A 72,089-nucleotide genomic window follows, 5' to 3' on the forward strand; every position below is an offset into this window, starting at 1 on the left:
TTATTTTTGTGCATGGTGTTAGGGAGTGTTCTAATTTCATTCTTTTACATGTAGCTGTCCAGTTTTAAGTGTGTGATGATTTATTAGGTAAATTTAAATGTGTGAGAGAAAAACTCCTAGGGAAGGAGCTGGGGGATCCTGGGAGGAAAGTGTTAGACACTGATGCTGGTCTGACCCTAAATGAAGGAGGGAAAATGAAGGAAGGAAAGTTGGGTGGAAGTGTCTTAGATGATAGGGCAGTCCCAAGGGAAGTTTGGCAAAGTTGTTGGGAGTCCTGAGCCAATGGTACTCATCTATCATCTCCTCACAACCAGCCTATTTTAGTATTCCTGGTGTGCGCCGTCATGGGCTGGGAGCAGCAGGTGGGAGCATGGCTCAGGTGTTAATGCAGTGATGGATTGCAGAGCCCAGAGGTGAGGGCTCTTAGGCTTCATGCAGTCAGTGATCTGAGAAGCCCATTTTCATGGCCGCCATAGTGACAGACAATCAGAATGCTCTACATCAGTAGCTGTACTCAAAGTGTTTTAGAATCAAGCCTCATCCACACTTCCAAAGAGTGAAAAGTAAAGAGCCCACTAGATTCCTGTGTACTATTCATACAAAAGTGATCACTGCTTCCATAATATTTTAGCCAACTGCATATCTTTAAAATCATTAATTTTATCAATAAAAACCTATTTCTAACATCTGTTATGTTAATTAACAAAACTTTTGGCGTTAAATGGAGTGAAATATAACTGAAATGTTGTCTCTAAAGTGTGACCTCTTAATTAAACACCTCTGACTAAATGCTGACTAAATACCCCCAGAGTGTGTCTTCCTCCTTAGGGCAACAAGACATCCCAGGGTATAGAATAAAATAAACTAACATAGACTTACAGCACTCACTGAATATACACTGAATCATGTTAAAGCAGATTGGAGATGATAATGATACTCATATCTGGCAGAAATAAGTAAGACGGAGGAAAAATGGCTAAAATCTTGGAAATATTAAACTAGTTCACATATAACCCTTAGAACCCCAGCATAAATGGTAGACATTATTATTTTTATTACTCACCATATTACAACTTTATAGAGCTTTATAGTTTTACGAAGCCTTAGATGCTGTGGAACAACCAGGATTTCCTCATTTCTCTTTGCCAGCACATGAACAGAAGCGAGCAGAGAATGAAGATGGTAGTTTCCATGTTAGGAAAAGAGGGCTGAACCTTTTCACGTGCTTAACTTATCCAGGATGTGTATGGACAGGTAGCTGGATTAGGTGAGCACTGGAAGGGAAGGCTGCAGCCCTGACTCTGTGCATAGGCGTGTCATAGGAGGAGAGCTGGGGAAACACCGATCCTTTCAGGTGGAACTTCTGATTGATCAGCGTCTGTGTGTCGATATAACAATGAATATTTACACAGGGCTTTGCAATTTATAAAGTTTTTCCCCACAATACATTGTCTCATTTAATCCTCATAACCCTATAAGGCAAGTAGTACTTTTATCCCCATTTCCTAGGTAAAGAAATATGACTCAGATGAAGTGAGCTGGCTAGGGTGTACAGAGTCATCTACTGCAAAGCCTGAATTGGCACCCCATTCTCCAGGCTCCCAGAGCCACGTTCATCTCACACATGCCAGCACTAGTTAATGCTGAGGATACAGCTATGATTAGGACACACTCTGTCCTCCCAAAGAGTCTTTTCTACAAGAATTCCTTGAGAATATTTGACGCTGCTAGGAACTCTGAGAAGACAGAGAAAAATATACATTATGACCTTTCCCCTAGAAGAGTTTACACTCTAAACGGTTTTGTGTTTTTGTTTTTGAACAATTTTAAATTTACAGAAAAGTTACAAAGATGGTACAGATTCCCATGTACCCTTCACCCAGCTTCCCCTGATGTTACATCTTACATAACCAAGGTACGTTTGTCAACCCTAAGAAATTAACACTGGTCCATTAGTATTAACTAGACTATAGATGTGATTCAGATTTCTCTAGTTTTTCCTCCTATGTCCTTATTTCTGTTCCAGGATCCAATCTACCATTCCAGGCTCCTTAGTCTCCTCCAACCTGTGACAGTTTCTCTGTCTTTCATAACCTTGATCTTGATACTGATCAAGAAAGATAAGATTTTGCGGAATGATTTTCAGTTTGTTTGGTGTTTCTCTCGGGATTAGACTGAGGTTATGGATCTGAAGGAAGAATACACATAAATGATTTGCCACCTCATCACGTCCTGTCAGTGGGTACCCCATATCAACATGACTTATCCCTGGTAATGCTAACCTAGAACACTTATATAAGGTGGTGTCTGCCAGGTTTCTCTACTGCAAAGCTGCTCTTTTTTTCCTCCTATACTCTAGTCACTAGAATTGAGTGAGTCACTAAGTCTAACCCACACTCAAGGGCAGGGAATTAAGTTCCACCTCTGGAGAGAGGAGTATCACGGAATTTAGGACATATGTTAAAATCACCACAGTATGAATACATATTTAGGGGAAAATAGTTTGAGGCTGTGCAAAATATCTTGTTTCTCCTTAAGGTTTCATCCATTCATTTTAGCCTTCATCAGTGGATCTTACCTGAGGCAATTATTACTGTGCTGTTCTCATGGTGATTTTCTATTTCCCTCATTTCTTTTACACTCATTACGGGAAATGGTCTGTAAAGAAGATTGATCCTTTCCCCCCAACTTAGTTATTCAATTAACCATTTATCTATATCAATATGGATTCATGGGTATTTATTTTATTATTTGTGTTCAATACAATACAGTTTATTCTTTGGGTACGATTTAATACAATTTTTATTTTGTTCTTCAAATTGTTCTAGCCTTGGCCACTGGGAGCTCTTTTCAGGTTGGTTCATGGGTCTTTTGACATTCCCCATCCTTTTTTGGCTTAGTTTTGCACACATTTTTTTTTTTTTTTTTTTTTTGCTAGTATATGACACTCTAGGCTCATCTTGTGTTTCTCCAAGGAATCCTGATTTCTTTTATTGGAGAATGGTATTTAGAAACCAAGCCCTGGTCATTTAAGTTGAGCTTGTTGCTCTTGGAGTATCATTGCTTCTGGGCCCCTTTAGTAGACAGAGCTAGGAAAATATGTATGTCTACTAACCTACATGTACATGCATCTCTTTCCATGTGTATTAAATTAAATGAGCGTTTATGCTGATGTCTCCAACTCCAACCCAACACCATGGGGTTCACTCTAGCACTCCACTTTTGCTTTTTTTTTTTCTTTCTCCAACACTGTGAAAGCTCAAAGGAATTTTGAAAGCTGGAAAGATATCCTACAATCTTGTGGTTGATGAACTGTCTCTGAGTGGAAGAAATAGAAGTAGAACAAGAGACCAGAGGACCCATATGGGGGGCTATAGGCAACCCTATTGTGTAGGACAGATTTACCCAAACTGCAGACTCTTTGGGGATGTTAAAGAGCATTCAGGGGAAAAAAAATCCACATTTAATCAAAGCATTTATGTTGAGGTTATCCTCTGGGTCTTGCTCCTCCATTTCATCACCAGAGCAGCCCCAAGTAAATAGCAACGTCTTTTTTCTAGGCCCTGGCTTAGAATCCTAGCTGTACAACCCCCTTCTTTTATAGGTGAGAGCGCCTGAAGCTCAGAGAGGAGAGGCTCTCACCCAAAGTCACACAGCAATTCAGCAGCAGAGCCAGCAGGAGAGCTCAGGTCTCCCAACTCCGAGGCCAGTGCTCTTCTAAACAGCAGAACATGGCAGTGGGAGATGTCCACTGTAGATGTGGAGTACAGACCTCGTTTAATTCTGACAAGGGTCTTCAGCTACCATATAAAAATGGACACTTTTTATTGAGTGCTTCTTCTGTGGTAGGCACTAAGTTAAGCATCAATATCTCCTTAAATATACCAACCTTACAACGCAGATATTACTATTTCCATCCTGCAGATTAGCAAACTGAAAATGGAAAAATGTTCAGAAATTAGCCCAAGGTCATAGGCAGAGCTGGGATCCAAGCCTGGACCCATGAAGGAACCACCAACTCCTGACTCCCACACCAGCTTGTTGCTGAGCTGCGGAAGCTGCCTCCACCATCCTGTAAGGAAGGGGTGTGTGTCTCCATCATTGCTGGGGATAAGCAAACACTGGCCTGGAAAAAGCTAATTGACAGTAGCCAGAGAGGCCTTGCAAAGCTGCCACACAGAGGCAGGAAACGCGCTGGGAAGCTGTGCAAGCGCTTCTGCCTGCTGCCCTCTCCTCTTTCTCCTCCCCATCAGCCTCGGCATCCCCCCCCCCCACTTTTCTCTCTCTCTCACACACACACAGACATCATACACATGTACCCTCCCTTGCCACTGTGACTCTCCCCCTCTCACTTGCCCAGAGCCAACCATCTTCAGCTCTGCCTCCTTAGCAGGTCATTGGCGAAAACCAGTCTTGGTGGTGCAGGGTTATGAACGGATTAAGGGCTTAGGAGTCCGGAAGATCTGGGTTCCAAGTCCACATCTGTCCTTTATGAACTGCCCCTCCAAGGGAGTTGTGTGTGACCTGGGCAAATTACACAACCTTTATAAGTGAGGTAATAATACCTGACTTGTAATATTGGAGTCAATGGAAAACAGACCTTGAATTTCTCTGCTGCTTCATCTCCTGCTCTCCTGCCCTCAATCCAAGCCATTGACATTTTTGCTGGGATTATTGCAGGAGCCTCCTAACGGGCCTTCTCATCCCCTCTCTTGTTCCCTTTCAGAATTGCCATGTGGTACCCAGGAATAATCTTTTAAAAACATAAATCTGATCATTAGAGCTTCTCCCCAAGGTTATCAACAAATAAATGCCAAGTGTTTCTCACCGCACTTAGAATTAAACACCCATCCTTATCACGTAAGGGCCTTTGTGATCTGGCCCTTGCCTACCTCTCCACTCACCAGTCCTTTCCAGACTCCTCTGCAGGCCCACTCTCCCTTCTGTCATTGCCTCCTAAGCAGAGGCTCTCTCCCGCCTCAGGGATCTCTCACCTGCTGTTCCAGCCTCCTGGGATTCCCTTTCCCCTCTTTTCACCTGGTTAACACCTACTCATCCTTTAAGTCTCAATTTGTCCTCCTAAGAGAGGCCTTCCCTGAATGCTCTGTTTAAATCCAACCCCCTCTTTCATGGTCTCGTGCTTCTCTTCCTTCATAGTCCTTATCACAATTTATAATCATGCATTTGATTATGTGATTCCTCATTCAATATCTCTTCCCATAGGTGGAGAGCAGGGTGTCTCTGTTCCTTTTTGTCTATCCCTGGGGTCAGTCGTGGTGCCTGGGACAAAGTAGATACTCAAGAAATATGTGGCGTGTAAAGCACAGGTGGGCACACAGCGCACAGCTTTTTTTTTTTTTTTTTTTTGGTACGCGGGCCTCTCACTGTTGTGGCCTCTCCCATCGCGGAGCACAGGCTCCGGACGTGCAGGCTCAGCGGCCATGGCTCACGGGCCCAGCAGCTCCGCAGCATGTGGGATCTTCCCGGACCGGGGCACGAACCCGTGTCCCCTGCATCGGCAGGCGGACTCTCAACCACTGCGCCACCAGGGAAGCCCTCACAGCACAGCTTTAATAGATCTTTGTAGCTGTGGTCCCCCTCTTCCCTGGCCTGGTGGACACACCAGAGCACAGCTCTTAGCAGTGGGCCCAGTCCCTCCCTCATCTCAGTTCCCCAGCCCTGTGGGGCTGGCTGGGTGCAAAGGCCCCCCTGAGAGCAGGAGCTGCCTGTTGGGAGTGGGGCGGGGCCGCTGGGGAACAGGCCCCCATCAGGCTCAAACCCTCCCTGTTCTTTCTTCCCCACTGCAGAGAGCAGTCCCGCCCCTGCCAGTGCCAACTGAGCTGGGGCTTGTTTGGTTGTACATGCTGCTAGGCAACTGGGCTGTTTTTGCTTATTTACCTCCCCTGGGCCGTTTCACAACACTCTGTAATAGGCTCTGCTCGCTCTGGTGCACATCTGGATTGCGTTAGCCTGTCAGAGCCCCCTCTGCACAGAGAGCTAGTACTTGCCCCAAGTCACCGAGAGGGACCGCATGCTCCAGCTGCCCAGCCTCCATGGTGTGGGACCAGCCAGCCTCGCCCTTCACTCGCCCAGCCTTGCCTCCCCTCTCCGCCCTGAACCTCCTACTCCTTGTTTTCAGCAGTGTACACCTTTCAAAGCCTGAAGGTGGCGGCCCTTTGAAAAGGAAAGGAATGATGGGGCTTCAGGGAATACTAGAGTAGGAAATAAGTTTAGAGAGAGTGAAGTCTGAGCCCCCATATGGCTACGACTCTCCTCTCACCCATAGAGAGGGGAACTGACTTACCCAAGGGGACACAGACAGACAGGGGCAGATCCAAGACCAAGTTCCTTGGCATCTCCTCTTTCATCCTGGAGCCCTCCCACCAAGAAGACCACCTTGGGGATAGAGGGGGTTAACTTGGATGCTATTAGGTTTGAAGGAAATAGTAGGTTTACCCCTCTCCCCATCAAACTCAAAAATTTCTGGAGGGGTTTCTGTAAAGGGACTAAAAGAGAGTTGGACGTTTGGTAGATGTCTCTTTAGAGAGAGAAAGTTTCTGATTTCTTTATCTACCTGCAGAGGACGTATTAGCCAAAGCAGGGCAGGGGCAGGGACAGGTGAATGAAGTAGGGTTGTTTGGGAACAAACATGGGGCACCTCTCCCTGTGCCTTCCTTCCCATTGTTCTAGCAAACACATCACACTCAGAGTAAAACCCAAGATTCTGACATGGCTTATAGGGCTCTACACGACCTGGCCCTGTTACCTCTCCGACTTCATCCTCCCCTCCCCTGCCCTTGTACATTCAACCCCAGTGATTTGTGCCAAGAAAGAGCAAGAAGGCTTCCTCAGGGTGGAAGCAGCCAGCCGCTGGGCAGAGCTAGATGAGCAGAGCAAGGACTGCGTTTCTCTCCTGCTTACTCTGTAAGCCAGGCCCCTCTGGGCAGAGAACAAAATGCCCAGACAAAACACACACACTGTTTTATTTTTCTCCACAGTACTTACCTGCTCCTGACATATGGTTACATTTCTCATTTACTGTCAGTCTTTTCCTACTAGAATGTGAGCTCCTTGCAGGCAGGATCTTTGTTCTGTTCATTGTTATGTCTTTGTACCTAGAACAGTTTTACATGAAGACTGGGCTCAATAAGGATTTGTTTGAATAAATGAATGAATGAATGAATGGATGAATCAGTCTGTTGTTCCTCCTCGCTTGTTCACATGGTGATATTTCCTTACACCTACTTCTCCCCTACAAAATGAAATGCTGTCTGAGGGCCCCTGCTTTCTCTCCCCAGCTCACTGGGTTGCTCCCATCTCTGAGCTTTTGGACCACATGCTTTCCCTCTGCCTGGAATGCCCCTCCTGGTCCAATGGATGGAATGTCCATCCCCAGGTGGGGTTTGACCTGGTAACTTTTAATGCTGGGATGAACCTCTTGGCCGTTTCTGGCTACCTCTCTGTGGTTTGCTATCATGGTGATTATTACTTCTTAGGCTGTTCCACAGCCTAATAAGGGGACCAGATAACCAGCTGTGTAGCAACTGAGCAGCTGTCCATGGCCTCTGCCCTCTAAGGTTTTCTACTGATTCTTTTTCAGGTTTACTCGGCAGTTGTTGACCTTCGAAATTAAATCATTTTGCTTCTGTCTTTAAACCTGTCCAAATAGCTTCCTGTTACACTTAGGATAAGAAGCCAGTGCTTTACTTTGGCCCCCAAAGCCACAATCTAGCCCCTGCTGACCTCTCCAATTTCAGTTCATATCAACCCCTAATCCCCCTTTTCTCACTGTGCTTCAGGCACATTATTCCTCTTTCTGTTCTTTGAATAAGTAAAGTCATTCGAATTTCAGGGCTTTTGAACCAACTGTCGCCTCTCTTTGGAATACTCTTCCCTCAGATCTTCACATGGCCGATTCCTCCAGCCATTCAGATCCTGATTTAAAGAGCACATCTTCAGAGAAGACTTCTCCGACCATTCGATTTAGAATAACATGACTCCTCCCCCTATACTTTCTCATATTATCATGTTTTAGGTTCTTCCTAACATGTACCGTGAGATTTTCTATTTATTTGTTTATTGTCTGTCTTCCCCCAATTAGAATGAAACTATAAGGGCAGAAACCACTGGGACCCCAACACCTAGAACAGGGCCTGACATATAATAGACACTCAAAATGTTTCTTGAATGAGTGAATGAATGAGTCAATGCTAGCCTGAACATGGACTGAGAGTCAGGAGTCCTGTGTTCAACTCTAACCCGGCTGCCTTCAAGCTATGTGACTTTGAACATGTCATGTATCTGCCCTGGGCCTCCATCTCCACATCTGTAAAATGAGTTCTGATTTCATGATCCTTAAAGTTCTTTTCAGATACTCTGATCTTTTTCCAGATACTCTGATCCTATCAATCTTTTCATAATGTTGAACACGAGAAAGCTATCAAAGATGGTGATGAGAGCAATGACCCAACTAAAGTTGATGAATTGTTTCTTTAATCTCATGCAATGTCCCAGATTACATTAGTTATTTATGATTTGTACTTAAGCTACATATCCAAAAAGGATTTGCGTGGCTTAGGTTTCAGACCCACTTTTCCAAACATACCCTTACCTGTTTCATTTTTACAGGGAGAAGAATAAATGCTCCCATCTAGATTGCTATATTTTACAATGGGTCCTTCTGATCGCACATGATAGAAGCTGAACTGAATTCAACTAGAACATGAGATCCAAGGAAAGCTGAATAACTAAGGTGCTGGGAGGAGAGCAAGAGAGCATGGCCTCAGAGGCTGCTGGAACCAAGGACTGAAATCCCACTACTGTTTCCTCCGATGTTTTCTCTGCAGCTATCAGTGTATTGGTTGCAGCCTCCTCTGTCGATGTAGCCTAGCTCTTTCCGCATACTCCCAGCACAGCATTGACCACACTTGGCCATAACTGATTTGTTTTCTCACTTAGTTTCAGTCTCTTCAAGTACAATAAAGTTAATTGAGGGAAAGGATCTTATCCATTTGTTAATCCCTTGCCCCCAACACAGTGCCTGGAGCATAGAAGGTGTTCAAGGTATGCTAATTAGTTAAATGAATGGTAGAAAACAGAGCCACCAACTATTCCAGAGTTTAATACTGAACAATTTCAGTTACTGGAGAAAGGCTAGCAAAAGTCTCTAGGACTCTTCTCAGACAAGAAAAAAAAAAATCTCAGAGAAGAAACTGTTCGGTCCAACTAGGCCATATGCTTAGCCTTGGCAAACAGCAGCGGCCATTGAACATGATGGTGTCTCAGCGTCCGTGTGAACTGGGAGAGGAGAAGCTTTTAGAAAAGGACCGTGGGAGGACATCCCACAGGTGCCAACACACTCACGAAATTCTTGTAGAGATCAAATGAGACATTGCAGGAGAAGGTGCTTTCAAAAGCTATTATGGGGCTTCCCTGGTGGCGCAGTGGTTGAGAGTCCGCCTGCTGATGCGGGGGACACGGGTTCGTGCCCCGGTCCGGGAAGATCCCACATGCCACGGAGCGGCTGGGCCCATGAGCCATGGCCGCTGAGCCTGCGCGTCCGGAGCCTGTGCTCCGCGACGGGAGAGGCCACAACAGTGAGAGGCCCGTGTATCGCAAAACAAAAAACAAAAAAAAGACCAAAAAAACAAAAGCTATTATGAAGTTGCCATTTTATAGGTCAAAATTGGTCAAATATTGGCAACTGTGTATGTTTCAACTTACTATAAAATTGTTAAAAGAATTACATGGATGTAAGATATAATGAAGTTGATTGTATGTCAGCACAATAAGAAGGGATGTTACATTTTCAAGATGAAAGGTTAAATTCCTTTTTGAAATGATGGTAGCTTAATAATCTACTCTGTGTTAGCTTTACAAGGAACAGTGCTAAGTGCCTTACATGGATATCTCATTATTTCTTCCAACACTTCTATGAGGTAGATCCTATAATTATCCCCATTCTGCAGACAAGGAAATTGAGATTCAGTGAGGTTATGCTCCAGATAACGCAGCTCAAAAAGTGGCAGAACCGGATTTGAACCTATGTTTCTGAGATCCAGTGCTATTTATTACACTACATTAGGGAAAGGGTTGGAGGTCCAGCTCATCCACAAAAGCTAATCCATTGCTACTAGGATGAATGACTCTTTCTGTTACCTGTGAATTCACAGACTTGGGTATATCCCACTTCTACGTCATCTGCGTTGTATTATAACTAGTAGTTGAGTGTATCTGCCACCCAAGACCAGACTGATCTCCTTCAGGTGCCATCTTTTTCACCTTTGCACTCAAAATAAGCCTTACATTCTACCTAGCATGTGAAAGGCACTCTCCAAAGGTTTACTGAAGTGAATGGGGTTAGCAGACAAAGATGGTTTGGTATCTGCAAAGTAGTGTATTTGTTGGCGTGTTTGCGGTGGTGAAGGGGCTGGAACGGTAAGAGCAGGGTCAATTATAAAAACAGCTCCTTGTGTTAAGAGCCTATTATGTTTCAGAAAGTTATGTCCATTATCTCTAGTTTTCATATTACCTTGCAAGGTAAATGGTGGTATCTCCAGGTCTTACCTCTTGAGAGCAGCAGAATGTATTATTTCCAAAGACTGTAAACATTTCTGTGATATTAAAGCTGGGCCACGAAAATATATTTACTCCAACTAGGGTCACACAGAGCTTTTAACCGAAAGACTACCCTCAGCCGGAATTTCACAGAATTCCATTCCGGGCGGGCCCCCAATTTCTCCTAAATGCAAACCCCACCCACACTCCAGAGCCCTACAACTCTGTCAGGCAAATGTTTGATTTGATTTTGTATGGGAACTTGATTCTGAGCCATGGAATTTCAGAGCTGTGCCTGCAAGTCTGGAATTTCAGTATTAGCCTTTCCGACCTGGATAGCTTTGATCTCCCAAGTTTACCCTCACAAGCATTGATAACATGGCTCAAATCACAAGCAGATCTGCAGCCCATGGCTCTAAGTGTGTGCATGTATACACAGATCTCTGTTGAGATCAAAATGGATTTAGATTACACAGGGCTTATCTGATGGGGGGGAAACCCTGCGTATGGGGCAGAGAGACAGAGCTCACTTTCATGCAGCCAATCACGCCGGCTTCATCCTACAGGACAGAAATCAAGAGTGAACCGCAGCTGAACTCTGGCAAGACCAGGCTCTTGCAATATGGCCCGACCCTCCTTAATTTCTTAGAGTCTGCTTTCTCACTGGGGAATGGCCGCTGTAGTTAGCCACCATTTGCAAAGCATCTATCTTGTATCAGGCACCTTAAGTGTTTATATAATATTAATAATAATATGTTAAACTTATACATGCTAGTCACTTCCTTGCTTAAATGCCTTCATGGTTCCTCAGTGCTGCAGAATAGAGTCCCCTGCTTTATCTCCCCATGACCCAGTCCTTTCCTCTCTCTCTAATCTTATTTCCTACCACTCCATCTCTCATTCCCAATGCCTTTGATATACCAAAGTATTCCAAGCCTTCCGGACAATGTGACTGCACATCCTTTCCCTCGACAGGATGTCCTTTCCAGCTCTCCTTTCCAGTAAACACCTGCACCTCCTTCCCATCTGTGCAGAATATCTTTTGTTTTCCCTTTTAGACCCATACTCCAGCTTTCCCCGTTTGTTCTGTGCCCAGGAGATCGATCTGTGCGGACGGCATCAGTGGGTTCTTGGCCAACTGGGAGTTTCAGAAGGAGACCAGAAGGAGAGAGGGAATGATTCCCTCCTTGCAAGGGCACTGGAGCTGGCCGTGTCCCTCGCTGCTTCTCCTAAGTTGGTCCACTCTCCAGGACTCTCCCTCTCCTGTGGGAAAAGTTCAGCAGCCACTAAGCTGCTATACTCTCCCTTGCGATTCTTCTACATCTACATCCTTGCAGATAAGCCCTCCTCTAAATATAAATAAATTGATGGGCCACTGATACCCTGACTGGTATACACTGACCCAGCACAAACTCCAGGGAGTCCTTTGTAGGGACCTACCTGTTACATCACTGTGCCATTTGCTTCCCTGTCTGCCTACCAGATTGCTTCATTTCACCTTGTTTTATAGATATTCAAGCTGCCCACCCACACTTTGTGATCAGCTACGACACCCTGGGCTGTGGCCTAGGCACTGCAGATTCAGAGGTTAATAGATGACCATTCCTGACCTTGAAGATCCCCCACTCTAGTGCAGGAGATAAGATGTAGGCCCTGTTTGTGGCTCTGAGCACAGGACCAGTCACCTGTCTGCTCGTGTTCAAATCCCAGCTCCACCACTGACTAGCCATGTGATCTGGGCACATTTCTCTCTCTGAGCCTCAGTTTCCTCATCTGTAAGTGGAAATAACAGCAGCTGTCTCAGAGAGTGGTTGTAAGGATTAAAGTAGCACTCCGTAAGTGTCCATTATTATTTTTATTATAGCAAGTGCTTACTTAGTGTACATGAAATGATGACTGAATTTATTCTCTCATTGGATCTCTATAAGAACCCTTCCTCCACCCTTCCCCACTATATGCATTCCAAGTAGAGAACAAAGGAATTCCTTTTCCCATTTTAAAGATGGAGAAATTCAGAGTGAATGAATGAATAAATAAATGAATACATGAATATCTAACCCACTCAACCTGTTCTATGTCCCCCACCTCCTCCCGGTGTCCATAGCTGGGCTGTTTGTCTGGAAAGCTGGGAGCTCCGAGTCCTGGAGAAGTGATCCTGGCTTTCTCTCCAACGTTCCAGCTCTGGGGATGGTGCCAAGAGCTCCACGCGACCTGCTCTGTGTCTAACACAGTCTGGGGGCAGGTGCTTCTGGGCTTTGTAAACACTGGGCCTCTGGGCTCTGCCCCAGAAGCCCCCAGCTTCCCAGAACCGGCACCCCAGTTCCTGTTCAGCTGCTGCTCTTTCTGTAAGGCCTTCACAAGCCTCACTGCCCCTTCTGGTAAGTGCAGGGGCCAGGAGGGAGGTTCCACTTTCACATTCGCTACCACACCCACAGGAGGGACATTTCTCAACGTGGAGGGGAAATTTCCTTTCTCTTTAGGCCTAACCTCAAGCTTGCTCCTTAACTCATTTTTTTTTTTCAGGATGTACTTAATTTTCCGCCGAGGCTCAGGTCTCCCCACAATATAAACTTGACTCTACTCCAGAAATAAGGGAGAACCATTACACTGCCGAGCCCCTACGGCAGGCCTGGCCTGCCCTGTGCTCAGGTGGGCTCTTCGTGCATCCTGATGTGCCCCTTCCCACGCCCCTATCGTACAGATTTGGGGACTGAGGTTCAGGGCAATGGAATGACTAGGGCTGGAATGTTCAAATGGGAAAACCTACCCCTTAGAGCTTTAGAAACACTTAGACATGGCCACAGAAAAGGAGTCCCCAAATGGCATTAATCTTGGCTGCTTCTGTACCACGTACTTAACTCTGTTCCTCTGCTTCCTGTAATCTAAATGTTTATTTGTGTCCATATCTGTCTCTCCTACTGGACTGCCCCTTCTCAACGGCAGAGAAGGTGACTCACTCGTGTTCTTCTCCCTGTGGCCCCAGCATATAGAGTGAGACAGGAAGGGACTGCTGGTCTGAGAAGTTAAAGCAAGCCAGTGGGCCTGGTGGTAGAGAATTAATGGAGGGGGAATGCAGGGTGGGCTGGAGTAAAAAAGCAAGGCCAGATCATGGAGGACCCTGTAGGCCATGGTGAGGTATCTGACTTTAATTCTAAGGGCAAAAGGAAGCCACTTAAGGCTTTTGAGCAGGGCCCTTACATGTTACAACAAAGTAATCTGGCTGTAGTGTGGAGAATGGATTGGAAAGTAACAGATGACGAAGCTCAGTGAGGAGCTTGTCCCAGTAGACCAGGCAAGAGATAGGAGAGTCTCTCCAGGTCAGTGTTTCTCAGACTTGAGTGGGCATCAGAATCCCCTGGAAGACCTGTTAAAACACAACTTGCTAGCCCCACTCCCAGAGTTTCTGATTCAGTAGGTCTGGCGTGGGGCCTGAGAACTTGTATTTCTAGCAAGGTCCCAGGTGATGCAGTTGCTGCTGGTCCCAGAGGACCACTGGCTTTAGGGAAAGAGAGGAGGGAAAGGGTGAGCGAGACACAGTCTTATCCTCAAAGACCTTTCATTTTATGGGAGCACAGTGTGAATAGTGCAATTCTAGAGAAGTTGATGCATCTGCATTGTGACAGTCCAGGGAGGGACGTCTCCTCCAGCGTGGGGTGATGGAGAGGGTCAGAGGAAGCTTTCTGGAAGAGGAAACTCTTGAATTGAGTTATAATAGTTAAGTAGAAGTCAACCAGGTGAGGGGGATCAGCAGGAGAGATAGGAAGGAGAAGATGTTCAAGTCAGAGGGCAGACCTTGAGCAAAAGCAAGGAGGTGAGGAATAGTATGATGTGTTTGGGCAATTGATCAAGAGACTTCAAAATGAAGTTGGTATATCATGAAGGGCTTTGCATGCCCTACACATTAAAGAGTTTTGACTTTATACTGTGGAGCAGAAGTTTGAAAACGTTTTCAGGGGGGGAGGGGTGCATAATGCAACGTGAGAGATGTCACAGAGCCCTCTGAGAATCTGATCAAAGTTAATGTGCACACAAGCAGAATATGGTGTGCATTTCAGGGTGTTCAAAAATTTGCTGAAGCCTATCCATGAACTTAAAAAAAGAAATCTCTGCAGTGGATGATGGGTTTTAAGCAAATATTTGTCTTCATTACATTTTAGTTTAGAAGGACCTCTCAGCGGCCATTAAAGAATGGATTTGATCAGAGGTAACTGGGTAAAAAGTAATAAACAGCAGTGTGGGCGGGGACCAGTTTAACACCTATACACAAGTGTTAGGTTGGTAAGTGTCAAGATCAGACTTGCTTTTTAGCAAAGTCACTGCTCAATTCAAGAAGTGTTGCTTGAGAGCTGAGCTCAGAGGCTGTCTTTGCATGGCTTAAATCTAGGCTGATGGGTAATGTAAACCAGCAAGAAGGAGCCGTCTCCACCCTTACCCCACCTACTGGAATCTGCCGGTCATCAGTCAGCTGAGGCCCAGATACCCCAGGCCTTTGAGGGCCAGAAGCCAAGGACGTGAAGGAAGGCAGCACTCTGATGAGCTGGGGAGAGGCCAAAAGGGCAAAGTGGGCTAGTGAGTGTTTGGGAGGTGGCCAGAGTGTCATTCCTTCCAAAGGTTTTGCAATAGCTCTAGGAAGCACACAGAGCTAAGATGATTATCTCTGTTGGACAGATGGGACACCGAAGGCCAGAGAAGGTGAGAACTTTACAAAAGACACGTAGCAAACATCAGGGCAAAACTGGAAGAGGAATCATCAACACCAGACTCGAGTCAGTGGCTCGCCTTGGGCTGACCCTCGTGTAAATTTTGCCATGGCTTTTCGTGGTGGCTCTATGACCCTGTAATTCTATGATTCTAGCAAAAAGGCTCTCCACCATTAGCTCAATTCCTTTGCTTTCTTTTGATCTATATCTGCCTTTTCAGCCAAGACCTTACCATCGACCACCTGTGAAGCTTGGAGCCAGCCGTTTGTCCCCTCTGCCTTGAGTTTTCTCCTCACCTGTAAAACAAGATGATGGCACTAAATGTCCACAAAGCCTTTGTCTTCTCTGAACTACAGTGGTTCTACAAAGGCTTCTGTGATCCAAAATTCTGCCCCAGCTTTGATGTGGCAACAGGACGTTCACCGGCCCAACTCCTTTTATATACAGTTACCGAGGAATAAGAAGAAGAAGAATGATAATGATTAACATTTATTTCTTCCCATGGGCCAAGAACTGATCTAAGTACTTTTAAGCTTCAAAACAACTTTTTTTTTTTTTTTTTTTGCCGTACGCAGGCCTCTCACTGTTGTGGCCTCTCCCGTTGCGGAGCACAGGCTCTGGATGCGCAGGCTCAGTGGCCATGGCTCACGGGCCCAGCCGCTCCACGGCATGTGAGATCTTCGCAGACCGGGGCACGAACCCGTGTCCCCTGCATCGGCAGGCGGACTCTCAACCACTGTGCCACCAGGGAAGCCCCCAAAACAACTTTTTAAGGGAACTGCTATTATTGTTTCCATTTCATAAATGAGAAACCTAGAAACACACAGAGAGGTTACATTACTTAATATAAGGTCATACAGTTAACAATTTGTGGAACCAGCGTTCAAACCCAAGCAGTTGGCTCAGGGTCCATGCTCTTTTCCCCAGGAGCTGAAGAGTGAGGGGTTAAGGGTACAAGGAAGGTATGGGAACTACCAAGTGAAGCCTCAGTGACAGGAGGCTCACTACCCCTCAGTGGCATATTTTATCATCATCCCCATCTCCATAGCAAGTTGTGCTATGTCCTGCTACCTCCCACCCCCTGCAAGAGGACACTTGTAAGAAGTTATCTAGTGACTTGTGGAAGGAGTTGCCAGATTAAGCAAATAAAAATACAGGATACCTGGTTAAATTCGAATTTCTAATAACAAGTAAATTTTTTTTTAAGTATAAGTCTATCCCATGCAACATTTGGGACATACTTATACCAAACACTTTTTCATTATTTATCTGAATTTCAAATTTAACTGGGCATCCTATATTTTATCTGGCAAACCTACTTCCAGTACAATAAAAATGAGGGTAAGTGATGACACTTTCCCTCTAGAAGACTGAATGTGTATTATTATTCTTTGGCTCACTGGTCCAGAAGGTTGATGTGATGGGCTTGGCGGAATCATTTTCAAGGGAATAGGGATGACCTCTCCTTCCTTATCTCAGTTGGGAAGTCCTGTGGGGCTTCTAAAATCACCCCTGAGGGAACCTGGAACAGCCTTCTGAACTGAAGCGGAACTCGCCAGAATGATCTGGCTGCCCACGTTCCTGTCTCAGTTCCCAGTGCCCTGCTCACAACTTAGAAGGTGACATAAACGGAGATCTCCCTCCTTCTCTGCTCCCCAATAGATTCCCAGGGCCCTTTAGGACATTCGGGTCTTCAAACACTAATTACTGCTCCTCTCTGAACCTTAGTAATCTCTTCTGTGATAATTAGAGAAAAATGAAGAAAAGCACATATTAGATTCTCAAGTTAGAGTGGGTCATTTCTTGGGTTTTCCTCATACTGAATATTATAGAGTTCTGGGAGAAGAATACCAAGGCCCAAAGATTTTCTGACCTTAACAACATGTTGTGAATTCCCAAAAATCCCCCCTAGGAAATGAGTTTTGAAATATGAATATGTGGGGTTACTCCATAGCTGAGACAGCTGTGGTGAAGCTTGCTTTCTCATGGCTGGCATCCCAGACAGACCCCGGGCTTGACCGGACTCCTACCTCCTCATCACAACCTGACCCCGGGCTTCCCTCTCTCCCTCTCCCTCACCACCTCCCACCCGTGCCCTGTGTGGAGTGGTTTCTATCAACAGAGCCTGTTTCAGCTCATTGGGAAACTGGCTGCTCACATGCTTTCAATCTGCTTTGCCTTCCCTGATTACCGAGATGTCCCAGACCAAATCACACTTAGATGAAATGCATTTGGGTGGGTGGACCCTGCCTGTCTCAGCAGAAATATTAGGGCAGCCGCCTAGAGCACAGCCGAGACTTACACAAAATGCAGATCAGCATCCCCAAAGCAAAGGGAATTGTGAAAAGTGTTTTGTATTAACGTTCTCGAATATATACATTTATAGGCATTCTGATTAGACCCCAGGCAAATGTCATACTACTTCCTTAAAAGAATTAATTTAAAAAGGATTTAGAACAGAACAAAAACAAAACTTTCTTGGGTTTTATAGCACTATGGGCTGGAGAGCAATTTATCTTCCTCCTTGCCCTACCTAAGGTGCAGCACTTCTCACTGTGGGGCTGTGAAGAATGGGGTCCCAGCTTTTTTTCTGAATATTTTCTGATTAGAAGCCTCTAAGCTGACGTTATTAGCCAGACGTGTCTTTGGCTTTGTCAGCTGGAGCCAGAATAGCCTCATCATCATTACCTTCATTATCCCGAGGCTGAGAGTCATTGATCGCTTATTTTGTGCCAGGAATTTTGCTAAATATTCTACATGATTTATGTCACTGAATTCCCTAATGACCTCCTATGAGAGGTACATTTTTTTCATTAAGATTTTATTTTCTTAGAGTGATTTAAGGTTCACGGCAGAACTAAGGGACGGTACTGAGATGTCTTACGTAACCCCCTGCCCCTACACATGTACAGACTCCTCCATTATGAACGTCCACCACCAGAGCAGTATGTTTGTTTTAGTCGATGAACCTACATTGACACATCATAATTACCCCCAAATCCATAGTTTACCCTTGGTACTGTACATTCTATGGGTTTGGACAAATGTGTAATGACATATATCCATCATTGTAACATTATACATAGTACTTTCTCTGCCTTAAAAATCCTCTGTGCTCTACCTATTCATCCTCCCCACCCCTCCCAACTTCTGGCAACCACTGATCTTTTTACTGTCTCCATAGTGTTGCCTTTTCCAGAATGTCGTATATTTGGAATCATACAGTATAAGCCTTTTCAGATTGGCTTCTTTCACTTAGTATCATGCATTTAAGTTTCCTTTCATGGCTTGATGGTTCATTTATTTTTAGCACTGAATAATATTTCATTGTCTAGATGTACCACAGTTTATTTATCCATTCACCTTGGTTGCTTCCAAGTTTTGGCAATTATAAATAAAGCTGCTATAAACATCTTTGCGCAGGTTTTTGTTTGGACATAAGTTTTCAACGACTGTTATTGCTAAATGTATTTAGTTTTGTAAGAAACTGCTAAACTGTCTTCCAAAGTGGCTGCACTATTTTTCAGGTTCACCAGCAGTGAATGAGAGTTCCTGTTGCTCCACATCCTCATCAGCACTTGGTGTTGTCAGTGTTGAGGATTTGGGCCATTCTAATAGGTATGTAGTGGTATATCATTGCTTTAATTTGCATTTCCTTGTTGACATATTATGTGGAGCATCTTTTCATATGCTTATTTGCCATCTATATGTCTTCCTTGGTGAGGCATCTGTTAAGTTCTTAGCTAATTTTTTAATCAGGTTTGTTTTCTTGTCATTGAATTTTAAGATTTCTTTATATATTTTGGATAACAGTCCTTTATCAGATGTGTCCTCTACAAATATTTTCTCCTAGTCATGGCTTATCTTCTCCTTTTCTTGACATTGTCTTTCACAGAGCAGAAGTTTTTAATTTTAATGAAGTGCAGCTTAATGATTATTTCTTTCATGGTTCATATCTTTGGTGTTATATCTAAAAAGGCATTATCATACCCACATCTAGGTTTTTTTCCTATGTCATCTTCTATGTTTTATACTTTTAAGTTTTACATATAGGTCTGTGATCCATTTTGAGTTAATTTTTGTGAAGGGTATAAGGTCTGCCTCTAGGTTCATTTTTTTTTTTTCATGTGTTCATCTAATTGGTCCAGCACCATTTGTATAAAAGACTAAATTTTCTCATTATATCACCTTTGTTCTTTTGTCAAAGATCAGTTGACTATATTTATGTGGGTCTATATCTGGGCTCTCTACTCTGTCCACTGATCTGTCTATTCTTTCACCAGTACCACACTGTCTTGATTACTGTAGCTTTATATAATAAGTCTTGAAGTTGGGTAGTTTTAGTCCTCCAGCTCTTCTCCTTCCATATTGTGTTGGCTATTTGGGGCCTTTTGTCTCTGCATATAAACTTCAGAAATAGTTTGACAATATCCACAAAATAACTTGCTGGGATTTTGATTGGGATTAGATTGAATCTACAGATCAAGTTGTGAAGAACTTGACACTTATCAGTATTTTGATAATACTGATTCTTCCTATGCATATATTTGGTTTTTCTTTAATATCTTTTATCAGAGACCTGTAGTTTTAATCACATAAATTTCGTCCATATTTTGTTAGATTCATACCTAAGTATTTCATTTTTGGGGGTGCTAATGTAAATGGTATTATAATTTTACTTTCAAATTCCATTTGTTCATTGCTGGTTGTGGGAAAGCAATTGACCTTTATATATTGACCTGTATACTTCAACCTGGTAATAATCACTTATTAGTTCCAGGAGATTTTTGCTAATTCAGATTTTCTTAGATGATCATGTCATCTGAAGACAAACACAGTTTTATTTCTTCCTTCCCAGTCTGCATACCTGTTATTTTCTTTTCCTTTCTGGTCTTAGTGCATTAGCTAGAACTTCCAGTGTGATGTTGAAAAGGAGTTGTGAGAGGGGCGTCCTTGTCTTGTACCTGACCTTAGTGTGAAAGCTTTGAGTTTCTCATCGTGTGTGATATTAGTGGGGTTTTCATAGATATTCTTTATCAAGTCGAGGAAGTTCTCCTTTATTCATAGTTCACTAAGAGTTTTTATCATGAATGTTGTTGGATTTTGTCATATGCCTTTTCTACATCTATTGATATGATCATATGATCAAGTGATTTTTCGTTTTTAGCTTGTTGATGTAACAGATTACATGAATTGATTTTCTAATGTTCAACCAGCCTTACTTACCTGGGATAAATCCCACTTGGTTGTGTGCATAATTCTTTTTATATATTGTTGGATTTAATTTGCTAATATTTTGAAGATTTTTACATCTATGTTCATGAGAGATATTGGTCTGTAGGTTTCTTTTCTCATAATGTCTTTGTCTGTTTTTGATATTGGGGTAATGCTAGCCTCATAGAGTAAGTTAGGAAGTATGCCTTCGGCTTCTATCCTCTGAAAGAGATTGCAGAGATTTAGTAAAATTTCTTTAAAATGTTTGGTAGAATTTACCACTGAACCCATCTGGGCCTGGTGCTTTCTGTTTTGAAAGGTTATTAATTATTGAATCAATTTTTTAATAGACATTGGCCTGTTTGGGTTATCTATTTCTTCTTGTGTGAGTTTTGGCAAGTTGTGTCTTTCATGGAATTGGTTTATTTCATCTAGGTTGTCGAATTTGTAGGTATAGAGTTGTTCATAGTACTCCTTTATTTCCCTATAATAGCCATAGGATCTGTAGTGATGTCGAAGGATGTACAATTTTTAATACCCATTTTATGGATGAGGAAACTGAGAGTTAACAAGATTGATAGCCCAGGATCACAGAGCTAATCAAGGGGAAAGCTGGTGTTCTAACCCCAGACTGTACAACCCAAGGCTGCAACATTCAATCTTGGTGACCCTTGCTTCCCAGGGTTTGGTAGCAAGGCAGTTCTGGGAACATTCTAGGTACTTGGTAACTATTTGGGCAAGGAGATTAAAGAGTCTCACTCATTTTTCAGGGTCCCCCTCAAAACTCTCCTGGATGTATATAGTAGATCCATCCCTCCTCTTTGTACTTCCCTGGTCTATGAAGGCATTTATGAGAGTCTGAGCTCCTTTGAGGTGACAAGAGGACATAATGCAAAAAAGGAAAATACTCTGATGCCAGACAGAGCTGGGTTTAAATGATGGCTCAAATTTTAACCAACTCTATAGAGATGGGACAGAAAACTTCTCTAAATTTTTGTTTCCTCACCTATAAAATGGGTAAAATTTCACTTGCTTCACAGGATTGTTATAAGTGTTAACTAGAAAAATTTAGCCTGCATTCAGGCATCCAGTATTTTTTGAGCACCTGTTATGTGCAGAGGCCATTAGGAACTTATTAATGTCCATTACTATCCTTTAAGGACAGAGATTTTATATTCCATTCTTTTCATCCCCATGACCCAGTAGAGAACCTAGAACAGAATGTGTGCTCATGAAATGGGGAGCATATGATGTTTACATAAATTAATAAATAAATACAATAAAAGTCAAAACTCATGACATGACATATTTACATAACCCACCCAGTTTATCTCTGTGGCCTCATCTACCACCCCTCCCCTCCAGCTACACATGACTAACTGGCATTCAGCAAACAAGCCATGTCCTTCCATGTCTCAGCATCAACCCAGTCCTCAAATAATTCTCTGTCTTGAATGCCTGCCACACCCCTTTTGTCCACCTGGCGAGCTACTCAGTAGTATTAGTTTTACCTTATGGAAAATTCAGAATAAATCTTCTACTCTGCATGACAGCCTTTCAAATAATTGAAGTCAGTCTTCATGACTCCCTTCCTTGTGCTATCCTTCCAGGTCATATTTTCTTCCTCCTTCCCAAAAATTCTTGTAGGTGACGGTCTCTGAATCCCATACCATCTCGGGTCCTCCCTATTTTACCAGTTGCCTCTTAGTCATTCTTTCACTGGCTATTTACTGAGTGCCTACTAGATGTAATATAGTGGTCCCCAACCTTTTTGGCACCAGGGACCAGTTTCACGGAAGACAATTTTTCCACGGACTGGGGCAGGGAGGGGGATGGTTTCAGGATGATTTAAGTGCATTACGTTTATTGTGCACTTTATTTCTATTATTATTACATTGTAATATATAATGAAATAATTATACAGCTCACCATAATGCAGAATCAGTGGGAGCCCTGAGCTTGTTTTCACTTGCCACTCACTGATAGGGTTCTGATATGAGTCTGCAAGCAGTTGATTTATTATGGTCCCTGTGCAGTCAAACCTCTCTGCTGATGATAATCTGTATTTGCAGCCGCTCCTCAGCGCTGGCATCACCGCCTCAGCTCCACCTCAGATCATCAGGCATTAGATTCTCATAAGGAGCATGCAACCTAGATCCCTCGCGTGCGCAATTCACAGTAGGGCTTGAGCTCCTATGAGACTCTAATGCCGCTGCTGATCTGACAAGAAGTGGAGCTCAGGCAGCCATGTGAGCGATGGGAAGCAGCTGTAAATACAGGTGAAGCTTTGCTCGCTTGCTTGCCGCTCGCCTCCTGCTGTGCGGCCCGGTTCCTAACAGGCCACAGACCAGTACCAGTCCATGGCCCGGGGGTTGGAGACCCCTGATGTAAGATAAAATAGATTTTGTCACAAGAATAAAAGTTTATGAGGCTTATATTCTCCTGAGAGGAGCTGGACAACAAACAAATAAAAATTGAATATATATGTTGGCTGTAGATGTGTCAGGAAGAAAAAGAAAATGAGCATGTGAGGAGAGGAGAAGGCAGAGTGTAAAGATTATGCATAGGGTGGTCAGGGAATACAGTCCTATTTAAGCGGGATGCTGAAGGAAATGAGGGAGAAACCATGTGGCTATCTGGGGGAGGTGTATCCAGATGGAGAGAAAAACAAGTACAAGTGCCCTCTGGCAAGAGTGTCTTGTGTTTGTGGCAGTTCCGGGAGGCCTACGTGATGGAGCACAGGGAGAGGGAGAAATCACAGTTAGAGGTGAGTTCCAAGAGGAACTGGAGGCAGATTACATAGGTCCTCTAGGACAGTGAGAAGAACATCATTTTAAGTGAGATGGAAATTTAGCAGGGAGTTTATCTGAATCACTTGAAGACTTCTCTCTGGAGACTTTACAAAGTTCAGTTTTAGAGGAACAAACATGGAAGCAGAGAGACCTAGTTAGGGGCTATTGCAATAACCACAGCAGGAGATGATGGTTGCTGGAAACAAGATAGTTATGTTTCAAATGTGTATGATGCACTAGAATTCTGGATGCACTTTGAAAGCAGAGCCCACTGCATTTGTTAAAGGATCAAGCATGGGGCAGAAGACAGTGTACCTCAGCCTCCTTCTCTATAAAATAGGGATAATATTTGTACCTCCCAGTTGTTAAGGTTCACAGTGGATGCTCAAGAAATGTGAATTTCCTCTCTCAGCAGCACAGTGCTCCGATTGGCAGTGATCACAGGACCATTAATCATGGTAGATTATTCAGAGTCTGGGTGGGGAGGAGAGATGATGAATTTCAAGTACCTGTGGGACCCCCAAAGGGAGAGGTACGATTGGAAAGATGTAGTGCAGGATTTAGGATATAGTTCAGGGTAAAAGTTTGGGAGGTGTCATTGTATGTAGCAGCTGAAACCACTGGGATAAGTCAAGAATAGTGTCCTTTCCATTACCATAGTAATACTGTGCAATATTCATGGAACTAATATATACCTTAAAGAAGAAATCACAGCATCATTAAAAGCAGAATGAAAAATCTGGTATCATATGAAATGAGGGACTAATTGTTCCAGAATTTTGGAATAAGGGAAGCCAGGGAAACTGAGCTGACACATTGTATGAACTTCTTGGAAATGTAGTATAAAGGGAACCAAGCATCTCCATGGTTGTTAGTAATCAAGGAAAGGAAGAAAGTTTAGGCAACATGGATATAAATCAAGGAGGTGTGAGTCTTCATCCAGGCCTTCCCTTTACACTGTGTTATCGGCTTTTTAACATTAGCCATGGAATTGTTACCTGTTTGATTGGCTGATAGCACATCTGGTTGCTCAGATCTGGATTCTGTATCTATGGGCATGCTGGCTTTGTGCAGATGTGTGGTCCACGGGAGCCCCCAGGGATGGTACCCACATGATAAATTCCATGCAACTATTTGCGTGTTGCAAAGGCTAGTCCCCTCCCTCGCTGGTTTACTGGTATCTCTCCATCTGCCCCAGATACTTAGGAATCAACAGAACTGGGCTCTTTCCTGGCTCTGTCATCACCCAGTGGCATCTGTGTGTTGAGATGATTGATCTGCTCTGCACTCTTGCACAACCATGTGTGGTCTGACCCCACACTGTGTGAAGGTCACCAATACATTATGATCCCAGAAGAGGGGGGTCAGGATGAGCCAGAGGGGATAGGTGCCTGGAAATATTGTATAAGGATAGACTGAAAGAACTAGGGATTTTTTTTTTTTTTTTTTGCATGGGGAATAGGAGATTCAAGTAGGATGTGTCTTCAAATGCTTTAAGGGCAAATATTTGGGTGAGAAATTGACTTGTTCCTCTTCCGTACTGACTAATATATGGATGTGTCAAAGAGATATACTTTGGCCCATCATTATAAAAGATATTTCTAATAACATTTGCCATCCATCAGTGAAATGAACTGTCTTTGGAGGAGGATGACTGATGGAACCCTCTTAGTTTGGGTTCAAGCATTGGATCTGAGATTGGACTAGATGAATAACGCCTTCTTGCCTCCTCTCCCCACCTTCCCATTATCTCCCCTTCCTGTCTCTGTGGTCCTCTGGCTTATCCTCAGAGGAACAAACCTACATGGACTTTTACTAAGTGGGAGTCAAACCTTAGGCCCCTTTGTGTGCAAGATGCAAACTGTCAATTTGACCCAAGATGTTCACAAACTTTTTTGAGTGATTAATAGGAAAGGCAAATACCTTTCATTCCTCAGGGCTACCAATGACCATGTGGTAAATGACTTCATCTGAGCACTGAATAGCACCCCACCCCCTGAGGATTACTTCTCCCTGGTTGACCCCAGGTCAAGGCTGATCCATTTTGCTTTGAGGGGAAGAATGTGAAGCATGTCCTCTGTGAAAGCCCAGAACAGATGTTATGTTTTCTTTCATGACTGCCTTTGCGAAGTGGCTGGTGAGCTGGGCCCTTGGACATCAAGCCAGGCTTGGCCAGGACAGCTAATCAAGAGATGATCAGGTCCCTCAGACAAAGGGGGAAAGTCCAGTGGGTATGATGGAGGAAGGTGAGCTGTCCCCAAAGCCGGGGGAGTATAAAGGAGTGCTAAAACCAAAAAGAACCTAACAGGCCAAATAGTTTGACCTCTTGATTTTACAGATGAAGAAACTGAAGGTCAGAGAGACAGGGAATTCCTGAAGTCATGCAGAAAATCAGACCCACCAGGACTAGGATTAGAGCGAGGTGAGTGAGGCACCTACATGACCCTGTGACCCCTCCTGAAATTTTGCACCCTAGGTAACTCATTTGCTTTACCCTAGTCTCAGTCCTGAACCCTGTACCACCCAAGCTAGAGAACTCACCTGCCACACTCAAAGTCCCTTCGGAGAGGTTCTATCCATGGAAGGTGCCATGTTTTCTTGCATATGATCCTGCCCCAATTGGACCAAAGAAGGACCCCTGACCATAGGCAGCCAACATGCAGCCTGGCCAGCATCTTGGGCTAGTCTGGTGTGGGCAGCTGTCCCATGGGGCGTAAAGGGATTTAACTGGACAATCAGATTTTCTCTGGGGAATTTGAATCAGCAATAAGACGACACAGTCTTTAGTGTTTGAGAGATAAAGTCAAGGGCATTCTTGCACCTCAGTTCTGTTACTTTCATTGTTCTGTATTCATTCCTGTGATGTTCATCCTGGGAAGGGAGAGAGGGATGACCAGTCCTGTGCCTCTCCCAATTTCTGCCTGTTGCTAATGGGTACACTAATGTGTACCCATTAGTGTACATTAGTGTACACTAATGTGCCACTGTTCAGACTTCTCACCACTGTGGAGACCACCTGCCTCCCATCATCCATTTATCAAACAATGAGTGAACAGCTCCTTTTCATTAGGCACAAAGGTGAATAACACTTGGTCCCTAATCTTAGGAGTTTACACCTTAGCAGGAGAAGCAGATGCAAAAGAGATAATTATAGTACCATGTGATGAGTATAACGATGGAAAAAAGCCACATATCGTTGGGCAATAAGACTGTGTCGTCTTATTGCTGATTCAAATTCCCCAGGAAAAGGTGCATAACCCATCTGGCAGAACCAGGAGTGAATGAAAAGAAGACTTCCTGGAGGAGGTGTTGCTTGCACTGAGTTCTAAGCAATGAGCAGGATTTTGCCACATGAAGAGTAGGGGAAAAGCATTCTAGGCTTGATCAAAGTATAGAGCTAAGGACCAGCACATGTGGAGGAACTGCGAACATTTGGACAGTTGTATGAATTTCAAGTCAGGGCAGAGCAAGGAGGAGGACGCTGATCCTTGTAAGCCAGGCTAAGGAGCTTGCACTTCGTACACCAGGTGAGCTCTCACACACTGGTAATCCAAGGCTACACTCAGTGCCAGGACAACTGTACTTGGCCCATGGAGGATTTCACAGAATTCTGAGTTTGAATGCCTTTAGACAGCTATGCTTCAGTTCACCATAATCCCCACTGCTCCCCATTGTCTACCCATGGTCCTGGTACTTTTATTTCCTACCTCCATCTGTAGGCGCTGAGGACATGGTCTCTGCTCTGGATGGTGGAGAGACTCTGAAGAGTTTTTGGAGGCATGATCAGGCCTCTGCTTTACAAAAGTTCCCTTGGATGAGGCAGAAGAGGGATTTTATGGGCACTCCGGAGGCAGAGCAGTCGTTTGCAGACCATTACGATAATCCAGGCCAGACATCCCTGGTGGTGCAGTGGTTAGGAACCCGCCTGCCAATTCAGGGGACATGGGTTCGAGCCCTGGTCTGGGAAGATCCCACAGGCCGTGGAGCAACTGAGCCTGTGCGCCCAGCTACTGAGCCTGTGCTCCAGAGTCTACAAGCCACAACTACTGATCCCGTGTGCCACAACTACTGAAGCCTGCACACCTAGAGCCTGTGCTCCACAACAAGAGAAGCCACTGTGATGAGAAGTCCGCGCACCACAACGAAGAGTTGTCCCTGCTCACTGCAACTAGAGAAAGCCCGCGTGCAGCAACGAAGACCCAACGCAGCCATAAATAAATAAATAAATAAAATAAAAATTGTAAAAAATGAAAAAAATTCTGTAAAACATTAATTAATTAAAAAAATAATAATCCAGGCAAAAGATGTCAAGGGCCTGGAAATATGCCAGAGGAGGGCTAGTAAGCACTGAGCGATGGCCCCTCCAGCCGCTCTTGTGCATTTTGGAAGCCACGTGGGAGAGGGTGATGGACCTGGAGCCAGCAATTCTGTGTCCAGCACCCCTTTACATGACAGAATGCTGTGAGTCCCTAACCTGCTGGGCGCCTCCTATGCCCCCAGGCTTAACATCCATAATCTCTGGCCAAGATCCCAACAATCCTGTGGAGCTCTTCCCCCTCCCCAACCATTCTACAAAGGCTTAGAGAGGTTGGGCAGCTCCCATGAAGTGTCCTTGCTACGTGGTTGGTCAGGAATTCAGAACCAGGGTGAGGTGTCTGCAAAGCCGGGACTTGCTCTGCTCTATTCCCCTCACACGCTGCCCAGTAGGTTTGTCTGGACATTGTCCAGAGCCCAGAGGCTATGACAGCAACATCTTTGGGAGCTGACCCAGCAGAGAATTAATATGGACTTTGGGAGAGAGAAAAAGAACTGAGGGTAAACTATCCAAGAGGCCAGGCTGAAATGTGTGTTCGAGTATGTGTATTTGGTTTGGTAAAACCCTGCTACCTTTCTCTCAGAAAAGAAGAAAAATTCTAGGTGCATTTATATGTTAGAACACAAATGCCAAAGCAAGGGTAAGTATTGTTGTTTGGGATCCACTAGCTACAAGAAGTCTGAAGGGGAAACCAGGCTGGAGAGGATCCTTCTGGAAGGGCCCCAGATGTCCCGGCCTGGGAGCTCCTGTACCCAGCTCTGCTCTTTCTTTTCTCCTTCATCAGCTTTGAGGAAGTTTTAGAAAACACTCCCATGGCCCTAAAAGTCCTACCCAGAGACTCAAGCACCCCTTCGAAGTCAGTTATTCTCGAAGTATGGTCCTCAGACCAGCAGCAGCTCCATCACCTGGGAACTCATTAGACATGCAAATTCTCAGACCCCACACAAGCATACTGAATCAGAAACCAGGGTGGGTACAGGGCCAGCACTGTTTAACCAAGTCCACTAGGGGGATTCTGATGTGAGCCCAAGTTTGAGAACCCCTGCAATAAGTGATAATGTGACAGTGTAAATGTTTTATTGATGCTTTAATGAATCTCATGTATTTTTCCTGCGATGTCCTGGGCTTCTTCCAACTGAATAAAGACTTTCTGCAACATCACTTTGGGTCCAGCAGAATCCCAATGTGGCCAAAGAGTGGGCATGGGCAGGTAGACCAATGGTCGGTTCAAATTCAAATTCAAATTCAAATTCCATGCTGGCTTGTTTTGTTTTGCTTTGATGTTGCTTAATCTGAACTCAGCTTCAGGGGCACCTCCTCAAGGAAGCCTTCCCAGATTTCCCAGGCTAGGTTAGAGTCTCTTGTCATATTTTCCCAGAAGTCCCCAAGTTCCGGCTCATCTTCCTGGTGCTCATCCATCAGTCTGTGTCACAATCATCTGTTTAATAAATAGTCCTTTTCTTCCACTTCAAGTGCAGTGAGGGCAGAGCCTGTGGGTTTCCTGTTCATCCTCCCATTCCTGTGGTAGAGCAGAGGGATACACAGTAAATATGTGTTTAATTAATGGAACACCGAACTCACATATATGCCTTAGTGGTTCCTTTAGGCTGGATTGTTTCTCCCCAGCGTCACCTGTGGCTTTCTCTATCTTCTCATTCCAACCTTACCTACCCAGTCACCATCATCAGACCACCCAACCCAACCCAATCCAGCTAGTCTATACCATCCCTCTGCTTTGTCTTCAACAGAGCACTTAATCACTATTTGACAGTCTATTTAATTATTTTATGTTCTGACCCCCGAGTACCCACCCCCTGAGAATACAAGTTCCAAAGTCAGGGGTTGGTTTATCTAGCTCAACTGTGTACCCCCTGCACATCAGATTCCGTCAGTAAGTGATTTTCAAATGATGCATGACTTTTTACTGACTCATTTACTCACTCAGACATCTTCTATGTATGATCATTTATATATGGAGAAAGCTAAACCCAAGAGGAGAGCCAGTTGCCCAGGTCACACAGCTGGTGGGGAGCAGAACTGAGCTAGAATCTATGACTTCTGGCTTTCAAGCCCATCCTCTTTCTACCACATCACTTACCTCTTTGCTTGACTAAGAAGTTTGGTATTTTTCCTGGAAGTTGCGTGGAGCCATTGAATTCTTGAACTTCAAGGAAGTAGCAGAATGGGTGCTATTTTACTATATAAGGTAGGTCTCTCTATCCTCCTCTTGCCAAATTGACTAGTCTTATTTCAAAGGCATCTGCTTTTCCATCTATGGGTCATGAAGTCACTGCCACACACCATAAATCCATCACTGACATTTTCTTGCAGCTGTGTTAATTGACAGCTCTGAATCACCAGTGCTGTGAAGATGCCAGAAGGGCTGGTACCATCAAATCATATCAGTTGGAGACGGCCTGCGATTGCCGATGGCTGCATTAATGTACCTGTGCTGCGGCAGAGGTCCCTCCACCCTGCCTGACGGCTGCAGAGACAAATCCAGAGGAGATGAAGGGGTGTCACTCCAGGAGGCAGCTGATTTATGTCAGAGGATTGAACCTGTCCCTGTATCAAGTCCAAGCTTTGCTCAATCAAGCCAGAACCCCATTAGCTTTAAAGAAAGCCTCTGTGCTGGAACTTTGGACCAAGAGGGAGGAGAAGTGGGGATACATGTAAATGTATAGCTGATTCACTTTGTTATACAGCAGAAACTAACACACCATTGTAAGGCAATTATACTCCAATGAAGGTGTTAAAAGAGTACCCACGTTCATTGAAGTATCTTTGATAATGGCAAAAACAAGTAGGGAATTGTAGTATCAACTCTGGTACTTTCCACAGAAATATTATGCACCTACTAGAATCTGAGTTAAAAATAGGTAGACATAACTGGATTCTTATAATACATTGGATAGAAAATTAGGTTACAAAATGTAAAGTGCCGGATGAGTGTATTCTTGTTTTAGTAAAGACTAGATGGATTGACGGATGAATAAATAGAAGGACCATAGGTAGATATGGAGGAAAGTAGGTATATAGTTAGATGGACAGACGGATAAGAGAGACATAAAAGAAAGACTGGAAAGACCTACACCAGTATATTAACAGTGGTTATATATGGATGGGGGGATTAAGAGTAATTTTTAAAATCGCTAACCTTTGGTTCCTGATTATTAAAGAATAAATTTACATTGCTTTTGTCAACACATAGTTATCAATACCAACAATTCTAGTATTCAGAGTCAAGAGTTTATCTTTGACTTACGTTTCCTCTTTATTCTGAGTGGATGTTCGTATCTTCCATCCATCCATCCATTGAGGAGGCAGAATCTATGTGGACTTCAGGATAGCACTTAAACAATATCCCATATTATCTTCAGATCCATTTCATGTCTTTTCATGACTCTGGGTTGTGTTTGGTTTTTATTCCTTCTGTAGACCTGGGAGCCCCTGTCTACACTCTGCCTTGCCACCCCTTGTTTTCCTGGTCAGTTCCTTCTCATGCTCCATGGCCTTCTTCAGATCTCACCACTGCCCCTTCCCTTCGTTGGTGCTTCCATCCCTTCCATCTACCACCTGGGTTCTCCCATTACACCTTACTCCCATTGTATCTTACTCTGTTTGGAACTTTCCAATCTGTATGGTTATTATCCATGTGCTTGCTGTCAGACTCTGTGCTCATTGATGCTCCATCTCACGTCCACCTTCAGGACCTCATTGCCTAGTAAAAGCTCTTCTACTTCTCCTGCAAGTATGTTCCCATCAGCCTAAAAGGAAACTTGGCTAACAACCTTGATGCCATTCACTTAACCAACAGGCATTTACTAAACATCTACTATATGTCAATTACAGAGATTAACAAAGTACTCTCCCTCCAGAGGCTCACAGCCAGGTAGGGAAGGCAGACATGGGCACATGAAAAAGACCAAAAGCTTCTGCCAGAGGATGTCAATGTCCTATTACAGCCTAGACAGTTCAAGAGACTCCTGCCGGCTGTGTGGACAGGGAAAGACTCCCCGGGGGAGTTAGGGTTAGAGTAGCGACTTCAGAGAAGAGAAAGATTCAGACAAACAAAGAGGATGGGGAGGGCATTTCGGGTGGAGGAAATAGTACGGCAAAGGTGCAGAGGCGGTGGGCTCCCGGTTTGTTCATGGGGCGTACAGACTATGGGAATGGGAAGGCATCAGACTTAATGGGGGCCGCATCTAGCTGATATCACACAGAAGCTGTGTGGTTTTTCTGAGCCTCAATTCCCTCGCCTGTAAACTGAATTTGATTTTACCTGCTTTATCTGCCTCCCAGGGAAGTTGGGAGAATTGAATAAAACCATTATATGGTGTGTGGAAGCCCTTGGTAAATTGTCAAGCAGTGCGCTCATGGAAGTCAACAGTACAGCTAGAAAAAGGGAAATGCTGAAGTATGTTGGAAATATTTAAGGCAGGATTTGGGGATAGGCCTTCAAGATTCTGAATTTGTTTTTGTTTTTGGATCTCATGATCCTCCAGTATCACTTCTGTGAATCCTTCCTCACTGATCTAGCCCCTCTGCCCCAGTCTGGGTTAGGTGCCGACCCCCGTGTTCCTAATCCCACTTCCTGGTAAAACAGCCTGTTCATTTCTGTTACTGCATCTGTCTCCCCAGTAAGGCTGGGAGGTCACTGACGGCAGACACCATTCCTTATTGTAGGGCACCTAGTGGGCAACCAGCAGACGTGTGCTAGTGATGACTCTCCTAATGGCTACGATGCATGGAGCCCTTATCAGGTGGCAATCATTTTGCTAAGCACGTATCAAGGATTTTCTCATCCCCACAACAACCCTGTGAAGCAGGTCTTATTCCCATTTTACAGATAGAAACAGTGAGTATGGGGAAGCAAAATAACTCAGTTTCATTTGCCCAATCCGTAAGCATTGGAGTCAGCATTTAAGCTGAGGCAGATAAGCTTCAGAGTGCTACACCTTTCCTGGGAATTCATTCACTCACTCATTTCACCAATAATGACCATGTGTCTACCATGTGCCAGGAAACAGTCCAGGTAGGAATATGTCTGGAAGAAGTAATAAACAGGATCTCAGATCATCACAGAGTAGGTGAAAAATGTGAAACAGATGTGAGACCAAAGTACAGAGCATCCCAGAGGCGTGGACAACCTGGCTGTGGGGAGGGATGGAGGAGGCCTCCCCTAGAGGAGAAAGGGAGACAAGGGCATTCTGTCCAGGCAGAGGAAAGGTCGAATGCAAGGACACGAAGGCGGGAAGCAGCAGGTCTGGTATGGCTGTTGCGGTATTTCTTCTTGACTAGACAGTGTGCTTCTTGGGGGTAGAAGTCATGTCTTGAACACCTCCATTTTCATAACCATGCACAGTGCCTGGAACGAGGCACCCCAAAGCAGCGAAAGTTTGGTGAATGAATGATATTGGTTTGTACAGTTTTAAAAGAAGAGCAAACTTCAAATTTCGGGAGGACATGGGAAGGCTGAAGGGGAAAATGACCCCAACTTGCAAGGGGCAGCCAAGGATGACCAGAAATTAGAGAATTCATATGTTTACCAAGATACCTCTTTGCTTGGCTCAAAATATCCCCAGGCCCCCACCTCAAACCTACTCTCCTGCTAACAAAAAGCACAAACAAGCCCTGGCTAGGGTACTGTGGCTTTCGCAAGTTGCTAGGATATCCATATATTTACCCACAGCCACAGACCTACGGCGCAAGAACAGCCCACTGGTCCTCACATGAGGCAAGATCATGAGGATTCAATCTACACGAGACTCTGAGGGGACTTTGAAATCAGCCAGGGAGTTGATAATTGCTTGGAGATACCACAGCTGAAGTTTTTCTCCACGTTTTTCTGTAATAAGCTTTCTTGTTGTTAAGTTGATTTTCTCTGGCTTCCTCTGGGGTTTCAAATTCAGTTGTGATTTGCACCTGCTTTTTTTGAAACTTCCAAAACTTATGAGGAGGAGAAAGGGGTCATATTGTTCCACTCCACAGGCCCTGGGCTTCCAACATGTAGCAGCTTAGGTCTAGAGGCTCTCGGGGGAAACAAGACATTTGGGTTTGGGGCCCTTTAGGTAAATGTGCAGGAAATGTGTCCTAGAGCAGGTTGAAATCCTGGTCTGAGTGCCAAACACTAGAAGACCACTGCTTCTGCAATGATTTCACGGCGGGGGTGGGAAGGACAGTCTTTGTCAAACTGAGGGACACAGGGCTACTCAAGACCTATACCAGGACCAAGCGCTTAGCTTTCACCTGCCTCAAAGGCAAACCAATTTGATCGCAGCCAGGGAAAGCAAAATGAACTCACTCCCTGATTTTAAAAACTCTTCCAAATTATTACATTCTCTAAACAAAACAAAACAAAACAAAACAAGATTCTGCTATTTCAACTCTGTCCTTTTCTAAAAGAGCTGCAACCTTCTCTTGGCATCACTGTCACCCAGTATTTTTTGAGATCCTTTTCATGTAGACCCCTGAGCTACAAAGGCCAACGCTGGATCCTGCCTATCATAGCTGGATGCTAATTCACAAACATGCCCCACGCCACATTCCCATAGAGACTGGGGGAAAGGATCTTCTCTTTGGCTGAAGTTATTACTTCAATGGGCAAGTGATCTTTTATCTAATTATTAGCAGCAAGGACAGCTTAATAACTACACTTCTAAAACTCTTTTTTGGGCTGATGACTACAAAAATGTAATTGTCTCATAGCCCATAGCCCTTACAATGGCTCAGTTTTTTATGGTAATTTTAGTGAAATAATTTGCAACTAATTCAACCTAAAAAAATCTCAATGACAAGTTATATTGCTCAAAACTGCATGTTCTGTAGTATATTATTAAAATCTTTTCTGCAGTTCCACAGTTCTAGTGAACAACTGGCAATCCCTGCTTTAAAACGTCTTCAGTTTAAATCATACTGACTATATTCAAGGGCATATATTAGCTTTTCCCAGAGCTTCCTTTGCCAAAACACAGTTCCATGAGAAGAACATTTGTGTGGGGAGTTCTGCAGTCTAAATCTGTGACTGGTTCTGACCACGAAGCTGCACAGAATCAAATGGATAGTAGAAATCACGGGGGTCCTTATGGTCTGCAGATATGTATTCCTGGGCCACCCCAATTTTGACATTTATAATAATTTTATTTTTTGAACCTTCCTGATTTTTGTTTCATACTCAGATTTTAACATTAAGAATACTTCTTATAAAGAAATACACAAATGTATGACATTTTTAAAAATCACCACTGGCTCTTCCATCCTCTTTCCCCCATCAGAGCCTGAAATGAGCCATTTTATGTTTCACTGATTGTTGAATTTAAGACATAATAACTGACTTCAAAATGGTCATGGAGAAAGGGCAGGAGGAAGTCATTTTCTGTGTTTCTGCTTTTGCATGGGGAAATTGGAGAAATAGAATATGCTCATAGAAACTCGGGCCTGCTGTAGACACGCTTTGTCCATTCATGTGCTACACAAATGTCTATTAATTGTACAAGTATAAATAATGTGACAGGTCCACAGGGTAAATCAAAAATTCTTCACCATCGGTCTTCTACCTACTTCCCAGCTATTACTTCCTTACAGGAATGCTCTGTGCCAGCCCAGCTGGTGTCTTCCAGTGGTGGACATGTCTTCTGCATCACCACCTCTGCCTTTTGTAGGAAGCCTTCTCCTCAGCCATCCACCCAGGACTCTCTGCCTCCTTTATATGTATTCACATATTCAATCACTTATTCATTCATTCTATTATATATATATGTAATATACAAATCCACCTCCACACCCACCATCCACAAGCATATCGAATATCTACATCCACATTCACATCCGCATCTATATCCACATCCACACCCACATCCATATCTGTATCTATTCTATCTTTATATCGTCACCCAGGTACTATCACTGGTTTTTGGGTCTCATCATTTGCCTCATTTTGATTTGTTTATTTTTAAAGTGGATATCTTTCCTCTCCTATTAGACCATGAGCTCCTTAGAGATAGCAATATTGTTTACTGAATTTTGCATCTTACACTGATGCACAGTAGGTCCTCAAGGTGTAGATGTTGTTGAGGGAAAGACAGCACTCATCAAACACACCCCCAGTGTCATTGTTCTGGACAGTTCAGTCACACCATCTCATTTAATCCTCATTACCTTCTGACCTTGTCTCCTTCACTGTGCTCCAGCCACACTGGTCTATTTTTAATGACTTAAATATACAAGCTTGTTCAACCTCTGACTTTTGCACTGGTTGTCCATTTGCCTGGAATACTTACCCCCTACCCAGATCCTTTCATGGTTGGTTTTTTCTCTCCATTCTTATTTAAGCTCCAAAGTCACCTACTCTGAGAGTCTCACCCTGACCACCTTAGTCAAGGAACCCAACCCGATCCCCCTACAGGGTTATTCTATATTCCAGTATCCTCTTTCATTCTCCCCATAACACTTATCAACACCTGAAATTAGCTTATGGATTCATTTACTTATTATCTGTCTCCCCCCACCAACTAGTTGCCCCTTCCCCAACTAAAATGTAAGCCCCATGAGGGCAAGGGTTATCCTGTCCTGTTTGTGGCTATATGTACAGCCTAGAGTAGTGTCTGACACATAGTAGGTGCTCAATTATCATCCAGTGAGAAAATAACCTTGAATGGATACCAGTTTGGGAGATGTGGAAACTGAGGCGATGGATGTGGAGTGACATGCCTCCTGTCAGCAACTTGTAACTGACAAATCTGAGATCCAAAGCCCTTCTCAAAACCCAGGCCTCTCATGCTACAGGAAACTGCTGCTCCCTGGACACAGGTGGATACATTAATGGAAACGTGATGCTTCATCTGCTTTGATCAGATCTTCTGATGTTTCTCTTGTGTCCTTGTCTATTTTGAAATTATAGACAAGTAGGCAAGTGGGTTTCTAATTTCAGAAAGTTTTATTCAGCAGTAATAACAATAATAGTTTAATAGTAATAGTAATAACAATAATAGTTTCTGTGTTTGCTAATATGCTAAGGTCTTTGAATATGCTAATCTCATCTAATTACCATAACAACCCTATAAGGAGGGTAATTTTTTCTCCATTTTTATGCATGAGGAAAATACAGCTCAGGAACATGAAATATCTTACCTAAAGTTAGTGGTATCGAGACTAGAATCAGAAGATACTAACAGGGTAATGTGAGAAGTGATGGGTAAAAGGCTAAGGGAACCAAGATTCATCTCCTTGCTGCCAAAGCCTATATTTCTAACTCTCCTGCTAGACTCAGGACTCTCTAAAAGGCAAGCTCTGAGCTGGGTACCAAGGATATAAAGACTCATTCTCTGACCACAACAAGCTCTCAGTCTGAAAAAGAAAGACCTGGTTTGAACAAGAAAGGAACCACCATATGGGATTGGGGAAGGCTGTTCTGGTGCTGGGGCTGCACACGTGAATGGGGGTAAGTATCGACACAACTGAACTTCAAGTTCTTTAGTGTCACATCAGGGCTATAGCAGGAGAAGTCCACTTGCAAACTCCATTTCAGTGGTGTTGCCGGCAGGAGAGAGCCTGCTCAAGGATGGGGCTGGAGAAGCATACGGATGAAGGGACCACACAGCCCTGGAGCGTGGTCAGAGTTGGCTCAGGGCAGCAGGGTGACTACAGTGGTCCCTAGATCCACTGACCTACTTCCCCTCTTGGCCCCACACCAGTCACTCTGACTCATGGCCCCTTGGCTGCTGGAAACCCACAGCAACCCAGTATTGTCCCTGGGCCACTTGGTTTTGGTTTCATTTTCTGGCACGGAGTATGGTCATCATGTCCGTTAAGATTACAAATTTCCTTGATACCTCCAAAGCTTCTTGCAGAATGAAAAAGAAGTGGTCTTGTGACAATGTGGTCACCTCATTGAAGGTTCCACAGCTGACCAGGGGGACAAGGGCTTCCTTAACAGGATGAGGTCTTATTGGCCTCTTAAGCCAGCAGGCCCAATACCTGAAAGAAAGTTATCTTGGTCAGCGTTCCAGCAAGAATGGAAGGCATGCTCAAACGGGGTCATTTGGGGGACATTTAATGAAAGGACCATTACTTAGGTGCAAAGGAAACCAACAGGAGATCGTATGAAGGAAACCTTGGGGCCTGCAAAGGTGGGAAAGCCATTACCATCACTGGGTCTTAAAGGACAAGAAGAGGGAGAAGTTCCTGGAACCAGAAGTGGGTAATTGTAGGGAGAGGGCCTCCAGAGAAGAGGCCAACTTTGATAAAGGAAATCAGCTGAGCCCCAGAAACCCTGAAAGGAAGGAACCAAGGAGAACAAATGCCCCAATCTACTCTCCGGACCTCCTGCTGATGCCTCCCATAGGCTGGAGTCAACTGGAAACTAAAAGGCCAGGGGGACTTCCCCGGTGGCGCAGTGGTTAAGAATCCACCTGCCAGTGCAGGGGACATGGGATCCAGCCCTGGTCCGGGAAGATCCCACATGCCATGGAGCAACTAAGCCCATGTGCCACAACTACTGATCCTGTGCTCTAGAACCTCTGAGCGACAACTACTGAAGCCCCCCTGCCTAGAGCCCGTGCTCCACAGCAAGAGAAGCCACCAAAATGAGAAGCCCGCACACCACAACGAAGAGTAGCCCCTGCTCGCCGTAACTAGAGAAAGCCCGCGTACCGCAACCAAGACCCAACACAGCCAATAAATAAATAAATTAGAGGGCCAGGGAGCTCACTGACGTGGTCCATGGAGGTCAGCCTCTTGGGGTGCAGAACGGTGAGAGGGAACTGGAGGACATGGACACTTACCAGCACAGTGGTTATGGCTGGTTGAGAATAACTATACCACGAGTGATGATTTTGGCAGATGGCTGCCATCGACTACATGATGTACACCTAGCGCTTTGAAAGCTCTCTCATGGACTAACTCATTTGATCTTCACAGAAAGCCCATGAGGTAAGCACTCTCTGGATCCCATTTTACAGACTGAGAAACTAGAGAATACAGAGCTACTGACCTGTAAATAGAGGAGTGCGGACTTGAACCCAGATGACCGTGATTACAGATCCAGTGTTCTTCGTCTACCAGACCAGCCCATCTTACACAAAATGAAAACAGATGATTTAGGGAGTAAAGCATTGCTAAAATGGAGGGAGTGACTGAAATATAAGCTGCAAGACAAGAATGAGATGTTTCCATAAGCTTTATTTGACTTAAGTGAGACTGAATATACACATTCCATTTAAGAGATATTAAAATAGAAACCAAGAGGGGCTTCCCTGGTGGCGCAGTGGTTGAGAGTCCGCCTGCCGATGCAGGGCACACGGGTTTGTGCCCCGGTCCGGGAAGATCCCACATGCTGTGGAGCAGCTGGGCCCGTGAGCCATGGCCGCTGAGCCTGTGCGTCCGGAGCCTGTGCTCCGCAAAGGGAGAGGCCACAGCAGTGAGAGGCCCGCGTACCGGAAAAAAAAAAAAAAAAAAAATAGAAACCAAGAGAAAAGGGAGAGAGAGAGAGAGAGAGAGAGAAACTCCCCCCAGAAAAAAAGAGAGAGAGAGAGAGAGAGAGAGAGAGAGAGAATGCCAATTGCATATAGGATACAGGCCAAATGTCTAATTATAGCTGATAAGGCCCCTTATGGTCTGTACCTTGCCCTGACTCATCTTTCCCCATTCCCTGTGGGTCACTGTGTCCCAGCCAAACTAAATTTTATTTAGTCCTCTAAATAACCCTCAGGTCTTTGTCCATGTTGTCCCTTCTGCCTGAAACACTTTCCCATGCTTTGTATTCACCCATCTTAAACCCTATTTATCTATCAAGCCCTAGCTTTGTCTTTTCTTTCATCTTTCTTCCTTCTCTCCCTCTCTCTTTCCTCCCTCCAACACATATTTATTGGACACAGTACATGCAGGTACAGTGGTAGGTGTTGCTGACATTGGTCAGCGTTGGTCCCTCCCTCATGGAGTTTCTACGAGAAAACCTTCCCTTCGTTCTCAAGTCTGGGTTGGGGGGCTCTCCTGGGTGTTTTCTCAGCAGGCTGAGCTGATCCTATTATAGTCTTTTTATTCTGCATTCTAGAACCTTTGTTCTGTCTCCTCTACTAGACCATGGGCTCCATGGTGGTAGGACTCTGCCTGTGTGGGTGTTAGTTTCCTATTGTTGCTGTAACAAATTACCACACACTCAGTGGCTTAAAGCACCCAAATTAATGATCATATGAGTTCTAGAGTCAAAAGTCCAACGCACACCTCACTGGGCTAAAATCAAGTTGTGTGGAGTCTGTGTTCCTTTCCAGAGGCTCTAGGGCAGAACCTGTGTCCTTGCCTTTTCCAACTGGAGGCTACCTGCATCCCTTGGCTGATGGTACCTTCCTCCATCTTCAAAGCCATCAGTGGCTGGTGGAGTCTTTCTCACATTGTGTCACTCTGACACTGACTCTTTTGCCTCCTCTTCTATCTTTTAAAGACCCTTGTGATTATATTGGGCCTACCTGGATAGTCCCGTCTAATGTTCCTATCTTAAAGTCAGCTGATTAGCAACTTAATTCCATCTGCAATCTCAGTTTCCTTTGCCATGTAACATAACATACTCACAGGTTCTAGGGATGAGGTTGTGGGCATCTTTGAGAAGCCATTATTCTGCCAGCCACACTGTGTATCCCCAAATTCTAGTCCAAGGGCAAAAGTAGAATATCTTGGTATGCAGGTAGGTTTGTTTGTGTGTAGAACATATAGACTCTCTCTATGTGTCTAAGGCTTGTGTCTGTGTGTGTGACGTGTGTGTGTATGCTGGGTGTTCACATGGGTGGATGTGTTTGTGTGTGGTTCAGGGGGCATACACTGCCTGACCTCATTAGCTGTGGTCAGTATGTATGTGTTGGAAGGTAGGAGGACCACCCAAAGGGAGAAATATAAAGATGAACCAGGCAACCAAGTACTATTTTCCTGACAATTCAAGTTGTGAAACATTTAGTTTATCCTCCATACGTATACTTGTGTTTAGAGACCTGGATTTCTGTGCTCTATGCTCACATGTGCTGGTTACCACATTCACAGTGAAGGTAGCATCATACCTGAGCCAAGCAGCCCCTCTAGAAAGGCCTGGATGAGTCAGCATACAGCTCAGAGGCACATTCAGTGCTGCCAGCAATGGGCGGATCAATCAAATTATTGCTTCCCATCTTTCCTGCGAGAGTAACAGCTTCTGATAAGGAAGCCTGATAAAATCACCAGCCCATCCCTTACCGCAAATCCGAGAAAAGCAGATCCTGGCAGAGCCCTTAGGGATCTGGCCCGTACCCTTCACTTTATAGATCGGACAGGGCCAATGAGTGGGCACCTTGTGCAGGTTCATACAGCCATCCCGAGACAGGACAAGAATGGGGACCGCTACTGCAATTAAGATCTTTATGAGGTGACTGTCAGGTCCTTGAGGAGAGGGACTCTGCATTAAGTGCTCCTAGAGCATCAGGATTCCTTAGAACTTTCTGCTCCCCAGGTCTTCATGTTCCTAAGAGATAAAACCCAGGGAATGTGTTTTTAGACACAGCCTCTTTATTCTCAAGAGATGCTTCTACTCAGAATCTGTCAGATCTTTCACATAGGAATCTGGGCTGGAAATCTAAAACTCTCAAGGGATGTTTTTCTGCCCTTTCCCTTAAAGCTTAGACTGAAGCCAGACCCAAGCTATAGCTTCCCTGCTCAGAGTTTCCAGGCCCTATTCTGACCCTGCTCAGCCTTCCCAAGCAAACGTATCTTCTCCACGTGTTCAATCAACAATATTTGGGTGTCCCCACTGAGTGTAGTCTATGCTAGATGTCAGGTACATTGCAGTGAACAGACAGATGTGGGTTCCTGACCTCAAGGAGCCTGTGATCAAAGAACTTCCAGGTTAAAAGTAACCGCAGTCAGTTCCAAAGTCGTTTCATTTCGAAAAGAAGAGAAGAGAGAAAAAGAGAAACACCTCCAACCAGAGTGGGAGTGGGCAGGAAGAAAAGACATCATGAGAGCAAAAATAAAAGACAGTCAGAGGCACACCAAGACCCAGAGGGAGGAAGAGAGGAAGATAAAATATCTAGAAATACAAATATCTAGAAACGCAGAAGTAGAGACAGGGCCAAAGAGTCTCCCTACCACAAAGACCTCTTCTCCATTTGCAGAGGACCCCAAGAAAGGGTCTTGTCTCCATGATGCACAATCCCTGTGCATCTCCCTGCCATGCTCAAGAAGAAGGAGGCTGAGATGCAAGGAGACCCTCCCTGGAAACTCTGCTGTACTCCAAGGAGCCTTGGGGGGAGGGTTCAAGAGTGTATGATCCAACCTTACCATAGGGCTGCTCTGAGCTCCCCTCCTCCATGGAGCCTTTCCCAGCATCCCTGAACAGAAACTGCTGTCCCTCCAGTGGAGAAGGAAAGCAAACCATTTGCTCCACATGGAGCCTCAACTTATGCTATCTTGTCCTGTTATCTGTGGTAGCATATGCTATGTTGTGACATAGGCAAAATACAGCAAGCACTCTATAAGTGAATGGCCTTTCCCTCTAAGGCTGAGAACAGAAACCACTCATTTGTTCTCATTTATTCAACCAATATTTTTTGAGCACCTATAGTAGACACTGTACTGGGTGCATGTTTGCATCCCTAGGCTTGACCACATTGCAGGTGCCTACAATCCTGTAGTGTGAATAAGCAAGGATGCAGGTCCCTCCTTTATAGACAAGGGAACTGAGGCACTTTGAAAGTAAGGGCCCCAGATGATTGCAAGACTCAGACGTTCCTGGAACTAACCTTCAGCTCTCTCACTTCCCTAGCCCCAGCCCAGCTCTACCCATCCTGCATGTGCAGCCTGACTTTGAGCTCAAGAGACTTCCTGGTCCTCAGGCTGAGGCTGGGAATAGGCAGGTCCCAGAAGGGACCCTCCCACACAGAGTCAAGAGATGCTGTCTTCTAAGACAAGGATGCTATTTAACTCATCTTTGTATCCTCATCACCTAACTCCAATCCCTGGCACATAGTAGGTTCTCTGAAAAGTGAATTGAATTAAACTCTGTAGTTTTGACCTCTCAGATCCTAGAATCTTTCCTGCCTCATTCAAGTCTTAGCAGAGGAAACACTGCCCTCAGCCTCATAGCCTCTTTGCTGCCCTATTCCTAGATAAAACATGTACCATCAGTCAAAAGCAGTATCATCCTTGAGGCATGCTGGGATTTCCTCATGCGTGAAAGAAGCCAAGTCAGGGCAATATCAGAGCTGGGGGAGAAGGATCTTGAGCCAGGGTGGCCCCAGTTCAATTCCTCCTGTTGTTAGGGATGTGGCAAGTTCAGGCTTGAAAGGTGGGGCGGGAGGGACCAAGATGGTAATGGCATATAGCAGGAAGAGGTTCTAGACTGAGCATGGTACCTGAAGTTAGATGGGATCCAAGATGATTTCCCCCTTATTCTGAAAGGAGAACCCTGAAAGGGATACCGTTTGAAGCCTGTGGCAGCAGCCTCTGCCCTGTTCAATTCAGAGTCTTGGTCTCCCCCAGACCTGGATCAAAGCTTTGTCCAGGGTCTTCCAAGCAATGCTGGAAGCCATGTTTTCACCTTCATCACCACAAGTACATCCCAGGGCAGGGGGTCTGTGCTGAAATGGACTTAATAACAACTCCATGGTCATCTCAGGCTGCCATGCAGAATACCATAGACTTAAACAACAGGAATTTATTTCTCACAGTTCTGATGGCTCGAAGTCTAATATCAAGGTTCCCCAGTGAGGAACCTGGTTTACAGACAGCCAGCCACTGGGCCCTCACATGGTGAGAAAAATGAGAGCAAGCAAGCTCTCTGGTGTCTCTACCTATAAGCACACTAATCCCATCAGGAGGATCCCACCCTCGTGACCTCATCTAACTTAATTACCTCCCAGTGGCTCTGTCTCCAAATATTATCACATTGGAGGTTAGGGCTTTAGCATATAAATTTGGGTCATGGGGATGGGGGGTACAATTCAGTCCATAAAATCTTTCCACACCCATCCCTTGTCCCTCCCATAGGCCAGACTCTGTCCTAAATAGAAGGGATATAAAGGTAGGAAGGACTTACATCCTGCCCTCCAGGGACTCATAGTCCTTGAAAGGGCAGGGGATGGGGGATGGGGAGTATAGGTGAGAATAGGCTAAGGCAAAAATACAGTGTAAAGCTGTGTACAGACTGCTTTGGAAACACTTGAGAAGGAGCAACAGACATTCTTCGGGGTATCTGGAAAAATTTCACAGAGGAGCTAATGTATGAATCGGGCCTTCAAGGATTAATGGACTTTTACCAGTTAGACAAGGGGCAGAAGAGTACTCCAAGTCAGAGAGCAGCATGAAGTATGGAAGAGCGTGGTGTATACTGGGGGGACAAGCCAGCCATGTGGATGGGTGGGTGGATGTGGGCATTGAACAGAACAAGCCTGGAGAGAGGTATGAACCAGTCATGCTTCAGGGCCTGGACTAGCCTGTGTGGACAGTGGGGTGAGAGGGACATAGGTGATGTCTATGATCTGATCCTGTGGTCAGAACACTCTCATAGCTTGGGAGGCAATTCTTTTAATGAGGGCAAGGAAGTGAGATTTGTGGGTTAGACTGTCTTAGTCCATTCAGGTTGCTAAAACAAAATATCACAGACTGGGTAGCTTAAAAACAAGAGAAATTTATTTCTCATGCTTCTAGAGTCTGGAAGTCCAAGATCAAGGTGCCAACATGGTCAGGTTCTGGTGAAGGCCCTCTTCTGGGTTTCAGACTATAGACTTCTCGTTGTGTCCTTACATGGAGAAAGGGACAAGGAAGCTCTCTGGAGCCTCTTTTGTGAAGGCACTAATCCCATTCGTGAGGGTTCCATCCTCATGACCTAATCACCCACCCCCGCAAAGGCCCTACCTCCTAACACCATCATACCGGGCATTAGGATTTCAATATATGATTTGGGGAATGGTGTGGGGGACACAAACATTCAGATCATGGCAGAGATCAACAAGGAGACTATAGTAGTGGTCTAGGTGAGAGGCAATGAAAGTCTGAATAAGGCAATGGCTGTGAGAAAAGATGAAGGCAAGCCAATTCAAGAACCACTGGGCAGCTAGAGTGGACAGGACTAAGGCCAGATCAGATAGGAGAGAGAGAGTTCAGATGCCTCCAGGCTTCCCACAAGGGGCCTTAGCTTATGATGGCGCCCCTCACTGAGGTGGGAGATGTGAGGAGAGTGTAGACTGAAGGTAAGGACACAAAATCCATTTTAGACAGCCGTAGCCACGGCAATCAGAGAAGAAAAAGAAATAAAAGGAATCCAAATTAGAAAAGAAGAAGTAAAACTATCACTGTTTGCAGATAACATGATACTATACATAGAAAATCCTAAAGGTACTACCAGAAAAGTACTAGAACTCATCAATGAATTTGGTAAAGTTCCAGGATACAAAATCTTGTTTTTTATAAATTTATTTTATTTTATTTATTTATTTTTGGCTGCGTTGGGTCTTCATTGCTGAATGTAGACTTTCTCTAGTTGCGGCAAGTGGGGCTACTCTTTGTTATAGTGCACGGGCTTCTCATTGAGGTGGCTTCTCTTGTTGCGGATCATGGGCTCTAGGTGTGTGGGCTTCAGTAGTAGTGGCACGCGGGCTCAGTAGTTGTGGCTCATGGACTCTAGAGTGCAGTCTCAGTAGCTGTGGCACATGGGCTTAGTTGCTCCACAGCCTGTGGGATCTTCCCGGACCAGGGATTGAACCCGTGTCCCCTGCATTGGCAGGTGGATTCTTAACCACTGCGCCACCAAGGAAGCCCCAGGATACAAAATTAGTACACAGAAATCTCATGCATTCCTATACACTAACAATGAAAGACCAGAAAGAGAAATTAAGGAAACAATCCAATTTACCACTTCATCAAAAAGAATAAAATACCTAGGAATAAACCTACCTAAGGAGGCAAAAGACCTGTACTCAGAAAACTATAAGACACTGATGAAAGAAATCAAAGATGACACAAACAGATGGAGAGATATACCATGTTCTTGGATTGGAAGAATCAATATTGTGAAAATGACTCTACTACCCAAAGCAATCTACAGATTCAGTGCAATCCCGATCAAATTACCAATGGCAGTTTTCACAAAATTAGGACAAAAAATTTTACAGTTTGTATGGAGACACAAAAGACCCCGAATAGCCAAAGCAATCTTGAGAAAGAAAAACGGAGCTGGAAGAATCAGGCTCCCTGACTTCAGACTATACTAGAAAACTATAGTCATCAAAACAGTATGGTACTGGCACAAAAAACAGAAATATAGAATAATGGAACAGGATATAAAGTCCAGAGATAAACCCAAGCACCTATGGTCACCTAATCTATGCAAAGGAGGCAAGGGTATAAATGGAGAAAATTCTCTTCAATAAGTGGTGCTGGGAAAACTGGACAGCTGCATGTAAAAGAGGTTCCTATCAGATACTAGGAGAGATGATAGGGACAGGCCTGGAACCTCAAACAATGGCCCACTGGACGTGTGGATCTGAAATTCTAGAGATATAGGTGGTAATGCTATTGGGGATAGATGTAGGGAGAGGTTGTACTGAAACAAGCAAGACCCTTAGGACCATACAAGGATGAGAGGAACAAACAACCCACCATCCTTTTGAGCCTCAATTTCACCCGGAACCAACGATTGCTATTGTTAGACAGATTTTTCAGTTTTCAAACTAGACATGCAAACATCAAGATTAGATTTACACTTCTTGGTGAGAGCAAGCCATTACCTATTCCATAATCCAAAATTTTGCTAGGAATATCAGCCTTTGATTTCCTAAATTCTTATCCTTAAAATGCACCAACTTTCCATCTGTGCTTGGAGGCAGAAAGATCTCAACTTAAATGAAAACTCAACTTTTGAGGAAGGCTTTTTCTCAGCTGAGTCTTTTTTTTTTTAACTTTCATAGTTGATTTACAATGTTGTGTTAGTTTCAGGTGTACAGCAAAGTGAATCAGTTATACATATACATATATCCACTCCTTTTTAGGTTCTTTTCCCATATAGGTCATTACAGAGTATTGAGTGTAGTTCCCTGTGCTATGCAGTAGGTCCTTATTAGTTATCTATTTTATATATAGTAGTGTGTATATGACAATTCCAATCTCCCAATTTATCCCGCCCCCGCCTTTCTGCCTTGGTAACCATAAGTTTGTTTTCTACATCTGTGACTCTTAGCTGAGTCTTGCGCACAGAGCTGTCAAAGAAGTCCCCTTGTACAAGATCAGCAGAATTTCCCCATCTTACCAACGTACCTATTTTTCCTCCAGCCATCCAAAGAAGCACTTTAAGATTTCCACATTTCCTTCGGGCACTTTATAAGAAAAGGCAACATGGCTTCCAGTCACTGAGGCTCCCAATTGCCTAGGAGAACATGTTTACAGCACAATTTCGCCTGAAGCAAATCCACCATCAGCATTTTTATAAACCTCAGAGAAAGAAGAAGAAGCAGAAACTGTTGCAATGTGAAAATAATTAGAGAAGAGACTTTCCCAGGGAACAAACATGGCCCACACTGTACGGAGGAAAGAACAAACAAACTTCGGGGAGGTTATGGAGCGGTAAGATTCTTGTTTACTTCTGAAGAAAGAAATAAAGTTGGAGGAGAGCCACTGGATCTGCACAACAATAAATCAAGTTCCAGGGGGTGAGGAAGGAGGGGTTGGACTATAAATCCGGAGTCCAAAACTAAGCAACATTCCAGCGGTCCCTGGTGGCCTGTGAACCTGTAACGTCTGATTTCTGGAGAGATCTGGCTCTGCCCACTGTCACTGTCTTCACGAAGTCAAAATGCCCGGGTTCTCCACAGCGTGGTCCCTCCCCACATTAGAAGAGCATTTGGTTTGGGTTAAACTTTCTGAAATCAAGTCGTGGGTTTGTTCGACTTTCAAACAGAAGGGGAAAAAAAAAAAAAAAATCAAAACAGCCCAGTTCCGTCTTCTTCTCAAGCTGAACTTTCCACAACAGTTTCAGGGGTGACAGAAGCCACAAGGAGCCCAGTCAGGCACAGCAGGGTAGGCCCAGGAAGGCCAGGAGGAAAATCCCACAGCTGTGCACTTGGGAAGGGGTGGGCCCAGGCCTCTCCCCTCCAGGCTTTGGGTTAATTTGCCTGTGAAAGGTCACCAGTGAACAGCCTCTGGCTCAGGGATTTTTCTCCAGGCCAGTACCTCAGGTTTCTGGAAGAGAGAGGTCCTATTTCCTGTTAAGTCAGTCTCCTAGAAATAACTCTACCTTTTTAAGTGGCACAAATGCCAGGCATGAAGCTGCAGTTTTCACCTTTGGTTAATGGCCCAATAACTTTTGTTGCCTTGGACCTTCAGACTTCTTTCCCCCCTCTATATTTTTTATTTTTTGTGGTACGCGGGCCTCTCACTGTTGTGCCTCTCCCGTTGCGGAGCACAGGCTCCGGACGCGCAGGCTCAGCGGCCACGGCTCACGGGCCCAGCCGCTCCGCGGCACATGGGATCCTCCCGGACCGGGGCACGAACCCGTTTCCCCTGCATCAGCAGGCGGACTCCCAACCACTGCGCCACCAGGGAAGCCCTCTTCCTCTATTTTTAAATGAAAATGAAAGCAAGGGAATTTACTTTGCTGTATATTGACTAAGGGCCTACTATGTACCAGCTAGGCTAAGCCCTTTAAACGTATCATTTTGAACAATTCTCTTCACAATTCTGAGAGATAAATACCAAGATGGTGCATATTACAGATGAGAAAATGGAGGTTCGGAAAGTTCCCATGATTGACCTGATACCACACAGCCAGTGGTGTGAATAGGGTGCAAACTTAGGTTAGTCTCTAACTTCATGTCTCTTATCCACTAAGCCCTACTGCTCCAATATCACACGGTTCTTGTGGGAGCTGTAGCTAACTGGTTAAAGAATATAGGGGATGAAATTTTACTATAGTTAATTAGCTGGGCAACAATAATAACAAATAATAACCTTGCTAAGAAGCTGCCAGTTTTTGAGCACTTTCTATACCCACTTTGCATATATTATTTCAACCACCCCACAAAAGTACCCTTCGAGGAAGGGGGCACCCCCATTTTACAGATGAGGTAACTGAGTCAGAAAGAAGGTGAGGAGCTTCCCTAAGGTCACCTAACCAGCAAGTGGCAGAATGACCTCTGGGGGTCAGCTAGTTTCTAGCAGCGGTTCAAAGACTGATTCTGAAGAGCCTCAGGGTCTTGGTTGTTTCCGCAGAATATCACCTAGAGGCAAAATGTTGTTTTACTTTTTTATTTTATTTATTTTATTTTTTTAATTTATTACTTTTTTTGCCGTACGCGGGCCTCTCACTGTCGTGGCCTCTCCCGTTGCGCAGCACAGGCTCCGGACACACAGGCTCAGCGGCCATGGCTCACGGGCCCAGCCGCTCCGCAGCATGTGGGACCTTCCCTGACCGGGGCACGAACCCGCGTCCCCTGCATCGGCAGGCGGACTCTCAGCCACTGCGCCACCAGGGAAGCCCTGTTTTACTTTTTTAAACTTAAAATGACTAAATGTATAATTTTGCACTAAGATGCCATCCTAACTGATTTCCGGTTATGGGCAAGGTCAAAGGCCTAAAGGAAAGTATGAGAACAAAACATAAAATTAATAAAACTATCCCTCTCGTCTCCTTTCCCTCCCTGTGAAATGAGTAAAAAAGGGCTCCTATTCAATTTCATGAGCAGGTTGCTTCAGCCCGGCCCTCGTGTTCCATGGAAGCATGATGGGACCCCACCTCTGCCAGCTGGCCATGATATTTTGTCATTCTTTAACATTAAGATAATAGCAGCTGGCCTTTATGAGCTTCTCCACATGACAGGTAGGTTATTATCTTATTTTCCACATAAGGAAATCCTGGCTCGAAGAGGTTGAGTGATTTGCCCAAGCTGAAATAGCCAGATGATGAAATGGCTGGGACGAGCACTCTGGTCCTCTGGTATTTTCTGGAGGGCTCTTTCAAGCACCTCGCCTGAGTTCCACACCCCATCCTTGTTTCTTTTCTGCTACTTCTTTCCCTTGCTTGCTCTAATTCGTTTCCTAGGGCTGCTATAACAAATGACTACAAACTCAGTGGCTTAAAACAACACACATTGATTCACTTACAGTTCTGGAGACCAGAAGTTGGAAATCAGTATCACTGGGCTGAAATCAAGGTGCTGGCAGGGCCACGCTCCCACCGGAGGCTCCAGGGGAGAATCCACTTCCTTGCCTTTTCCAGCATCTACAGCTGCATTCCTTGTATTCCTTGGCCCGTGGCCTCTTCCTTCATCTTCACAGCCAGCAGCACACCATCTTCTCTCTCTGATTCTGGTTCCCTCTTCTTCCAACACACTCCTTCTTCTCTTCTGTCACAGTCAGGCCTTGTTCTCTGTTTCCAGCCACACATGACCTTCTTTCTCTTCTTTTCTGCCAATGGTGAATCTCCCTGTGCCTCTCTCTTATCAGGACGCTTGTGATTGCATTGAGAGCCCGTCTGGGCCAAGATAATTTTCCAACTCAAGATGCTTAACTTAATTACATCTTTTTCCATGTAAGGTAACAGTCACAGCTTCCAGAGATTAGGACCTGATATCTTTGGAGGACATTTTTCAGCCTACCACACCTGCTTTCTCCCTGGAAATTGCCCTTTGCATTATTTCTCTAGGAGTGGAAGTGAGGTTAAGTTTGATCATCGACACTCTCTTGCCTAGTCTCCTAGGTGACCATGAACACTGTACATTTACCTAGGTCTTTCTAGTTATCCAACTTTGTGTGCCAGTTGCCCCATTGGGATATCCAGTCCACGATGCTCTCTCTCATATGCAGTTGTTGTGAGAAAGCTTGACACAAGTCAGTGCCTGGTGGAAACTAAAATGCAAGGAATTAACCTCATGAAAAGGGAAAAAGAAGGTCCTTTGGGGAGTTGATGACCTAATTGAGGCAAAGCATCACGTACATATGAAAAGTTAACTGGGAAGGCCAAGGATTGTCCACTAAATATCAATTATAAAGGGCAGCTGGAAATTATAGGTGGAAGGCATCCTGTGGTCAGGAGAGGTCATGAAAACCTTTCTGGAAGGGCTGAAGCCTGCACTGAACTTTGAACATAAGCTAAGGTTCATAAAAAGAGAACGGACCTGCCATATTTGAGCATCTTTTATGGGCTAAGCCTTTCATACCTGCCAGCTCATTTACTCCTTTCCACAACCCAGGGTGGTGGGTATTTTATGTTTACAAATGAGGAAACTGAGGCTTGATTGGAGTGATTATGTCCCTTGTTCAGCTGGGAAATGGCAGAGCTGAGACCCAGTCTTGGGCCACCTTCCTAGAGCCTATGCACTTTCCATACCCTGACACATTTGGCCTACAACCCTAGCCTCAGGGGTAAGTAATGGCAACATGGTCCTGGTGTCTAGTGGACTTAAAGAAGAAGATGCCCGTATTGTGCTAAGCAGGGGAACAGAAGCCACCAAAGTTAACACCTGGACGAACAGAGTATGTTCACTGGTGTCCCACAGCCTGTATCAGGCTCGCAGGTGTGTTTTGGAAGGGCTCAACCAAGGTTTAAAGAAAATCTGGAGCCCGTCCTTGCACCTAAATATAAAAAGTAGTCATCAGCATGATAAAGGGGGCAAATTTCCATTCCTGTCTGGCAAAAATCAGCTGGTATTAGAGCAGATTCCACCACCCACAGTGAGGCATTCATCTGCAGATTTCTGGATGGATGTGAGTTTGAGGGTCCGGACAAACAGTCTCTCTCAACATTCAGGCACCCGTTTTGAGAACCAAAATCAGATATCCCCTACCTTCAATGTTGATTACAATTTCTAAGCAATGTCAATATACTGACTGAAAACAAATGGAAGCACAATTATGTTTTCAAGCAAGACCTCCCCATGGGCCCGTCACACGTTGCCTCCTTGGCACCACTGGTATGACTCTGTCTATGATGAATGATAACTCTTGTCAGATGCACGCTGTTTCAGTGTACAAAACATTTGCATAGGCTTTAATTCTTATTATCCTCAGAAAAATGATACGAGTTAGTTACTATTCCTGTATGAAGATGAGGGAATACTTTAAAAGGCAAGACCTACTGGAAAGAATGCTGGTGTTTTGGTTCAAGCCCTCATGAGGTCTCAATCCAGGGTTTACCTTTCCTGGACCTTAATCTTTATACCATGAGGGGCTTGTCAGACAAGATGGCTTGTATAGACCTATTTACTCTGAAATTCTGTGAAAGAAGAGCAGAATTTTCCAGCTCCAAACATATACACTATTCTTGGTAATGGCTTAAAACTGCCCACATTTAAAATAAACTGTGAATCATGATGGGAGAGTTTAAGTTTTAGCAGCCACCTTGCTCTTCAGCACTGGTCCTGTGTCCCTGGAGGCCCAGAAGACCCAGCTGGCTCCCCTCGCAGCTCATCAGGTTTTTAGAAGGAATAAACTCCCAATTGTGAAAACCTAAATTAGTTTTCTGAGGAAAGCGAGGCTCAGAGAAATTCTGTCACTTGCCTAAGGACACACAGCTCGTGAGTGACGGTGAATCAGAGTTCAGGGCACCAAGCATGCAGGACAGCAAGAGTCTATGGAGAGGTGTTCCAGGCAAGAGCATTTTCTCCAGCTCTGATTCCTCTTGGGGTTGAACATGACGTAAATTCAGGTCTGTCCTTCAGGCTGGGTTCTTTTATGTCAGATTCAATCACCACCTACCCCTTGACTTTGTTTTTGGCGAGGGGAGAGTTGTAGAAGGCCTTTCCTTTAAAAATATGCATAAGAACTGATGGTATCACCAGGCAAAGCTGTGGATGTATCAGAGCCGAGGTGGGTGCCTGTTTGGGTCTGAAACAAAAGCTCTGTGATTGGTTGATGTGGCCTGGCAGGTGGTGGTCTGTCCACCTGACCAGCTGGTACCATTTGTGAGACGCAGCCACGGACCTGTGGACGGGCCCTGCCTGGGGGGCATCCTGAGTTCTGCATTTGGTCCAAGTTCATCCCCAATTTAACCAGTGGTCTGGAGCATTTCCTCCATCTCTCTCTGCTTTCCTCATCTGGAAAATGGGAACATAACACCAATCCCTGGAACGGTTCTGAAGCACAAGACACCAACTTTGCCATGAGCCTGGGTTCAAATCTCAGCTTCTTCCTCACTAGCCGCGTGATTTGGGGCATGGTATTTAATCTTCTGAGCCTCAGTTTCTTCATTTGTCAAGTGAGGATAAGGACTGGCTCCAAAATGAAATAAAATCATGAGGATAAAAAAAACAAGTACTTAGGATAAAGGCAGCCATTTTTGTTACAATACCAAAGAGTTTGGGAAACAGAGAGAGTTACTAAAATCTAAGGTGGAGGCGTTATCATAGCTACATTATTATCACTAACCCTCTCAGATGGGCCTGGATGAGAGCAGGGAGGCCGTAGGAGGTCAGAGAAGGCATGACTGCAAGGGCAGCTCCAGGAATGCTCAGGACAAGGGGCACTACATTTCTTTTTTTTTTTTTTTTTTGAGTCATGACATTTTAATAAAAAAACGTTATTTAAAGGACATTTATACATACTAAGAAATTCACTAATCATTCTCTTTGAATTGTTGGACTGTATGTATTGCTATCACTCACTGTGCTTTTGGGTTTTTTTAACATCTATATTGGAGTATAATTGCTGTACAATGGTGTGTTAGTTTCTGCTTTATAACAAAGTGAATCAGTTATACATATACATATGTCCCCATATCTCCTCCCTCTTGCATCTCCCTCCCACCCTCCCTAACCCACCCCTCTAGGTGGTCACAGAGCACCGAGCTGATCTCCCTGTGCTATGCGGCTGCTTCCCACTAGCTATCCATTTTACATTTGGTAGTGTATATATGTCCATGCCACTCTCTCACTTCGTCCCAGCTTACCCTTCCCCCTCTCTGTGTCCTCAAGTCCATTCTCTACGTCTGAGTCTTTATTCCTGTCCTGCCCCTAGGTTCTTCAGAACCTTTGTCTCTTTTTTTTTAGATTCTATACATACGTGTTAGCATACGGTATTTTTCTCTTTCTGACTGACTTCACTCTGTATGACAGACTCTAGGTCCATCCACTACAAACAGCTCAGTTTCATTTCTTTTTATGGCTAATATTCCATTGGATATATGAAGGGGCACTACGCTTCTGACCAGTTGTAGAATCCATCCCACTGCCTACTCCAGTCCCCAAGACACACACACACACGCACACGCACACACACACACACGCACACGCACACACACACACACACACACACACGCACACACACACGCACACAATTGAAAAGCAAACCACAGCGTTTGAAAACCTCCTGTTGGTTTGGCCTTTCCTTCCCCACGTATTGTTTTTGGGAAAGGCCGTTTCAGCCAGAGCACTGCCAAGAAACAGGGTGGTTTCCCTTGACCGCCGGCCACGAGTATATGCCTTTTCCTAAGCTTTGTGCAGGAACCCACAGTGACTTTAAAAAATAATAAAATTCTTCTCTATAAATAAACCCTTATGCTTTCTGCTGTGGGTCTTGGAGGGATGAGTTTCCTCTTCTTTTTGAACTCATTAAGGCCTCCACTCCCCTCCACAGAGGAACTACATTGTGTAGCATGAGTTATTCTGGGTAATCATCCTCCGTTGTGTTTTCCATCAATGCAGGAATGGCAACATTCAGGAACTTTTACTTAAAGATCTGCCTCTCCTCCAGAGACACACATCCTTCCACAAAATACCCCATTCCCACTTCCCCTAGAGACTTTACTATTACAGCCCTCACTGATTTTCCAGAGTCTGGCAAACTAAACACTTACAAGGATTTACTCTGTGACATTGAACAGTGGAAAGATGATAAGTTTTGTAGTCCAGAGACCCAGGACTTTGTTCCTGACTAGCTGTGTGATTCTGGACAAGAAGCTTACACTGTCTTGGGCAAGGTACTTAACATCTGTGTATGTGCCTGCCTCAGATTATCTACCTTGAAAATGGATACAAATGATCTATAATTCATGGGCTGTGCTGAGAATTAAATGGGAAAAAATGTATGTGAAGCCCCAAGCACACAGTAGGTATTCAGTAAATGGCCATTTTTATGAAGTTCTTGGCAGAACCAATTATGGCAAGAAGAAGAAGGCTGATTCTGCTGGGATTCTGAAGAGGATGTAATGAAGGGATAATTTATAGGGATGGGCGGGGCTCAGGGAACCATTAAGGGATGTTGAGTCACCCAGAGACCTGCAACAGTGGGACCTATCACCAGTCCTAGACCTAAAGGGACGAGAGGAGGGCCAGGCATTGCTGGAGCCCAGTCAGAGGTGGAGCTATGGAGGGGGCCATGGGCAGGAACTGTAGTTTTAGAGGAACGAAGCCACTGACAGAGAGAGACACAGAAGCAGGGAGGCAGCTGAGGGGAAGTGTCCCAGCCTCTCCTGTTCCCACCCTCTAATCCCTTGCCTTTGCCTGTCACTGGCCAAGCCCAGCTGAAGACAGAGGCAAGGGCGTCCCCGGATGCAATCCTAGGGGTCAGCCTGCCAGGACACAGTGCAAACCAGAGAATAAATCTCAGTGGGAAGAGGGTGCACATGGTGACTCAGTAGGCCGTTTGGAGAGAGGAATTCCTTGTGACTTACATCTTGGCTAGTATTTGCCAACCCAAACCATGAACAAAACTGCAAAAATCCTAAAGCGGTCATTGTAATCACATCACTTCAGACCTAAAAAGCCTACGGTGGTTTCCCAGTACCTAAAGACGTGAGTCCCCCCACCCCTGGCAGCCTGTCCCAGACCCTCTCTCCCAGCTCATCTCCTGCCTCTCCTCTCCTGGAACTTTCTGGAATGCTTTTGTCCTGACGTGCTTCTCAGCTTTGCACTTGAAACTTTTGATGGGTGAACATTTGATTGGTGAGAGTCCTTACAAATCCTCCGCCCCTGCCCTCTGCTTGGCCAACTTCTTGTCATCTGCCAACATGCAGGTGGCACCTCCCCTAGGTGATGCACCTTACCCACGCTCCCCAAAGTTCTCACGCAGAGGCAGCAGAGTGTTACAAGGCTCTGGAGCTGGACTGCCCAGCTTGCTGTTCCTGGATACAACGTTTCTTTGCTGCTTTGTTTTCTTGCCACTTAACCTCTCTGTGCCTCAGTATCAGCATCTGTAAAATGGGGTGTTGCTAATACCCACCTCACAGGGTTTTCCTAAGGATTAAAGGAGTCAGTGTTTACAAATCACTTAGAATAGTGCCTGGCACAGAGTAAGCACTTAATAAATATTAGCCAGCTTATTTTTATCTCTTTATTATCAGTATATCACTGTCCTTAACGCACCTAGTATAATTCCAGGTTTATCCGTCTGATTCCCACAATGATTCTTTGAGCAACTCAACGACAGGGTCAGCATAGTGCTTGGCACATAGTAGGTGCTCAAAAAGTGATTAATGAATAAATGAGGGAATACGTGAATGACATAGGACTCAAAGTGAGTTGGGGGAATCTGGTTTGGGCTTTCACATGAAGCATAGCACAGGCCTTTCCTCAAGGATATGAAGAACTAAAGAAGTCAGAGCCAGAAAACTCAAGCTCCTCCAGGGCAAAGCTGGACCACCCACAGGGGCAGCTCCTATGTAGGCCTGGCATGGGTGGGTCCCTGCCCGGAGCAGCCACCAGCTTTCTAATATAATTGTGTGATCAAAGAAACCACTCCCCCACCCTTCACACTTCCTCCTCCTACATTAGAAACCAAGAGCAGTGATGTGTATTCAGTGGTCTCTGGGGAAAACAATACTTCCCCCTGTCCAGGCAAACTTACCATCAGGACATTCAAGGGTGGAGGGGTCTGATCAGAGGATGCCATGAGTTCCCAGGGAATGCCTGCACATCGTCTGGTCACTCTGTCCAAGGGGCAGGTGTGTGCTTGGGGAGGAGGGACACAGAAGCTCTCATACAACAGCCCTGCCCCTCTTCCTGGCTTCCGGGATGCCCCCCTTCCTCTCTCTGCTTATATGTGTTCCCTCCCATCATATTGAGTTAAAATAAAGTGCAAGGGCCTGCAAAGCTTGCGTGATCTGCCTGGCTGCCCCTCAGCCCTCATTTCCTCCACTCCCCGCCTCACTCACCCCATCGCAGGCCAGCAGACCTCTTAGCTGGTTCTCCATGGACTGAGCACGCTTGCTGGCTATTTCCTTGCTTAAAAGACTCTTGCTTCAGTCATTCTTGTGGCTCTCTCCTCTCCATATTTACTTATCAGTTCCTTCATTTAACAGACAATTTTTAAACTTTAAAGTTTTTATTTTTAATTATGGTAAAAGAAAAACATGCAAAATGTACAATAGTAACCATTTTGGAGTATACAATTCAGTGGCATTAACTGTGTTTACCTTGTCGCGTGACTATCACCACCAACCAGCTCTATCTTGCGAAACCTTTTCCATCTTGCAGAACTGAACCTCTATACCCATTAAATACGAACTCCCCATTCCCACTTCTCCTAGCCACTGGAGCCGCCATTCTACTTTCTGTTTCTATGTATTTGACTACACTAGGCACCTCATATTGACTCATACAATATTGTCCTTTGTGATTGGCTTATTTTGCTTAGCATAATGTCCTCAAGGTTCATTCCTGTTGTAGCGTGTGTCAGATTTCTTTGTTTTTTCAGACTAAGTAATATGCCAAGCGTGTATATACCACATTTTGTTTAGCCATTCATCTGTTAACAGACACCTGAGTTAATTCCACCTTTCAGCTATTGTGAATAATGCTGCCCCCAATATGGGTGTACACGTATCTGTTCAAACCCCTGCTTTCATTTCTTTTGGGTATATACCCAGAAGTGGACTTGCTGGATCCTATGATAATTGTGTGTTTAATTTTTTGAGGAACCGCCATCCTGTTTTCCATAGCAGCTGCACCATTTTACGTTCCCACCGGCAATGCACAAAGGTTCCAGTTCATCCACATTCTCTGCTTCCTCACCATCACTTCTTATTTTCTCTTTTGGAATTTTTTTTAAATAGTAGACATCTTAATGGGCCTGAGGTGTTATCTCATTGTGGTTTTTAACAGAGTTTTTGAGCACCGACTATGATCCAAGTCTCAACTAGATAATTGTCAGGATATACAAATAAAGTCCAGTCTCTGCCCTCCAGGAAGACAGAGGGCAACAAAATAAACCTGAATTGATCCATTCATGGATATGTACTAGGCCTACAGTTATCTCATTTAATCCTCATACTGTTTCTAAGGTGAGTATAATTATCCTATTTTAGTGAAGGAACCAAGATTCACCAAAGTTCAGTGACTTCCCTCCCGTTTATATAGCTGATACACGCGACAGAACTGAAAACACATGTTTTTGAGACTCAAAAGTCCATGCTCTTTCTGACAGTTGTTCTCAGACATTTTTTAAATTTAACTGAACAGAAAAATATAAAAATAACTTTGAGGCACCAACAGACTTATTGCCAACTTTTTATCTGGCAAAACAAGAACATTGGAAAGCAATTAATTCACCATCTAGTGTCACTATTCTTTTTTTTCTTTTAAACATCAAAGGTCACCATTTTCATTTTCTCTGCTCTGGTTCTGATGTCTCTCTCTTTTTTTTAAAATTAATTAATTTATTAATTCATTTTTGGCTGCGTTGGGTCTTCGTTGCTGCTGCGGGCTTTCTCTAGTTGCAGCGAGCGGGGGCTACTCTTCGTTATGGTGCACGTGCTTCTCATTTCAGCGGCTTCTCTTCTTGTGGAGCACAGGCTCTAGGCACAGGGGCTTCAGTTGTTGTGGCTCGCAGGCTCTAGAGCACGGGCTCTAGAACGCAGGCTCAGTAGTTGTGGTGCACGGGCTTAGTTGCTCCGTGGCATGTGACATCTTCCCGGACCAGGGCTCGAACCCGTGTCCCCTACCATTGGCAGGCAGATTCTTAACCACTGCACCACCAGGGAAGTCTCAAATGTCACTATTCTTACACAGGAAGAAATGTAACCACATACTCTTTGGAAAAAAACCACACACACAATAAAGTTTAGCTGAATAAACTTAGCTTTATGAAAACCTTACTGCACTGCGGGTGCTTTTCTCATTTCCCTACCCCAGGAGTAAGGAACATGTCTCAAACCGTGACCAGTCCTTGGCTTCTAGATGTCAAGTCTCCAGCCCTGTAGACCCTCAGCTAGGTGCTGTGGGAGATGCCAAGCCCAGCATAAGTCGGCCTTAGGAGGAGGTTAGACTTGAACAGAACAGAGAGAATTAAGCACCCCTGCAGGTTGGCCAGCCTCATCTCCAAGTGATGGGAGGCAGGAAGCTTCACCAAACACTGCCATTTCCACTGCCTTCACGACCTCTCCCTTCTATTTTTTAATTTGTTTTTTTATTGAAGTAGGGTTGAATTACAATGTTGTGTTAATTATTGCTATACAGCAAAGTGACTCAGTTATACATATATATACACTCGTTTTCATATTCTTTTCCATTATGGTTTGTTACAGGATATTGAATATAGTTCTCTGTGCTGTACAGTAGGACCTTGTTGTTTATCCATTCTATATGTATCAGTTTGCACCTGCTAATCCCAAACTCCCACTCTTACCCTCTCCTACCCCCACCTTGGCAACGACCAGTCTATTCTCTATGCCTCTGATTCTGTTTCTGTTTCATAGATAGGTTCATTTGTGTCATAGTTTGGATTCCACATATAAGTGATATAATATGGTATTTGTCTCTCTCTTTCTGACTTACTTCGCTTAGTTTGACAATCTCTAGTTGCATCCATGTTGCTGCAAATGGCACTCCTGGGCATATATCCAGACAAAACTATAATTCAAAAAGATACAAGCACCCCTATATTCATAGTAGCGCTATTCACAGTAGCCAAGACATGGAAACAACCTAAAAGTCCATCAACAGATGAATTGATAAAGAAGATGTGGTACATATATACAATAGACTACTACTCAGTCATAAGAAAAAAAAGAAAATCACAACCTCTCTTGAATTTCTCTCCTCCTAGTTTTCACCACCAACTCAGGTCCCATTTTCCAGAGGAAATGAAAAACCTCCATACCAGAGCCACCACAAATAAAGGGAAAAGATGAATAATGAATGGTGAATGCTGTTGGTAAATAAAAAGCACAAAGGTTTGTGTTAAGAATATATAGAAATTCAGGAAGAAAATCAATAAGAAAAAAGAGAAAGACTTAGACAAAAAGAACCTTCTATCTCCCAACCTCCAGCCTCACCTAAGTCTAAATGTCTCTCCAGACACAAGCAGAGATATTACTCTCAAGTAGAGATCGGGTCAATTCACCACACTGCTCAGAAAGGCAGAGGGTTGTTCTCAGGGTGACCAGCTCAGGATTTGGGACCAGACTGCCTAGTTTCCATCCCAACTCCCAATTCACTAGTTTTCTGACCAAGAGTAAGTTACCTAACCTGAATTTCAATTTCTTACTCAATAAATGAGGATGGTTGTATGAATCTCATAAGGTTGTTGTGTGAAATCAGTTATTACTTGCAGCATTACTACTTGAAGATATTGCCTGACACAAGGTTCAAGAATTATTAGCCTCCTCTGCAGGAAGTCCTCCAAGACCCAGCCTTCTTCCCTTCTATCTAAGGCTTCTGTACTTCTGCAAGATCCTGAGTACCCTTTTATCTCAGTATTTTACCAGATTTTAAAAAAATTGTAAGATTTTTCACCAGGCAGACAAGTATAGAGAATAAATATAATGAATATATAAATATAAATATAATCGTGTTTCTTCCATTCTGCTCTTCAAATCATATCATTTTATCATGTTTGAATCAGATTTTTTTTTAAAGAAAAATTCATGCATTATAGTAAAGCTGTGTTCTCTTGTGAGCCAATCTCCAACCCTATGCCCTTCTATCGCTTCCCAGATGTGGCCACTTTTCTGGTTTTACTGTTTTCTATTTCTTTGCAAACATTTATACTTTATCCATGAACAATATGTAACAGTTTCACATGTAATAAAACTTTATATAAATGATGTCATACTAAAAATATCACCCTGATTATTTCCTTTCTCATTCAACATTATATCTTTGAGATTTATTCCTGTATCAATATGTAACTCCAGATTTTTGTAAATGTCCTTTATCAGATTCAGGAACTTTCCTTTTATACCTGGTTTGTTGATAGTCTGTCAAGAATGGACATTGCTTTTTCTGCATCTATTATTATGTAGTTTTTATTTAGTCTAATATAGTGGTTACATTCTTTTATTTTTAAATGATGAATCACCCTTACATTTCTTTAATTTTACTTAGTTGTGAACTATATTTTTTATATTTGCTGGATTTGATTTGCTAATATTTTGTTTAACTTTCTTTTGTTTTCTTTTACTGTTTTTTTTTCTTCTGCTTTTAGTATCAGGATAATGCTGGCCACAGAAGATGAGTTGGGAATTTCTCTTTATTTTCCGAAAGAGATTGTATATAATTAATGTTATATCTTCCTTTAATGTTTGGTAAAATTCAGCAGTGGAAGCACCTGGGCCCAAACTTCTCATTATTAGAAAGTTTTTCAACTATAAACTTAATTCCTTTAATAGATATAAGACTACGTTGGCCATGTTTTTCTTCATGAGTGAGCTTTGGTAAATTGTGTCTTTTAAGGAATTGGTCCATTTCATCTAAGTGATCAGATTTATGGGTATAGAGTCGTTCATACTATTTCCTATTATTATTTTAATGTCCGTGGGTTCTCTAGTGATATTCTTTCTTTTATTCCTGATATTGGCAATTTGTGTCTTCTTTCTTTTTATCTTGTTTTTTCTTCATTTATGAAATTCCAAGTTTCCTTTTGTTATTATTTTTCTTTCCACCCAAAGAACTTCCTTTAGCAACTATTTTAGAACAGATCTACTAATAACATATTTTGTTAGCATTTCTTCATCTGAGAATATCTTAATTTTGCCTTTTTTTCTGAAGGATATTTTCACTGGATACAGAATTCTGAGTTGACAGCTCTTTTAAAATGTTCACAGCCCTTTAAAGATGCTGTTCCACTATCTTCTAGACTCCCATGTTTTCTACTGAGAAATATGCAATCATTGTTCCCCAATTTTCTCTGGTTACTTTCAAGATATTTTTCATTTTATTTTATTTGATTATGATGTATCTGGGTGTGTTTTACACTGAGTTTATCTGGTTTGGGTTTCACTAGGCCTTGTGAATCTGCAAATTCATAACTTTCATAAAAATTGAGAAGTTTTCAGCCATTATTTCTTCAAATATTTTTCTGCTACTCACTTCTTTTTCCTCTGCTCTGGGACACAAATGACATGTGTGTTAAATCTTTTGATGTTTTTGCACTGGGCCCTGAGACTGGTTTCTTTTTCCAATCATTTTTCTTTGTGTTTCTCAGATTAGATAACTTCTACTGATCTACCTCAGTAGTCAGTAAGCTATAGTCCACAGGGCAAATCCAGCTGCTTGCTCTGGTAAATAAAAATTTATTGGAATGCAGACATGCCTGTTCATGTACATATTGTCTGTGGCTAATTTCATGCTCTAACTGCAGAGCTGAAGAAATGCAGTAGGGACTGAATAGCCAGAGAATTCTAGAATATATACTATCTCTCCCTTTACAGAAAAAGATGGCCAATCCAACCCCTGATATAAGTTCAAGTTTACTGACTCCATTACATTACTGATTGCCCCCACGCACCAACCCCAGTGAATTTTTTATTTCTGTTATTGTAGTTTTCAGTTATAAAATTTCTGTTTTATTCAATAGCTTCTATTTAGTTGTTGAAAAATCCTATCTTTCCATTTGTTTCAATAATGTTTGCTCTTGCTCCATAAAGCATGGTATAATCATTGTTTTTAAGGCTTTGTCATAGTAACCCAACATCTGGGTCAGCTTGGTATCGATTGTCTTTCCGTTGAGAGTTATTGAAATTTTCCTGGTTCTTTGTTCTTTGTACATTGATTAATTTTGAATTGTATCTTGGATACATTTTGAATATTATGTTAAGAGACTCTGGGTCCTCTTAAGAGTGTCTGAAGAATTTTGTTTGTTTGTTTTAAGCAAGCAATTAACATGGCTAGGTTTAGACCACAAGTCCCAACCTACCTTTTTTTGGGCTAAGGTTGTAATGCCAGTTTAGTTTTTAAGGTCTTTGCAGTGCTACTAGGGTCGACCCCATGTATGAACCACCCAGTGGCAAGCCTGGGACTTGGAAAGTGTTCTGTACAATGGTTAAGTCATAAGCTTTTTTTGTGCTGCTTTGGGTCAGTTCCTTATATGTGCAGGCAAGGGAATGAGCCCAGAATTTCATCCACAAATTTAAGGAACCCCTTTCTTGAGCTCCTTCTTCTCGGGTATCCTTCCCTCTCCCATACTCAAAAGTCCCATTTTCCTGGTGTGCTGGATAGAAAGCCAGGGTGTTAGCTTCCTTATGCTAGCGCACATTTTTCACAATTGAGTCCCCCCTGAGAATGAATCAGTGGGAGAGAAAAGGAGAAATAAAAAGATACCCACCCCCAAAAAGTCTTTAGACCACAGGGATCCCTTTACCCAGTTCTTCTGATCGGAGGAAGAGTTCTTTCTGAGTTTTATGTGCTTAATAAGCTGCCACTGTCACTGCGGGAATGTAGCTCATGACTAGGACTTGCCTTGGGGTCAAGCCAAGAGGGTAAAATGAGTAAAATAAAATGAGATTTTGCTTTCTCCTAAAGCGCAAACACCTTTGGTCCTGCAGGACCCACTCTTCCTAGTCCTCTAGCCAGAAGGAGAGAGTTTATCTTGGAGTTTTTACTGTCCATGCATACTGCACAGCTCCAGGATTCAGGCTGCCCTTCCTAGCGTCTAAGCTGAAAGATACCATGGGGAAAAAATACCCAGGAAACTTAATACCTATGATGGTTAATTTTGTGTGTCAATTTGACTGGGCCACAGGGCGCCCAGACATTTGGTTAAACATTATTTGGGTGCGTCTGTGAGGACACATTAAATTGGTCTCCAGGCCCTGCTGCCTTTTCTCTCCCCTCTCTGCCATCTACCCAGCGTTAGCCACTCCTGCCCTGGCTCAGGCCCTCCATGTCTCCCGTGAAAAACTGCGTTAGTTTCCTAGGGGTTCGCTGGTTCCACTCTCATCAGACACACAGTCCCCGTAGGGAACTTTAAAGAACTCACATCAGACCATGCTATCCTCTTGGGTTAAAAACGTTTAGTGGTTTCCCTTCACCTGTAAGATTAAGTATAAGCTACTCGCATGACAAACAACCAACCAAACCCCACCCCCACCCCAGGCCCTGGCCACTGCTGGCTCTTCCAGCCTCATGTGTTATCCTGCTACACCTGGGCTCCAGACTCATAGCACACCCCGCGTCTTTACAACCTGACTTCCCGACACCTTTATGTGTAATATCGTCGTAACAACTCTCTCTTCCCTGCCTCAACATAATATTACCAAGGCTTCGATGCTCTGGTAATATTAAAGTGGGATGCTCTGGCCTGGAATGAGCTACTGTGGGCCAGACACTCGCACCTATGCTAGGGTCACATTTAATTCTCACAACAACACTGAGTATAGAGCAGTGACCTCATTTGACAGACAAGGAGGTTGATGTTCAGAGAAGCTAAGCAACTTTCCAAAGACACACAGCTACACTTCCTACAGCTGAAAGCGGCAGAATCAGAGGCTGAACCCAAATGTCTGGTGCTCTGATTACTGACCCACAGACCTTCCTGCTTCATAAGGGCTAGGTTGAAAGCTGGCTCTGTTATTCACTCACTTTACGACCTTGGGCAATCACTTCCCCTCTCTGAGCCTCAGTTTCCTTATTTGTAAAATAAAAAGATTGTACTCAATAATCGGTAAGCTCCCTTCCCTCCTGGAGACATCTAATTGTCTGCAGTGTCCACATAGTCCTATACATTCCTTTAGTCCTGGGATTCCCACCGAGAATAGTCACCTGTCTGATGATGATCCCAAGTCAGCAGAAACCTGGCGATCCTCTCCCACACTCTTTCAAGTATGCACACCAGTCTCTGAACCAGCACAGAAACTCCTGCCACTGGTCTGCATGTCTAGGCTCATGCCTGGCTGACTGTCTCTCTCCCTGAAGGCAAGAATCCATTAGGAAAAGAGAAATGGTAAATCCAAACACAACATTCTCATGAAGTTACATTAAATTCTGCTCACTCCCTGAGTGACCACGTGCAACCCACTGTCTCAATCAGAGCTTCGGTGACCTCACTTGTAAAACAATGGGAGGTGGTTTCCAGTAAACTGAGGTCCCTTGTAGCTCTAACCTTCCATGATCTGGACCCTTACAAACCACCTGTGGCAAGGACTTACTAATAGAAGAACGAACCATCAAACAAAGGTCCATTCTCCTTGGGAGAACCTGACCTCAGCCAATTCTGGAGTCTCTTTTGGCATAATTGGCTACAATCCCAACTTCAAGGTCATCCTGGAGGGAAAGTTCCCAAAAGAGCAGGGCTTTAAAATGGAGGAGAGAAAGGAAGGAAGGGAGTAAAACAAAGTTCTATCCAACCAAATCAAGACATTTAAGATGGTGGTAGAAGCATGGACTTCAGAGTCAGGTGGGCTTAGATTCAACTCCCCACCTCATAACTAATTGTGTAAATGCAAGAGTGCCACTGAATCTGTTTCTTCATCTGTTAAAAAAAATTTTAGGCTCATCCTTTTTTCTCACAACTACTTTTGAGGCTTCAAGGAGACGGCTTGTGAAAGGGGCTGTTTAGCACAGTGAAGGTGTTCCAAGTTGCCCATTTTTATTCTTGTGTGTTTTCTATTTAAAGAGAATTAGGGGCTTCCAGGAAAACACAAAGAAACTTAAGGCCAGATGTTTTCAGGCAAACACATCTATGAGAAACACTCTCCAGGAGCATCCTGAATCACAGTATCCTAAAGCTGGAAGTGACTGTAGCAGTGATCAATTACAGAACAATTACACTAGATTTAGTACCCTCCATCCCCCACCGTTCACCACTGCTTGAATCTGGCACTGATGGGCGCTCACTGCTTTCCAGAATGGCCTATTCTGAGAGCTGAGAAGAGGTAAGTCACTGAAACTTTGACTGTCAGATCCAATGGTCCTTCCAATAATGAGGCCCCTCTGTCTCTTCCTTTACAATCCAACTGTCGCCAAACGATATTATTACTCCACTGAGCCTTCTTCTTGCTATTCTCTTTCCTGGGGACCCTCCCTATTCCTTGTCCTCTTCCTCAGCTAAGGAGACTCTTACTCATCCCTTAAGATGCAGCTCAAGCATCACCACCTCCGAGAAGTCCTCTGTGAGCTCCCACCCCAAACTGGGACAGGTGTTGCTCTGTACCCCCGGCTCCTTTTACTGAACTTTCAACTAATGAAAGTGAAATGATCTATTTACATATTTGTCTCCCCGCCAGACTGTGGTTTCTCAAAAGCAGGGACCTTACCTTACACACCTCTATATCCCAGTTTCTCCCGCAGAGCTTGACTCAATGAAAAGAAGCTGTCTGAAGAGCCGAGCGCCCAAAGGGGCAGAGGGTCCTATGGAGAGCAGGCAGTGGCTGCGTTGCATGGGGAGGAGCTGCCCAGGGGGCATGTGTGGCAATATTAGAGGCTGGATCTGGCCTCCTGGGTAAGAAAAATGGAGAAGAAAGGTTTTCATTTCAAAAGTGCTCTGGGGGTTGTTTGGGGTTTAAGTCTGTCTGCCACCAGCTGAACTCACAGAGAAGCCTGTTAAAATCCTCGTGTCAGACTTTTCTTTTCTCCTCCCATAAAATGATCCCCAGGGACTTCCCTGGTGGCACAGCAGTTAAGAATCCACCTGCCAATGCAGAGGACACTGGTTTGATCCCTGGTCCGGGAAGATCCCACATGCTGTGGAGCAACAAGCCCGTGCGCCACAACTATTGAATCTGCGCTCTAGAGCCTGGGAGCCACAACTACTGAGCCCGCATGCTGCAACTACTGAAGCCCACACGCCTAGAGCCCGTGCTCTGCAACAAGAGAAGCCACCGCAATGAGAAGCCTGTGAACCCCAAGGAAGAGTAGCCCCTGCTCACCGCAACTAGAGAAAGCCCACATGTAGCAACAAAGACTCAACACAGCCAAAAGAACAAAAAAACAGAACCAAAACAAAACAATCCCCAACAAATCGGTGGAATGCTGGACACGTCTCAACCAAACTGTGCTCCAAGAGCAAGATGGGAATGGTTCTTTTGGATTTTTTAGAACAAGACAATGGGATGTAATGACATTAAGTTGTAACCAAGTTATTTGGTACTTGGGAGAAGGAGGGGTAGCCATTCTGCCGATTCATGTACTTGACCTTGGGTTAGGTGCTTTCCACAGGGCAGTCCACAATATAACTGTGAGGTTAAGGATCGTTGTCTACTTTACATGTGGAGAAACTAAAGGTCTAGAGGTTAAATAACTTCCAACTCATCCGACATCTAAGAGGGGACCAATCCAGGTATAATCCCTAAGTGTATGCTTTTTTACAGTCCCATAACCAATGAGGCAAATTCTGTAAGTTTCCTACCAAATATCCATTTTCCCCTTTGCACTTAGATGTAGAACTTCTACTCTCTGCTGGGCAAATTGCCACCTAGGAAAAGGCAGAATTCCAGCCTCATTATAGTTGGAGTGGCCATGGGATGAAGTTCTAGCCAATGATATATAGTCAGAGGGGGCAAGTGGGGCTTCAGAGAAGACTCCTGAAAAGGGATAGAGTACGTGTCCTGTTGCTTCCCCCAATTTCTCCTGCTGCTAATCTAGAACCAGAGGTGATAGAAAGAACTCCAGGAGCCATTTGGACTTTGAGGTGACCTTGAGGATGGAAGCCATGTGCTAGAATGGGGGATCCCTGATAACTAGAGAGCCTACAAACAACTCTGGGCCTTCAGGCTTCTTTTATACGTCAGAGGAAATTCTTGTGTGTTTAGACCTGTGATTCTGAAGCTGAAAGAACACTTGTGAGGTCTCGACTCAATCACAAATGCACTGTAGGACTTCTGGCAAGTTGTTTACACGTTTTGGATCTTCGTTTTCTCATCTGGGAAATAAGTAGATTGAACTAGAAGGGCATTTTCAAAGGTTCTTTCTAACGTGAAGGTGCCGAATATACAGCATAATCCTGGGCAACCAGCACTGCTGGGTCTGAAAAGACCACAGAATAGAAGAGCTTTTTTTTTTTCTTCCCAAGGATTTTCAAGGTAGCTTGAAAGAGAAGCGGAACATTCATTCATTCAATCATTCATTCAGTGTAGTGGATTCTGTGGAGTACTGCCCGGATGTCCCCTTAAGACCGTTTCCCCACTTGCCAGGAGTGTTGGCTGCTGAGAGTTCACAGCTGGCTTCCTCTCCAAGAATGACCATTAGATGAAGGGTGCTGTCTCAAGAAAAGCTGTGCCTGTTTTCTAGGGGCAACACTTGTCCATCAATGGATGGATGTGGAAGGTACATGAGCCTGCCCCCTTGCCTCTATTTGTGACAACTTAGAAGGGCCAGCCCAGCCGCAGAGTCCGTGGCAACTGCACCCCAGCTCAACTTCTCCCTCCACCCAATCCTGCTTTGCTTACTCGCTCATGGGGGGTGTTCCCAGAAGCACCCACTGATAAACTTTCTGCGTACAAATATCCGTCTCAGAGTCTGTTTCCCAAGACACACATCCGAAGGCTGTTGGTAGCAGGAATGGCTCTATCTAGGATTTTGGAGCTGGGGCACCTGTCAGCTGGCTGGCAGTTAGGATGCCACCACTGGGGCAGGGACAGTACTGACAGCACCTGGCGTCCTGAAGCCCTGACACTGGGAGTATTTTCACTCTTGGTGAGCTGGGGTGGGATGAGAGTACAAGGAAAAGCACTGGCTGGTGCTATACATCAGACACTTGAGAGATTTGGGGGAAAGAGTCCTTATTAAGACTATGGAATGTGATGACTCCACTGAGTTCTATCAATGTATTGGAGAAAGTTAGTGAAAGGCTGGAAGTGATTAATCACTAACTTAAGACAATATGTGAAATTCAGAGGGCCTCCTTGGCAGCCTGTCAAGAGATTCTCTTCTCCTGCAGCTGGAGAGCAGAAAAAGCTGAGGACTGGGCCCAGGACCTACTTAGAAGGGTAGCAGAGTTTCAGTGAAGTCATAACTTTCCACCTTGGACTGACTAAGGTCAGGGCCCTGACTGGGAAGAAGTGGGACCCTCAGATGTAGGTTTAAGATATCTGGGATGAAGCACTTGAGAACCTCGACACTCCAGCCCTGCCTGGACATTCTGGGCCTCAGAAGTGGCCCAGTCTTCTCAGTTATGGACTCGTCCCCTTTGCTTGCAGATGACACAGAGGACTTTGTCTGGCAAAGTAGCACACATCTGCTTCAGGAATTTCCCACCAGACCACCAGACCGAAAATGAGGATCAACTCACACCATTATCCCACCAGGGATGTTCTGGGCCTCCAGGAAAGGGGCTACACCCTGAAGGAGCTGCAGGGCCCACCCAACCTGCCTTGGCAAGTGCCAGGAGCATGTGTGTGGGGCTGGATCCAGAGGCAATAGACAGTGGGATGACAGAGACTTTATTGACATGGGAGCACCCCTCCTCCGACACAGGATTGAACACCTGGCAGGGACCCTGAGAGACAGTCCCAATGTGCTACAACGCTGGCTGTGGGGATCTTGCAGAAGCTCACAGGAAGTGCCCACACTAAGTTAAGTAGAAACGCCAGGACAAAGAAGAGAGGAAGAGATCAAAAGGCTCAGAGAAGTGGGCCTGCTGGGGTGGATTGGCCACAGAAAGCCAGAAAACCTGATCTCAGACATTCAGTAGATGTGTATGGAGTAACCCCTGTGGAGACAAACAAGACATGGCCTTGTCCTTCTCATATCTATAAGCTGTGATTATCAAATAAGGGGGCTGCTTTTTAAAAACAAAATCACTCAGAAGAGACTCATCCAAATGGGTGTGACTCTTCTGAAAATCCTGCTGGGAGACTCTAGACTTCTCCCTGAGGTGGAGACAAATCAGGAGAGGTAGAGTTACACTGACCTGGGTATAACTTCCGTTCAAGCCACAGTTTAAACCTATGTGACCTTGAGAAAATCTTTTACCTTCTCTGGGCCCAAATTTTCTCATCTGGAAAACCCAGATGATGATCTCTGCCCTAGTGGGGTGTTGTCACATTTAAATTAAAGTGAGATCACATAAATTCCAAATGCTAATCCATTAAATGCAATATACAGTCAGTAAGAGCTAGCTCCTTTTCCTTCTCTTATGCTTCTGCCTATTACTCTGCCAGCTCCCTTTTGTAAAGTCCTTTCAGGTTCAGTTGAAAAGCAAAATAAGAACATTAGTCTCTTTTTTCTTCCTTCTGTCCCTTCCTTCCTTTCTTTTTCACTCATTTATTTAGTCAGCGTGGACTGGGATACCTGTTGCTTCCTTCACTCACTTCCTCACTTGGCTCTGAAAGATTTTTGGCAATTTTTACTCAATGTGTGTTGCTGTATGGGGTGAGGATTTTCCCACCAGGAGACACAGAGAGCCATGCTTCAGGTTCTGAAGCTGCTGGAAAATCTGGAGTAATAAAATAAACCTCCATCTTCATGATGTGATATTTGAGCAGTCAGCCCTCATTGGGATGTCTAACCTACACATCAAAAGTTAAATAGGGGGCTTCCCTGGTGGCGCAGTGGTTGAGAGTCCGCCTGCTGATGCAGGGGACATGGGTTCGTGCCCCGGTCCGGGAAGATCCCACATGCTGCGGAGCCGCTGGGCCCGTGAGCCATGACCGCTGAGCCTGTGTGTCCGGAGCCTGTGCTAAAAAAGTTAAATAGGAAAAGAATGAAGTGAAAACACAGAGCAACACATGCAAAGGTGAACTATTTCATCTGTAAAATAATAATAATAAACACTGAGCATTTCCTGGGGGTCAGACACAGATATTAGACCAGTGGATGGGGAGACAAGGGTGCCTGAGAACTCAGAGTTGAGTGGAGAGGCCAGTGGCTCACTGGTGGGGACAACCTTGTGCTAGGAGACAGAACACATGTGCTGGAAGTAATTCCCTCTGTGTGGAGCAAATCAGAAGACTTCATATAGGCAGCCACCCTTGGCCTGAGATTTAGAGATGAAATAGACAAGGTGAAAAGGATGGCATTTCAGGCAGAGGGAACAGCATGTATGAGGCATACAGGTCAGAACAAGTGAAAAATGGTTAACTGCAAGTTGTTCAGTAGAGGCTGGGACACTGCAGGTTGGCTGGAGTCCAGGAGAGGTAGACAAGTCACACAGGGACTGTCTGCCCTAGCTGGCTTGGTGTCTAAGCCTGTTGTCCAAACATTATGATAATAGCACTCCCTTTTGCTCTCCAAAGTATCCCTATGTGGTCAGTAAATTATAGTCACCTGGTCTTAAGCAGAAGGGGAGCACACTCCAGCCTATGGTTTGGGTGATCATTCTGACTGCCAGGTGGACGAGCTGGGACACTGGCGGCTCCATGGTGGCTTTTTAAGGTCTCATCCAGCCCTGGCATTCTCCGATCCAGACAGCTGTGGACCAGACACTGCTCCTAGAAGAGCACCCAACTGTCTTTTACTAATGGATAAATGCCCAGTGAGCCCATAGATGGGACAGAGTAGAGAGGAAGGTAATACTTCTGTGGCCTGTCTTCTGGGCAGGATTTTCGGACACAGAGGATCTAGACCTTGACCTTGAAGGATGGTTAGGAATCCAATAGTCAGAGGCATGAGGTGGATGTGGTGGAGCCAAGGTGCGAAGGTAAAAGTGATCAGGATGTACAATGAGGATTGTACGTAGGAACAATGAACCCTTACGTAACATGAACCCTTACGTAACATGAACCCTTATGTAACATGCCAGCAGCCACAACTGCCACCCAATCAGAATTTGCTCTTTTGTGTTTTCTCCAGACTCCCTCCACGTCCTGAGGAAGTGTGCAGGGCAGTGTGTTAACCTGCATATCCCCAGAGCACTTGAGGCAGAGCACTGGGAACCTTCCGGTCTGCACAAAGGTGCTCAGTATCGGGTCTGCCCCTCCCTCTAATCTGGGCTCCCAGGGCCAGCGCATGCGCTCATACAGCTCCAGGGCTTTGAACAGAGAAGGTGCCCAATAGGGTTGGCAGAATAATTGACCAGAGAGAAAACAGAAGATTGTGTTAAGTGATTTGCCCAAGGTCACCCGGGGAGAAGGTGCTGGCACTGGAGCTTGAACACAAGACTCTAGAACCCTGCTCTTGCCATGGCACCATGTGGCCACAAGTACTCAGAACACAGACCTTAGTGTTGTGAGGCATCACAGTTAGGAAGTGATTCTAACTACACAAGGTTTACATCTGTCTCTAAGCCTCTCCTTCCAAAGGGGTCTCCCATTTTTGCATCTCTGGATCTTTGCATGTCCCTCAGCCTAGCATGACCTTCCCCTCTATCTCTCTGTAAAACCCCATGCATCCTTCAAGGGCCAGCCAGAATGTCCCTCCTCTGTGGTACTGTTCCCACCTCCCTGACTGAGTGAGTGAGCCCTCCTATGTGCTGCCAAAACTC

The 72,089-nt window shown here is 44.5% G+C and overlaps 1 long non-coding RNA gene across 1 annotated transcript; it reads left to right on the forward strand.

The window, feature by feature from the left end:
- The first annotated feature begins 12,907 nt into the window (after window positions 1–12,907).
- LOC309958730 lies at window positions 12,908–29,941 on the forward strand. Its single transcript, XR_014326050.1, has 3 exons — window positions 12,908–12,935; window positions 18,785–18,875; window positions 29,910–29,941. It is a non-coding gene; the product is annotated as an uncharacterized lncRNA (long non-coding RNA).
- Window positions 29,942–72,089: the final 42,148 nt, after the last annotated feature.

The sequence above is a fragment of the Leucopleurus acutus genome (genome assembly GCF_964270905.1).
Source record: "Leucopleurus acutus genome assembly, chromosome: 2".
In the NCBI taxonomy this organism is placed as follows: Eukaryota; Metazoa; Chordata; class Mammalia; order Artiodactyla; family Delphinidae; genus Leucopleurus; species Leucopleurus acutus.